Source organism: Pinus tabuliformis, chromosome X (genome assembly GCF_031772625.1).
Source record: "Pinus tabuliformis cultivar Carrire ecotype Pingquan chromosome X, CPIR1, whole genome shotgun sequence".
Taxonomy (NCBI): Eukaryota; Viridiplantae; Streptophyta; class Pinopsida; order Pinales; family Pinaceae; genus Pinus; species Pinus tabuliformis.
In genome coordinates this window covers 554,390,344-554,462,432 of record NC_142308.1, presented here as the reverse complement: position 1 = coordinate 554,462,432, position 72,089 = coordinate 554,390,344, and the positions used below count along the sequence as shown (strand labels likewise).

Below are 72,089 nucleotides of genomic sequence, written 5' to 3'. Positions count from 1 at the left end.
TTTATTTTAAATATTATAGGTAAATCCCATGTTTCTAGCTCTTTAAAATGAAAAAAAAATGCATGTTGCTCAAATTGGCATAGATGCAAGGTCGACCACTAATTAAGAGAATAAAATAAAATGTGTGTATCAGGGATCGATGCAAATTTTCATATTGACATAGAGGCAAAGTCAGTCACTAATTACGAATAAAAGTTAAAATATGTCTAGCAAGGATAGAGACATATCCTTGGTAGGTTTTTGATCCAAGAAAAGTCGCCTTTGGTGTATTAAGAGGCAACACATTAGAGTATGATTACCATTTGAGAATCCCATGGCTATGCCCATCACCCTTGTTTGGAAAAATCGCCATTTTTACACTTAAACACAATACATTATAGGATGATCAATGATATAATTTCAACATTGTGATATATAAAATCCAAGGATACAACAACTTTCAACAAACAATCATTGAAAGAAATTTCAACTCTATATAGTATTCCTTCATGATCAATGAAAATTGTAAGATGAAGTGCTGAATTATTTAGAATGAGCTCGACTTAGTGCCTTACTTCAAAACGATAATTATGCTAATAGGTGTGGTCAATATTGGAATTGGGGTGCATGAATTTTGATTCTTTAAAATATCACAAATTATGAATGTTATTGATTTACCAATGTAACAATATTCTTCATCTTTTACATGATCTAATGGATGAGATTAAGGGTTTGCAAAAAAAAAATCAATTTCAAACCTTTGCTCATGTCTTATATTTACAAATTCTTATGGTTACAATTGGAAAATAGTTATTTATATTTATTGAATTTATAATTTTTATGATTATAGCTGATTGGATCCACTCCACTAATTCCATTTTCTTTTGCTAGACTCCCTCTTGGGAAATCTCTTCTAGCTTGTTCTTCCAAGGGACTCACTATTGCTACTTTTCTGCTACTGCAACATACCTTCTGGCTCAAAATTATTTCCCTTGCTTGATCTCTGCAACTAGGTAGCTCGACCTGCCAAGGAACTCGCACTACTAGTATGTTCTTCCATCTACCCATCGACCTCTTCTTATAATCTCCAGTTGGGACTCTAACAACCAAGATTAAAACTTAATCAATGGCTGAGATTATTTCCTAGTCGATCCATGTGAGTTTCTAGAGAAATATCACCTTCTTCAGTTAATTCTTCTTAATTAATCATTTTCCCTAAGTTAGACTTAGGAAAAAATTAATTACTGATTAATTAATTTAATTAAGGCATTTCTAGGCGAATTTTCGTAAAACATTTTATGGGTTATGGAGTCCTAGTGTTTCTTAGCCTCTTTAACAACTATCAAGACTAGAACACCATCTGATGCTACAAAAACTAACACTCCCTCTTAGCGAGTAATGTGTTCTAGTGCCGTACTGCTACAACACCTTGTCTCCACATCACCTCCTATATGATGCTGATGTCTGGCCATTGTGACTTCTTGCCACTACCCACCAACCACTGCACAACTCTAATGTTGCATTTGTGTTGTTGTTGACACTGATATACTACTTCTAACTCTGCATCTGCGCTGCAACTCCCTCTCAACTGTTGTTGTTGTTGCAAATAAGAAGCATATGAAACATCGAATCAACTATATCTATGTGCTACATCTGTCTCCTGAGAATTTGGCTGCTACTAACCTCTACACTGTTTACTAGGAATTTTTGTTTCTTTTGACTCTGCCACTGAGCCTCCTACTCTACTGTCAACACTGCATCTGCACTTCTCATCACCTAATTGAAACTAGTCTACAACATTCACTCTAGAATATGGCTGCATCAACTGATACTAATCCATCCTTCTACTGAATACTTTGGCCCCCTGTAACAAGGTAATGATCCATGAGGAAACACCAATCGATGCTCACCTCAATGGACCCTACTTATTTCTCTGCAACTCTAAACTCTTATCTACTCATACTACTGTTGTTACTGCTATGCTATTATCTCTACACTACTGCTACAACTACTGCAATAATGAGTCCAATCTCCCCATATCTTGAAGCACTAGCTTCCATAGGGCTACTCCCTCTAAAGCTAGATTCCCTCTTGGGAAATATCTATGCTCCCTTCTAGCAACTCGCACTGTCCTCCTGTACTAGAAACTAGACTGTGTAGCTTTGCGTTGGGAATCTTCTGGCTGGAATTGCACCTGCATGCTACAACTGGGAAATTCACATTGTTCATGTCACTGAAACTAGCTCTGTAAGTGTCTCACATGTATTGCTTGTAACTAGTTCTACAACTGTCATTTGAATGAATGATTGCACCTGCTAACACTGAACCTGCTATAATGATATTATGGGCCCCTGTAAGGAGGGTGATGATCCTACTGCAATGATTGGAACTAATCTAACTGATCCCTTTGCTACTTCTGCACTGGATCCTCCCCATCTGGCACACTGGAGTCTCATACTCCTATTCCACCTGGATCTGAAGCACCACTATCTCTTTTTGAGCCTTGTCCCTGACTAGTACCTTTCTTCAATTTGAAACTCGCACTGGATAACTCATACTTCTTTTGGAACTTGTCTTTGGCAACTGGAAGTTGATTTGCTGCCCAAATATGCATTCTTGATAACTCACATGACCTTCCCTAGCAATCTTGTACGACCATCTTTACAAAGCTACAAAATTTGCGAAAATAAAAACTAGAATTTAAACAAGAATCTCCTCCTCTCCTGTTCGAATGCCTGCTTTGTAATTCACACTTCTATTCTGGAATGTGTAGTCCTACCTCTGCAACTGGAAATTTCAGATTTCCTAAATACTGGAAACCCTATGAGAAAACTCCCTTTATGTGTGCACTTTCTCTTCCACCTGGTGTCGATCTCGCTCTGCTACAAAACCCTTCTGTGCTAAGACAAGAAATTTTCTCTGCGAAAATACTTAGATGTTGCTCCCTCTGCTTGCCGAAATCGTTATTCGCACTGCCTAGCTGGGCACTGCGCAACCTTTGAAAATTTGGCCTGCTGCTCCCTGTGAACAATGGAATTTTCTCTCTTCTGCCTCTGAGATTTCTATCTATCAAATATGCTTTGATACCATGTGAAAATTCCTTGAAATGCAACAATTGGAATTAATCATGCTAACTGATTATTCAATTTATTAATTTTCTTATTAATATCAAATTAATAACACTACAATTTATTCACAAATAAAAATAAACATTGCAGAAATAAAAATGCTAGCACACACACAAAAAATTTGACACCATTAATTTTGGACAAATGTCCCTGGAAAAACCTTATGTGGGAAAATCGGTGCAACAACTGAGGGTTTTATTATTATGCAGTAGTGAGATAATTGAGTTCAATCTGGATGCCAAAATACTGACAATCCTCAGTAAGAAATTTGAAAAAAAATATTAGAGAGAATTTCTCTCTCTCTCTCCACTGAAAATATTGATTAGTGGCTCCCTTTGAAGGTTAGCCATCCAACCTAACGCATGATGATTCTACGCAGATGCCTCACACGTGTGGCTGAAATAATCTCCACAATAAGGCATCCTGCCTATCTCTACTATTGGAAGTGACTTTCTGCCTCTCTAGAAAATATTTCCGGATTCTGGACGCTAAATTCTTCCCCACAGTTAAATCGAACTGCCTTTGAAGCTTCCTATGCAGACCTTTGCACAACCTCTCTATGGAATACTTTGTCACTTGTTGTTACTCACCAAAACTAGAAACCTTCCTTTGGATTCATTGTCTCTGCCCCTTTGACACCTTCTACTCGACTTATGACTCAATTTCTCTTGTTGAATCACCCGCACTGGAAAATCAAACTCTCTAGATCACTATGTATCTGCAACTGGTGTTACTATCGTGAATACTCCTACAACTACACCCACGTCCTTTCTGGCTCGAACTTCTCTCCCTGCTTGATGTCTACATTTGGGCAGGTCGTTTACCAAGGGATTCGATGTTGTTGCTCTATTTTCTACTGCAATGTACCCTCTAGCTCAAACTTCTTTCCCTTGCTTGATATCTACAACTGAGTATCTCAACTTGCCAAGGAACTCACACTACTGGTGGTGTTACTGCTGCAACGAATCCTACAACTGTACATGCGTCCTTTCTAGCTCGAATTTATCTACCTACTTGATCTCTACAACTGGGTAGCTCGTTCTACCAAGGGACTCTCTATTGCTTCTTTGTTGCTACTGCAACATCCCTTCTAGTCTGAGCTTCTTTCCCTTGCTTGATCTCTGAAATTGGGTAGCTCGACATGCCAAGGAACTCACACTACTAGTGTGTTCCTCCATCTTCCCATCGACCTATTCTTATAATATCTAGTTGGGACTCCAACGACCAAGATTAAAACTTAATCAATGGCTGAGATTATTTCCTAGTCGATCTGTGTGAGTTTCTAGATAAATCTTTCCTTCCTGAATTAATTCCTCTTAATTAATCATTTTCCCTAAGTTATACTTAGGAAAAATTTAATTACTAGTTAATTAACTTAATTAAGGCATTTTAGGTGGATTTTCCTTCTTGAAACCTTTTATGGGTTATGGATTCCTAGTGTTTTCTTAGCCTCTCTAACAACTTTCGAGACTAGAACACCATTCGATGCTACAAAAACTAACAAACGATGCGACCAGGTTACAACCAAGCTTTGGTTATGGGGTTGAATATTGTTCTCAATCAGATATTGCCGTCAGAATCAACACCCACCAATTCCATTGAGTAGCCGAAGGAAATAGACAAAAGGAAATATGTTTTAAGTTTTCATAATCATTTTCAGTACCAAAAGAACTTGATTTCATTCTAACCGTTATTATCATGGGCATAAATTGTGAGCCTAATCATCATATTTCATAGTTTTTGAGTCCTATCTAATTTGATTCGAATTTATTTGAATACCTATTCATAAACCCCCATGGTTATTCTTTTAGAATTTTAAATATGTGATTTTTAGATGTTTAAAGAAATGAAGGTAGTTAGGGTTTATTACATGCATGATTGATGTGTATGGTCTAATTAAGGTTAGGGGTTTTGCTAGTGTAACTTTTATTCGATTAAAACATCATTTTTTGTTATCACTCATTCATTTAATACACATAATAAAATGTTTTTATAATAAAGACAAGCTTTAAAACAAAGGGTAAGATACAACTTAAACCTAAGATTCTCGTGCCTTCCGTGAATTATTTTAATTTTTTCAATAATTTTATATTAAGGGATGGAGTTAGAAAGTATTAAATGTTGAAATGTTTAATTATTGCAAGATTCGTAATAAAGAATATTCATAATCGAAATAACAAGTCCAAGAGAATAAACTGCTATAAAATGCTTACTTCCTCAGCCTAAAGAATTTCATATTTCACGGTAATCTCAATGTACTTCATGCATTTCCAATCATAGCCATTGTAAATCATAGTAATACACATATATCAAACACATTATCGGTTGTTCACGTGTTAATATACGCCTATCGACACCTATCAACCACCTCTATTAATGTGGTTGTGCTAATTAAGTGTCATTAAAGTAAGACATAATTCATTATTCATACAAATTAAGTGAGTAGCTATACAAGATGAAGTTTATAAAAAAAGCCATTTTGATGTTTCGTTCCATTTTAGGATTGTGATTTGGTTGAAGCTTTCTATTGCTTTAAGGTTTTGGGCATTTCTTAATTGATAGATGGCTTTAAATTGATTCATCTTTGGCAAGTTCGATGAGAGTCTATAAATTTTATTTTGCTAAATTTCTATGAAACTAATAAACTATATGGTTTTTCCAGTAAGTCATATTAAATATTTAATAAAATTTACAAATAAGTTTTAAAAATTACATCGTTAATAAAAAAAAGAAAACAAAATAAGACATTAAAACCAATAGTGAATAAAAGAGCCAAAAGAGCCCAGTGAAACCCTTCAATGCAAAACTATCATGTCATAAAAATTGGATATGGAAAAAGGTTATATTATCAATATAGATATCGATTTATTTATATACATATTAATGCAGAGGAAAAAATAAATAAATATAAATATATATATATCATAAAACAATTATAATTAATTAATTATATTTATAGGATTAATTTAAAATTTTATTTATCATTTTTTTTCAAAATTTAATGTAACACTACTAATACTCTAATAATAATATTAACAATCATAATATTAATTAAGTATATTATCACTGAAAAATAATAATAAAATTAACAATAATATTATATACTATTATATTATGAGTAAGTTTAATAATAATAATAATATTTTTTAGTTAATCAATTATCTTTCATTATGTCATAATTTAAACATACAAAAGATATCAGATAATAGTATTACTATTGTGGCCCATTACAAGGGAAAATAGACTAACAAGAACAAAGATAATGTAACATTTTTTTGTCTATCAAAACTAACAAAAAAATAAACCTATTGACTATTTATTGCTATGCCAAAATATATGTCTGGCAGCTTTATCAGAAAGTTTACAAACAATAAGCTAGGTTTAGCTAATAGACCACAACTATGACACATATGAGCAAGTAAAATAAAGTTCGTTAAACATAAACATGAAATCAAAAGGGGCCTCGACATGCATCGATTCCCATAAGAAGTAGTATGGGCAAGATTGTGTGTTCTTCAACCTATTGGGGAATGTCTCCCACACCGAAAATACTTCTCAATGTGATCCAACCAAGCATCCAAGCTAACAAGACAAGTGTGTGAGTGTTTTTGGATCGATTGGATGTCATTGACGCAGGCTATGATTTCATTGCGGTCCTACTATTTTCCTTTGATGACACGATCAAACATTGTTTTCATTTTCCAGTTTAGGGTGATGGAGTGGAAGTGTTGGTTCCTGTGACATCTCGTATGGCCAAGATATGGGACCCAGTAAGAAACTTCTACTTGAATTTCTGATTCAAAATGGGCATTGCGATCATTTGCAACCAGGCTTCAAGTTAACAAATTTCATAATGGATTCTAGGAGGGGTGGTTGAAAGGTAAATTTCTATTGTAGACTGGGGCTTTGTCTAAGCTCTAAGTATACCTATGGAACCTCAACCACTAGAACTGTGCCTCAGGCACATTCATTGTTGCAACTTGGCATTAAGGAAAGGATAGAACCTAACAATAAATGGTTTGAAATAATGGTGCAAGTTAAGGGAATGAGAACCAAAGGGAGGCCAACACAGAGATAGTAAAAGAGAAAGCTTCAGGGGTGGAGAGGACATGGATAGTGAGAGCCAAATGAATTGTGATAATGAACAAGGGACAAATTGAGAGCCAAATGAATTGGAATAATGAACAAGGGGTGATGTTAGGAAATAAAGGGTCCTCTTAGGCTTGAAGGGGAGGTGAACTTATTTAATTCAGATTAGATAATTATTTTGTATCATCTATATCAATGCTTTCAGAGTGGAAAAATTAGAGGAATAAGTTCACAAGACTAATTTTATTGGCAGTACCCAACTTGGAAAAACAGGGTCTAAAACTTTCCGGGAGCATTTTGAGGCATAACAATAACTTTTGGGGGTAATTTTTTATTCTTTAATGCCACACCTTTTTTATTCTTTAACAAAATAAGAATAATGTCGATTGAAGTGCGTATGAAAAATTTATGCCACTTAGAAGTTGACCTTCCTATTTTCACCACCATGATTAGAGAGGATACCACATCAACCCTATTATTAATGAAAAATGGGTTATCCACATGATTATGATGAAAAAAACTCTAGAAGAGTCTATATTGTAACTTGGTTAAGAGTTGAGGTAGTCAGAGCTAACCACTAGTAGGCTATCAGGCTATGTTATAACCATGCCACTAGGAGGAAAATGGGTCCCATTGTTTTAAGTACATTTGTTCCATAGCTGAGCAAAATTAGCTAATAGGGACATGGGATAGAGCACACAAAGAGGATTTGTGCACTGGAGTAGACGACAAGCCACATGCCATACTTCTTTGTACTCAAATCCATTTTCTATCTAGATAAAGTGAGTAGAGTAGCTTCACCTTACAAATGGGTTTTTCGCCTGAAAGGGTTTCCAAGGACATATCTTGTGTCAAACGTGTTTGTGAGATTTTTATTTACTGTTCACTATTTTCTGCATAATTTTAATTCACATGCATACACTATTAATAGTAATATAGAAATCTCGAAATCTAAAAATAAATAAATTTGTAATAATGTAGAATTTCAGATTTTAAATATAATTTTATCAGATATGTTGTGACAAATTTTCTAGTGGAATATCCACAATAGTTTACAGATCATATTGGTATCCAAGCAATTTTCTTTGGGTATCTTGTACAATTTTTCAAGGAGTCTAGATCGTATGGGTCAAAAATTTTAGAACATTAGTCATGGTCGATGAATTTGTGAATAACCCTCGTGATCTTGCAGAGGAGAGGTTTTCCTGACTGGAACAACAAGTCATGGATATAAATCGTAATATAAATCTCATCATGAGGGATTTGAGCAATAATATTGGGATATTTAGATAATACATGGGTTCTAATATAGAGGAAAAATTAAAGCAGATATCAAGAGGTCGGGAAGAAATGGGGAACCAGTTGAAGAAAGGACTTGAAAAAGATCAACCTAGTTCAAATGCCATGAATCATTCATAGTCCCTATTCAAAATGGAAGCAAAGGTTGATATTAAGTTTTACCAAGGCAAGATAGACACTCTAAAGCTAAATTATTGGTTGCAGCAACTCGAAGTGTATTTCAGTGTTCATCATATAGAGGAGGAACATAAGATTTCATTGAATTAGAGGGATATCCCCTAACTTGGTGGGAAATCCACACATAGACCTTAAGGTTGGAGGAGAGCCTCTAGTGACTAAGTGTGAGGACTTCAAAACCATCATAAAGTCACAATTTTACCATATTGGGTATGTACAGGACCAATGGATTTGATGGCACTATTTTGGGAAAACGTAAGGGTAAAGTTCGTAGGAGCACACCACAAAGTTCAGAAAGATGGCCATAATGCTAGGTATCTCCCCAAAGAACCTGGATGTACTCCTCAAGTATTTGGGGGGTCGACATAACCATCTATGGAAGCAAGTGATTCTATTCAAGCCCATATCGGTGGACAAGGCTTGTGTACAAGCACAGTACTTAGAGAACATAGGATTGAAGAAAGAGAAATCAAGTGGATTAAAGAAGGAGCAAGAAGACACTTATAAGGAGGGGAAGAAGAATCGAGAAGGGGGAAAAATAAAAAGATGAAAACCATTGATCCGGATTTGAACGCAACAAATTACTGATATAACCATACATATAGAGATGCAACATAAATAATACTTCATTTCATTACTGTAAAATACTGAAATATGCTTACAGACAGAAATGGAAATAAACTAGCTAGGGCGATGGTAGCTTATCTCTGAGAAGAGATGTGGCGGCTACATGCCTCTCAACTGTGTTACGATGAGGCTCGAAGGCCTATTTATTGTTGAGAAACATTGGAGAACCCTAAACATCCAAAAACCTAACACTAAAATCCGAAACGTCAAACTGTGGGCCCCGTTTGGGTAAATTGGTACATCAACTTCTCGGGGTCGTAACTTTGGCATACAATCTCCATTTGACGTGCACAATATCTCGCTAGAAAGATATATCTGAGAACTACAACTTTGGGAAGAGAAACATCGGTCCATGGACCCATGTTGCTCCCAGTTTTCTCAAAAAACGTCGTTTAGGGCCTCAAAATGGCTTCGGAAGTTCAGGACCCGAAAAACCGCTAAAATAGTAAACTGTGCTATAATTAAGGAAACTGAAAAGCTGAAAGAAACAATGGTGGGTGTCTAAGTGGACTTGGCAGGTGGCCACCAATATCCACCTGGATCATTCTTCCCCCTTAGGAAGCAATGGTCCCCATTGCGTTGAGTTCCTCCATGAGATGAGGAAACTTCTGCTAAACTTGGTCCCTGGTGAGCCACTTGCCTTGGTGAAGGAGTTGGCCTGCTTTGACAATTTGATACAGTTGGATATTCTACTGGCAAGTGTTCTTGATCCGTGTGTCCATGATTCGATTAGTTGCAGCTTGTTCCATGCAATCTGGATTTAACTCTGTGGGTGTGAGCCATTCTTCAATGTCGGATGTGTATAGTAATGGTGGAAAGTATGGCTGAAGGCGGTCCAAATTGAACACTGGGTGCAGGCCAAGGAATGGGGGAATGATGAGCTCAAATGCATTGTCTCCCACAACCTTGGTAATGGTGTAAGGACCATATCAGAGTGGTTTGAGTTTCCGATAGGCTCCGGTAAGGCGTTCCTTTTGCAAATGCAACCAAACTTTGTCGCCCACCTGAAACTTGTGTGGCACTCGATGTTGATCATGTCGCTGCTTGTACTTGGCATTTGATTTCTCCAGAATGTCGTGGACCTGCTGGCGAATATGTTGGATGTGCTCAATGAAGTTGTTTGCCTTATTTGTTTTGGACTGGACATGGGATGAATCTACGTGAGTAGCTGCAATTGGCATGGTCACATCAATGGGACATAGTGGCTGGAATCCCAAGCCCACCTGAAAAGGGCTATGGCCAGTCGTGTTGAGAATAGCAACAAGAAATGCTAAAAATAGCATTCAGAATATTCCAATTTTAATTTGTCCTTGAATTAAGATTTGAATTTAGTCTCACCAATTGCATGAAAAATAATTAATTAATTCATCTTGGATTAATTAGTTGGAGAAATTCAAGTTAGAAGTCTTTGTGAAGTCATGCAATAGTTATCCCTTAAATTAAGGAGATTATCCCTTAATTAAGGAGATAAGATTGAGTTACTTTGAGTTGTAATTAGTTAGCTCAGTTTACTGAGTTAAGTCCAGTTAAATTAGTTCCAAACAGTTTGAGGAATTAATTGTGAGTTATCAGTCAGTTGATGCATGCATGCACTCAACCAATGTACTCTAGATTACTGAAGACTCCCTCATCAGAAACTCATGCATGTATATTCGGAGAAAGACCCAGTTGAGCTAAATGTCAAGGACAAGTTACTATCAGTTGCAATTGTTTTCCGATAAAGGAAACTCATCCATGCGGTCAAGATAAGGTTCCTTTAGGATTGCACAGTTTTATAGGGTGTGAGATCAGTGTGAGTGATCAGTGTTACACTTGGTAACAGTAGGATCACCCAGGAGAAACAACGCAAGGAAGTAGGAGGCTTGGAGGGCAGAGGAGAGGGTTTGTGAGAATCCTTGTTTGCCTGTGAGCATCCAGGAGGATTGTAATGAGAGTTGGCTAGTTGTGAGAGCTAAAGCTGTGTGTAATCCTAAGATATTTCCACCTTGTATGATAATACAGATAGCGAGGTTTTTTAGCTGAGGCTTTCCCCTAAGTATTTTCAGTGTTTCATGTGTATTGATTCTTCTTTTGGTTATATGTGTTCAGCTTGATCTTGCTCAAAGTTTTAAGCTTCCGCAAATTTGATAGTAGAAGTAGGTTATAGTATTTTGCTTTGGTATATTGCATTATCGGGTTAACTTGCGGCAGTTTCTCTACAAGATGTGTAGAGAGCATAATTTCTACATGGTATCGGAGAAAAAGTGATCAAAGCTGTGAACAGTGTACTGAGAGGGGAAATTCGAAGTTTGAAGTTTGGGATTGAAGGTACAAATCAAATTCATCTCATACTTCAGGTTGGTCAATGGTGTTCTATGGCTTGAGACTCGAGTATGCCTTGGATGGCATCTCGAATTACATAGCATGGAAAGATCGCATGGAAGTTGTATTAGAAGACAATGGTTTGAAGGATTTCATTGATCAAGAAATCCCAAAGCCAGGTTCAACCAATGCATAAGAGTTTGATGAATGGAAGAAGTGTGTGGCGAGGGTGAGACGGATCATCCTTGAGGGAGTTCGAGACCATATTGTCTCGAGTCTCCATGGGAAGGAGACTCCATTTTCAATGTGGAAGACATTGAAGGACCTATATCAGAACAGTAGCGACCAGAGGAAATTGGCACTCAAGGATAAGCTTCAAAGAATCAAGATGGAGAATGGTGATACTATTTCCACATATCTGAACAAGCTCACCACTTGTAGAGATGAGCTTGGAAGTGTGGGAATAACTACTTCCGATGATGATATGGTGAGCCTCGCTCTCCTTGGCCTTCCAAAGAGCTGGAATAGCTACCAAGACTCTGTGAATGGAAGGGAGAAACTGCCGGATTGGGATGACTGTGGTCGGATGTCATGCAGGAGGAGATCAGTAGGAGCACACGAGATGGTTCTTCATCCAAGGATGATGAATAAAATCTAGCCTTAGCAAGTAAGGCAAGGAAATGGAAGGAGAAGGATTCTCATCCCAAATCGAATTATTCTCATGGAGGGAAGAAGGGTGACAAATCTAAAGTGAGATGCTTTAATTGTCACGATATGGGTCATTATGCAACTAATTGCCCATCGAAGAAGTCCAAGAAGGGATCCTCAGAAGGATCTGAAGGTGAGGCATCAGCGTCTCAGTTTGAAATGGACTTTACCCTCATCACATGCATGGTTTCATTGATGATGGGTTATGGTTGGTTTCTTGACAGTGGAGCCTAATTCCACATGACCGGCGATAAAAGTTTATTCAGTACCTTGGAGGAGAAAGACCTCAAGATACTCATAGAGATGGGTGACGATGAAAGGTATAATGTTTCAGGAGTGGGCACGGTTGCTTTTTAGAGGGAGCATGGAGCTCTTATCACCTTGACAGATGTGAAGTATGTGCCTGGACTAAAGAAGAACTTGGTATCGATCGTGATGTTGGAGGACAAAGGCTATGATGTTGTCTTTAGTAAGGGAAAGGTTTTCCTTAGACACATCACCACGGGACAGGTGAAACAGATCGGTTCATGGGTACAGAACCTATATGCTCTTGAGGTTCAAGATGCATGCAAAGCCTTGAGGAGCAAGGCCAATGTTAGAGACTTGGTGGTTGAGAGGGAGAGTAAATTACCTCTCAACATGCAGCCCCAAAAGAAGTCTCGGACAATTATGGAGGAGCCACAATTGGAGATGCTGAGAGGAGACCGAGTGGAGGCATCCACTCATGCAGAGACCTCTAGTAGGGGAAATTTCGAGCCAAGTGGGCAGAGGGATCACATGTAGCCATACCTCCAGGTGTGAGGTGGGGCGATGTGAAGTGATAGTCCCAAGAAGGCTGAAATTGGGCAGGGTTCATTGAGAGGTTTTATCTCATGGATCATACCTTGCTACGGGAGCCCAAAGTACATAGTAGCAGGAGGAATCAGTGGGATTGATGCAGTCAGAGATCAAAGTGATAGAGGCTAGAGAAGTCAGATACTGAAGAGCACAGAGAAGGATTGACAACAGTGCAGAAAGGTAGAGGCAGCCGAAGTGTAGAGTTTTCAGTCGACAGAGGCAATAGTAGTCAAAGACTTTGATGACAGAGGCATCATACTGATTTAGGTTGGATGTTTTTTGTTTTTGGAGTTGCTGGAGCAACAACACTAGAGGGAAGTTTTGCATGCAGAACATTCCAAAGGTTCAGGATCGGGATCGAGTTGAATTCCTTTCTTGTCGAGAGGGAGTGTTGAGAATAGCAACAAGAAATGCTAAAAATAGCATTCAGAATATTTTAATTTTAATTTATCCTTGAATTAAAATTCGAATTTAGTCTCACCAGCTACTTGAAAAATAATTAATTAATTCATCTTGGATTAATTAGTTGGAGAAATTCAAGTTAGAAGTCTTTGTGAAGTCATGCAATAGTTATCCCTTAAATTAAGGAGATTATCCCTTAATTAAGGAGATAAGATTGAGTTATATTTGAGTTGTAATTAGTTAGCTCACTTTATTGAGTTAAATCCAGTTAAATTAGTTCCAAATAGTTTGAAGAACTAATTTTGAGTTATCAGTCAGTTGATGCATGCATGCACTCAACCAGTGTACTCCAGATAACTGAAGATTCCCTCATTAGAAACTCATGCATGTCTATTTAGATAAATACCCAATTGAGCTAAATGTCAAGGACATGTTACTATCAGTTGCATGTGTTTTCCTATAAAGGAAACTCATCCATGCAGTCAAGGTAAGGTTCATTGAGGATTGTGCAGTTTTACAGGGTGTGAGATCAGTGTGAGCGATTAGTGTTACACTTGGTAACAATAGGATCACCCAGGAGAAACAATGCAAGGAAATAGGAGGCCTGAAGGGCAAAGGACAAGGTTTGTGAGAAGCCTTGTTTGCTTGTGAGCATCTAGGAGGATTGTACTGAGAGTTGGCTAGCTGTGAGAGCTAAAGCTGTGTGTAATCCTGAGATATTTCCACCTTGTATGATAATACAGATAGCGGGATTTTTTAACTGAGGATTTCCCCTGAGTATTTTCAGTGTTTCATGTGTATTGATTCTTCTTCTGGTTATATGTGTTCAACTTGATCTTGCTCAAAGTTTTAAGCTTCTACAAAGTTGATAGTAGAAGTAGGTTATAGTATTTTTCTTTGGTATATTGCATTATCGGGTTAACCTGTAGCAGTTTCTCTACAATATGTGTAGAGAGCAGAATTTCTACAATTCAAGCTATGGAGAACTCGGTTGTAGTTGTGCTGAACATAGAGAAGGCTCTCATCCCATGTGCTTGGATGCTTTGCGTTGTACATACGCAGAATGTGTACAATCATCCTGTTCACAACCTCTGTTTGGCCATCAGTTTGAGGATGGAAGGTTGTGGACTTAGTGAGTTTGGTGTCCAACATCAACTAGAGACTAGACCAAAATGTACTGAGGAACCTGCTATCCCGATCTGAGATGATAGGCTGTGGGATTCCAAAGTGTACCCACACTCGTTCAAAGAAGAGTTTAGTAGTGGCTTCTGTTGTGATATTCTTCTTACAGGCTCCCATAATGGCCATCTTCGAGAACCTATCGACGACCACAAAAACATAGTCATTTCCATGCTTAGTAGAAGGAAGGTCAGACATGTAATCCATGGAGATGGATTACCAAGGTCGACTAGGGGTAGGAAACGGGGTATAAAGGCCTTGCTTCTTGATGGTCGTTTGGCAATGGCATAGGCAGTGCATGATTTGATGTACTTCTTGGCATCCTGTCAAAGATTCGGCCAATAGAAATACTTTTGCATTACTGCCACCATTTTCTCGACCCCGAAATGCCTAGCAGCCTGATTGTAGTGTGCTTCCCAAATCATCTTGGCACGCTCGCTTGAAGGAACATAAAGGTGACCCAGGTGGCATAACAGGGCATCCTGGAGGTAAAAATCTGGAACATGCTGACCCTTCAAGAGTGTCTGGTATGTGTGGCCAAATTCTGGGTCGCTTTTGTAAAGAAGTGGCCAATTAGAAGTCTCGTGCCCACAAGAGTTGAGCACGGTGGTTAACGACATGATCGGGGGTCGACTGAGGCAATCTGAAACATTATTAGTGCTGCCCTTCTTATACTTGATATTCAAATGGAACTGTTGTAGGTATGTGGACCATTTCTGATGGCGATCATTCTGTAATTTCCCTTGGGTCTGTATGAACTGTAGGGGTCGATGGTCTGTGTGGATGACCGTTTCCTTCCCCACAATGTAATGCTTCCATTGTCGACAGGCCTGCACAGTGGTATACATCTCTTTGTCATAAGTGGGATGCCTTCAGACTGTGTCTGAAAGTGTCCTACTATGATATGCCACTGGATGCCCATGTTGAGTAAGGACTACCCCAATAGCATAGTCAGAGGCATCTGTATCAACCTCAAATAGTTGTTGCAAGTCTGGTAATGTAAGCATTGGTGCCGAGCAGAGGTGATCTTTCAACACTGTGAATGCCTTCTGTTGAGATTCAGACCAAAATAATTTTGCTTTTCTCCTCCCTTGGTGATTTGACTCAAGGGCCAAGTGATATGAGAAAATCCCAACATGAACCTGCAATAGAAGTTGGCAAGACCTAGAAAGCCGTGGAGCTCTGTCAGAGTGGTTGGAGATGGCCAATCCCAAATGACTTGGATTTTGGCTGGATCCACATGCACCCCCCATTCATCAATAATGTATCCTAGATACTGAACCTGGGTTATGCCAAAAGTGCATTTCTCCAAATTGGCACATAAATTGTGTTAACAGAGTGTTTTGAGAACCTGTTGGATGTGGTGGAGGTGCTCTTTCCAACTCTAGCTGAAGATCAGGATGTCGTCCAAGTATACCACTACAAATGAGTTGGTGAATGGCCACAAGATGTCATCCATTAGCCTCATGAAGGTTGCAGGAGCATTTATCAATATGAAAGGCATAACCAACCATTCAAAAAGGCCCTCCTTGGCTTTGAAGGCAGTCTTACACACATTGGAGGGTTCGATTGGTACCTGGTGAAATCTTGACTTAAAATCGATCTTGCTGAAATATTTTGCCCCCTTCAGTTGGTCCAGGAGGTCACAATCCATGGGATCGGGTACCTATTACAAACAATGATCTTGTTCAATGCCTGATAGTCAATACAGAGTCTCCAAGTCCCAACCTTCTTCTGTACCAATAGGATCGGGCTCCCACAAGGCGATGAAATCGGACGGATATGACTTTTTGCCACAGCTCCTGAATCTGCCTCTTGATTTCATCGTTCTCCAGCATGGAGCGCTGATAGATTGGTCCATTGGGCAACAATGCACCTAGGGTCAAATCGATGGAGTGCTTGACCTAACAGTGCAAAGGAACCCCTGCAGGGGAGGTGAAGATGTCCTCGTACTCCTCCACGACCTTGTCCATCTGTAGTTGTCGTGCAGAGGGGCCTTGTCTAGAGGTCATGGCCACCGTCTTCTTCTTTCCTTGAGGGTGCATCATCAAGAAAACAATTTTCCCGGTTTTGGAAATGAGCTTACTACATTGTTTTGCAGTAACCAAAGAGATGGCAATAGGCGGTGCTACCTCCGGTATCCTGTACAACTTATTTCCCAAAGTAACAATAATAGCATGGGACCTTGATTCATACACAACATGTCGCTTCCACAAGTATGGTTGTCCTAATAATACAACACAAACATCAAGGGGAGCAATGTCACAGAATACCTCATCCATGAAGGGCTTGATGTTGTATGGAAGATGACACTGCTGGGTTACACGAAGATCCTGTCCTTGGTGAAGCCACCCGATGGTGTACGGTTGTGGATGCACTATGGTTGGTAAGCCTAGCCGCTTCACAACCTCTGCCAAAATGAGGTGCTTTTGGCTTCCGCTATCGACAATGAACTATAGCGGGGAGTCCTTTACCCACATCTGGGAGTGGAAGAGATGCTCCTCCTCCTCTGGATCTTCGGGTTCCTCCTTCTAGATCTTCGTGGTGGAAACGGTGGCGTTGGGCTCCACATCGGTAATCTGCTTCCATTTTTCATTCCCCTTGTTGGGTTCTGACTCAGAGTCGGAACATGCATCTGATTCTGAAACCCTTAGCTCGGTCACTAGTGACTGCTTGGCCGGACACTCACTTGTGTTGTGAGTGGAGCTCTTATAGAACTCACACCACTTTCCCGTGTCCTTTTTTGGCTTCGAGACACTGTTATTTCCTTGTAGCTTTGGCGGGTTGTCTTGGGCCACCCCGCCTTGGCTTTGTCCTTTGTTATGCGGTTTGGGGGCACATTTCCCTTGATTCGGATTCACAAATCCAAAGTCTCGCTTCTTCTGTTTAAAATTTTGCTCGATCTTGACAGCATATCGGTATGCCGTGTCGAGCGAGGAGATGTTCAGGAATTCTATTTCTTCTTGGATGTACTTGTGCAGGAAGCCATGTATTTGAGTACCAAATGCTACTTTGAATCCTTGATACCCAACTTTGTGCGAAGGGTATGCAAAATATTGGTAAACTTTGGCACGTCTTGGTCCCTTCCCTGTCGCAGCGTGGTCCACTTTATGTATTGATCCTCATAGCTTCTGACAGGGTAGTACTACTCCTTGATGGCAGTCCGGAATGAATCCCAAGTGGGTGCGACTGAAAAAAGTGAGGTCGTACTTTTGTCCTTCTACTTGCAGTAGGTTTCCCACCAGTCCTTGACGTGGGGGGTGGCTTTGAGAAGAGCGAAAGTAATATTTTCTCGGCCAAAAAAATTATGAACAGAAAAATACCCTTCTAGCATATTTAACCATTTATCTATGGCGTCTGCATCTATCCGACCCTCAAATATGTGAATGTCAAAGTTATCTTGTACGTTAAAGGGTGTAGAACTTCTAGAGTAACTGCTAGAAGTTGATGTATCGCCCTTGGGTAGCCGCTGAAGGATCTGGGCAAAGTTGTCCATCATCGCATTCCTTTGTCGGTCGAGGGCCTCTTCAAGCAAGATTTTGATAGGATCTCCTGCCCCCTCGTCTTTCTTTTCATTCTCCATGGGAGGCCGTAGGGATTTGCGAGGCTGGTCTTGCAAAGGTTCGACCAGTTCAAGCCCTAACTCCTTATATCTCGACCTCGTTGGGGACATGCAAGGAAAGACAGAGAAAGAATAGGCCGCTCTAATACTATTGATCTAGATTTAAACAGGAACGCAACAAATTACAGATATAACCATACATATAGAGATGCAACAGAAATAATACTTCATTTCATTACTGTAAAATACTGAAATATGCTTACAAACAGAAATGGAAATAAACTAGCTAGGGCGATGGTAGCTTATCTCTGAGAAGAGATGTGGCGGCTACATGCCTATCAACTATGTTACAATGAGGCTCGAAGACCTATTTATTGTTGAGAAACAATGGAGAACCCTAAACATCCAAAAACCTAAACCTAGAAGATGAAACACCAAACTGTGGGTCCCATTTGGGTAAATTGGTACATCAACTTCCTAGGGTCGTAACTTTGGCATACGATCTCCATTTGACGCGCACAATATCTCGTTAGAAAGATCTATCTGAGAACTACAACTTTGGGAAGAGAAACATCAATCCATGGACCCATGTTGCTCCCAGTTTTCCCAAAAAACGTCGTTTAGGGCCTCAAAATGGCTTCGGAAGTTTAGGACCCGAAAAACTGCCAAAAATAGTAAACTGTGCTATAATTAAGGAAAATGAAAAGATGAAAGAAACAATGGTGGGGGTCCAAGCGGACTTGGTGGGTGGCCACCAATATCCACCTAGATCAACCATGAAATATTAGTGCAAAGATCCCAACAACCACTACAACCATTGCAACATTGATGACCATACAAAGGAGAAGTGATGGAAGTTGCATACAGAGCTTAACTCAAAAAACAAAAAGAAAGACAATAAGAAGAAGAATTTCATGGCCACTGATTCAAGAATCCAAGTTGCAAGCAACTAAAACATGGATGAGAAGTGTTGAATTTCCACGACCTTATTTCTAGGTTAGAGTCTTAAATCATTGACGCTACCAAACCAAGAATCTCAACCATAAACTACTTTGCACAATAGAAATATAAAGTAGTAAATCACATATGCAAAAATATACACACTTTTTAACAAAATTGTACAATCACCAATCTTCGTTATATAAACCAACTCTGAATAATACAACAATCTATGGTATACAAGTTACAATGACAAACTTTGCTGCAACTTCTATGTCATATCTTGTCCTTCCGGTCCTTTGCTTTTGCACTGCTCACTAGTAGTGCCTTAGTCCATCAAGGCCACTACACATTAAGACTCCAGAAGGGCTGCCACCTAACAATGCTACGTGTCACTTCTACTGCATGTACACGGGCACATAAATATGCTCTCTAGGTTGGTCAATTCCCAAGCTCCAATCTGCCTTCTATAACCTCTTTCATCCATCAAAGCACCACTCATAAGGCTGCAAACTTCAGCCAATATTTAGCTCCTCTTCATCACTTCAACATAGCTTTTCTAAGGCTACTTTGGGAAGCCAACACATTGCCCTCCACCAAATCAATGGCACCCAATAATATACTGTGGAATATTCTCCTAATTGGGGTTTCTTCTCGCTCAAGACAATCCCAATACATGACTCCCACTGGTTGCAATGCTGATCCAAATCTAGTCACCAAATTGTGACCCAACACATACCAAAAGCTGCTATTACGACTTGCTGCAACACTGCAATTCTAGGATTGGTTAGGGCATTAACCAAAATCCCTTAACAACCCAATGAACTAGCCCATAATTTTCTCCTTTTGTTGCAATTGTCTTCCAAGTAATTGCTACCCTTTATGCTGCTCTCCTAGGGTAGTTTACATCCCAAGACATGGGACTATCTCCGTAAGAGTACTGTGGCACCCTTCAACACCCAAACTAGGGCCGCGACAACCTCTTGGGAGGACTATCCACCCTCCAAAGTATCCCCAAACAACCTCGTTGCTCATGCTTGGGCTATGACCTCCACAAACAGGGTTGCGACTCTCTAAAACAACCTTTTGATGACCCTGTTTCACCCTTAAAAAAATCCGCACCCCACACAACAAACTCAACCTCTTTTAATGATTTTAGACCCCTGTTAAGTTCATGAACAATCCTCCTCCTCCACGCTATCTAGGCCTCCTTGTTGCTTCCCCAATTCATATCTATGCGAGTTTCTTTTTTAGGTATGTATTGCACAAGATGGATGAGGAATATTCCTCCACTTCACCTCATATTTATACACAACATCAGGGCTCCACGAATTCATGAAGGGACATGTCTCTTAGACAATTTTACTTCAAGCTTACATGACTTGAATACCAAATAATTATTTGTCAACTTCAAAAATTCATTTCTCCACTTCTACAACTTGAATTTTGATGATTCCCAAGCCATTGGATTCTCCTTTCTGCCCTTTATCGTCTCATGGCATCACATGTAGAAATGTGCTCCTAGAATTGCTCAAAACACGATTTGGTGCAAAACCCCATACTTGGGTTCCAAGCCCACAAGTGACCCTTGTGGCACTTTTCCCTCCAAACCTTGAACCCTAGGGCTTGGAGTACCTCCCAAGTTATACAAATAAACACTCCCTCTTAGCGAGGGAGCTACTTCCAAGGCTAAGAAGTAACTCATCATCATAATTGCTACTCGCAACACTTTCCCAACTCTTGGCACTCACAATCGCAACAATCCTGTACGATGAACTACACCCTTCTCGGAAGTGTCGTTGTCACTATTGGAAGCACCCTGATTCTTCTTCTTATCCTGTAACGTCTTCCACTCTATCCATGATTCCTTCTTGACAGTTGTAGGAGAACCCTTTCTCCCCATTGACCACGCACTCTTCTTGGACTGCAGAGTCTCCCTCTGAATCTGCAATCTCCCTCTCGAACTGGACTCCCTCTTAGTCTTTGGAACCTGGACCTTCTGAGGAAGGTATACCTGTTCCTTTGAATCGTGCACCTAAATCTACACTTGCTCCTGCTTCTCTGGAACCTGCACCTTCTCCACCTGCTTCTTTCCATGATCCACAAGCTTACCCGTCAACCTGTAGAGACCATGCTATTTAAATCCGAGTACAATCCCATGGGAATTAGAGCCTCTAAGCCTGAATTTTGCCTTCCCATCCTAGAACAAGACCTGAAACCCTTTCCTCTTGATCATTGAGACAAAAATCACGCTATATCTTAGTCTTGGTACAAACCGTACATCCTGGACCTACATCACACGTCCTATCTCCATCTTGAATGGCACAACTCAAGATCCTCGGATCTCCAATTGACTCTTGCCACCCAACACCATGTGAAACTTCAAGTCCCATTCAGCTAGAGTCTCAAAAACCTCCCGCGACCCTGTCATATGCTTCATCGCACCACTGTCCATGTACCATCCATCCTCATCGATAATACCCTACGAGAAATGAGAGATCATGGAAAAGTCCTCCTCTACCAATCTCCTAGTGAGATCAGCGGTTTCATCAGAAGTGGCAACACCGATGACCTTCTTTCCTTTCTTCTTCTCATCATCTCCCTTCTTCTTCATCGAACATCTCGATGAATAATGGCCCATCTCGCTACAGTTGAAACACTTGACTTTACTCAAGTCCTTATTTTTCTTACTCTTCATTCATGCTGCAAGTGCCACACCATCATCGAAAGACTCTTCTTTGGATTAAGATCCTCGTCTCGCAACTCTTCCTGAATTAAGTCATCCCACAACTTATCCCAATCTGGTAGCTTCTATCTAGTAATGATTCATTTGATGAAGAGATTCCATTCCTCGGTGACCCCTTTCGAGGAAATCCTTACCATATCTCCTTCTAAGATAGCCACATCGATGGCAGCAAGCTCATCTTTGACCTGAGACAATCTTGTCAGGTACGAGGTCACATTTTCACCCTTTATCATCTTGGTGGACTTCAACTTATCCTCCAATATTGGTACCCAGTTCTAGTTCTTATTCTGGCACAAATTATGAAGATCTATCCACACCTCATGTGCGTTGTTCTTCCCAATGAAGTATTAGGGCATCCTTCACACGATCTAGGATGATCAATCTCGCTCTCGCATCCAAATATTCAAATATTTACAGCTCCTTAGGGTCGGTTTGCTTCTTGATCTCTTTTTCGGTGAACTTGCAGATCTTGTTGACCTGCAATACCAACTTGATCCTTTCCTTCCAAGGACTGTAGTTGGACAGCCCCTCCAACCTGTCCTCATACTAAAGACCTACATGCAACTTTGATATTGTAGTGAGCCCTTCACTTATAATGTGACCAACACCCTCTCACACTATACTTCGCTGTGCACAACTTTGATTTACTTACTTCCAAAGGAGCTCAAACATCTTCTTATACCATGTTGAATTTCAATGACCTTAGGTCTAGGTTAGAGTCTTAAAATCACTGATACTACTAAACCAAGAATCTCAACCATAAACTACTTTGCACAGTGGAAATATAAAGAAGTAAATCACATATGCACAAATATACACACTTTTTAACAAAAATGTATAATCACCAATCTTCATTATATTAAACCAAATCTAAATAATACAACAGTCTGTGGTATACAAGATATAATGAAAAACTTCGCTGCAGCTTCTATGTCATATCTTGTCTTACCGATCCTTTGCTTTAGTCCATCAAGGCCACTACACATCAAGACTCAAGGAGGGATTCCACCTAACAATGCAACATGACACTTTTGCTGCATGTACATGGGCTCATAAATCTTGTCTCTAGGTTGGCCAATTCTCGATCTCCAATCTGCCTTCTAGTAGCCTCTTTCGTCCATCAAAGAGCTACTCATAGGGCTGGAAACTTCACCCAATATTCAGCTCCTCTTCATCACTTCAAGATAGCTTGTCTAGGGCTACTTTGGGTAGCCAACACACTTCCCTCCACCAGATAAATGGCACCCAGTAATACACTATGGAATATTTCTCCTAATTGGGGTTTCTTCTCGCTCAAGACAATCCCAATACACGGCTCCCACAGGTTGCAACAATGATCCAAATCTAGTCACCAAAATGTGACCTAACACATACCAAATGATGTTGTTTCGACTTGTTACAATGCTGCAATTCTGGGACTGGTTAGGGCACTAACAAAAATCCCTTAACCACCCAATGAACTAGCCCAAAATTTTCTCCTTTTACTGCAGTTTTCCTCCAAGTACTTGTTTCCCTTTATGCTGCTCTCCTAGGGTAGTTTACAACCCAATACATGGGACTGTCTCCCTAAGAGGGTTGCAACACCCTTCAACACCCAAACTAGGGTTGCAACATTCTCTTGGGAGGACTATGCACCTTCCAAAGTAGCCCCAAACAACCTCAATGCTCCTCCCTGGGATGCGACCTCCACAAACAAGGTTGTGACCCTCCAAAACAACCTTTTGATGGCCCCGTTTCACCCTTAAAACAATCCGCACCCCACATAGAAGACTCAACCTCTTTTATAGATTTCAGACCCTTGTTTAGTTCATAAACAATCCTCCTCCTCCATGATGTCTAGGCCTTCTTTTTACGTCCCCAATTCAGAGCTATGTGAGTTTCTTTCTTAGGTATGTATTGCACAAGATGGATGAGGAATAATCCTCCACTTCACCTCATATTTATACCCAACATGAGGGCTCCATGATTTCATGAAGGGACATGTCTCTTGGATAGTTTTACTTCAAGTCTACATGACTTGAATACCAAATAATTATTTTTCAACTTCAAAAATTCATTTCTCCACTTCTACAACTTAGAATTCGATAATTCTCGAAGCGTTGGATTCTCCTTTCCACCATTTTTCGTCTCATTCCATCACATGTAGAAATGTGCTCTCCGAAATGCCCAAAACATGATTTGGTGCAAAATCCCATACTTGGGTTCCAAGCTTGCAAGTGACCCTTGTGGTGCTTTGCCCTCCAAACCCTAAACCCTAGGGCTTGGAGTACCTCCCAAGCTATACAAATCAACAATCACATGTACATCAGTGTAGAAGGAGGTGAATCTGAGTAGACTTCAATAACAAAAAGATAAAGAAATGACCAAACTATTCTATATAAAGATACAAGTCAACAAGACAAATATTGATGCTATGTTTGTCTCAAGTAGGTGAATTTCATTGCAGTAGATCTAGTCACGAAATTGAGGTTGGAATTCCATGATTATCCAAGCCCATATCCATTGGGATTGGTAAGTAAGGATGTAGAGTTGAAGGAAACAAAGAAATGCAAAATTAAATTTTCTATTAGTGCTAATTTTTTTGATGAAGTAGAACTAGATGTGGTTCCCCTTAATCTATGTGGAGTCGTTTTTGGGATTCCCTACATGTACATGCGACATGGAATATTTATGTGGAGAGTAAATTAGTATTGACTAGTCAAGGATGTAAAATCATTCACCATAAACACACACAAAGGAAAGTAAAAAATTTCGTTGGTAAGTGCCAACCAAGCCAAGAAATTGATTAGTTCCAACAAGAAGTATGTTTTGTTGTTCTTAAGAGAAAATCAATTTGTAGAAGAGTCAATAAGAGGCAAGGCATGCCTGGAGGGATGTGATAAGAAGCAAAAATAGTAACTAGAAGAGATGCTACAAGCCTACATGGATGCATTCTAGGAGCTTAAAGGGTTACCACCTAAGAGGGAAGTGGAGCATGAGATCTAGCTATTTCTAGATTCTCCATTGCTAAACATTAGGCTTTACAAGTAGTCTATTATAGAAGCAAGGTGAAGAAACAATGGCAAAAACTACTGGAACATGGTGTCATTCAACCGAATATATAACCATGTGGGTCACCCATCATGATTGTGCCAAATAAGGATTGGACTTGGTGGATTTGTATACATTATAGGGTGTTGAATAGTATCACAGTCAAGAACAGGTACCCTTTGCCTAGGATAATTGATCTACTAGATCAATTAAAGTAAGAAAAATACTTGACCAAGCTAGACATAAAGTCTAGATATCACCAGGTTCAGGTCAGAGAAGAAGATACTTGGAAGACCACCTTCAAAGTAGGCAAGGTTTGCATGAGTGGTTAGTCATTCCATTTGGCCTATGCAATGCACGAACTATGTTTATGAGATTAATGAATGATGTATTGAGTCATTTTATAGATTCATTTGTTATTGTCTATTTGGATGATATACTAGTATATAATGCTACCTATAAGGAGCACATCTCACATTTGACGTAGGTGCTGGAGACATTAAAGAAGCACCAACTACTAACAAATCTCAAGAAGTGTGAGTTTGTACAACAAGATTTGGTGTATTTGGGGTATGTGATAGGTGGAGGAGAGTTAAAGATAGACCCTGCCAAGATGGAGGCCATCATGAAATTATCGATGCCTACTAATGTTTATCGGATTAGGAGTTTCCTTGGGGAAACGAAATTGATATCCTCATTTCTTAGTAGTAGCAACACCACTCCATGCCATAACAAAAAATGGTAAGAGTTTCTAGCGGGGAAAGGGTTAGTAGAGGGCCTTTGAGGAGCTAAATAAAAAGACCAATTAAACACCAGACATGGCATTACTAAACTTGCAATAACCCTTTGAAGTGGAGACATATGTGAGTGGGTATGCTATGGGAGCAATCTTGAAGTAGGGAGGAAGGCCTGTATGTTACCGTTATGAAGTATTTCATGGGGCAGTTCATAACTACCCTAGCTATGACAAGGAGCTCTATGCCTTGGTGCAAGCCATGAAGAAGTGGAAGTAATATCTGATGGGAAAGGAGACAATAACTCACATAGATCACCGATCACTATAGTACTTGCAGACCCACAGTAATCTAAATCTGACCAGACATTACAAGTGGATGGGGTTTCTATAATAGTTCATTTAGTGATTAAGTACACAAAGGGAAACATAAACAAGTTGAACAACAAGCTTTCCAGGTCACCCACATCAAATATCATAGCTTTGGGAACTTTGATGCACATGGAGCCATTCATCCATGATACATACATATAGGCATATTCAAAGGATGAGGACTTTAGGGAGGTGTTTTAGCAGTTGCAGAGTCATTGTTGATCTATTTTTGTATGATAAGTCTTGTTGTGGTAATAACAATTATAGATTTATAAACATGTGCTTGCTTCTTTCTTTTTGTGCTAAGGTTTACTTAGTTGTTGGTGCTTACAAACAGGTAAATTTCCTTAAGTTAAACAAGGCATTCATGAGAAAAATAACTTCAAAAACTAGTAATGAATATAAAACATGTACAATACAACAAACCATCAAAGAGACACATTAACACAATGTTTTGATGAAGGATTTCACCCCTCTTGGGCTACATCTCTTTGGTCCGACTTCCATGGCTTGAGCCTCTGTATTAGCTCAATGTGACAAAAATGATGTTTAAAAATCTCTTTGGCTCTTGATACCTGCACCAATGTGTTTAGAATGTCCAAATTAACCAAGAACACATCTTTTTGAGCTCAATTTCGTCAAAAATTGCTCAAGATATGCTGCATTCAATGTTTCCATAGGAAACCCCGCTAAATCTGAAGGAGACTCCAGTTAGCACCACCAAAACTGGCAGTTTCGTCGAACTTGACGCACCTCCAAAACCTCCGCTAACTTAATCCATCATTAACACAGGTTTAATTAGTTCTAAATGGAATTAGGGGCGTTCTTAGCAATGGCCCTAACCCTTGGTTTCGATGCTTGGTCGCATAGTGAGGGGGCTGGCCTGTAGGGCTGGCTCCCTCTGTCTCGCCGTCGGCAATTCCGGGCACTTTAATTATCACGCTGCCGCCTCCCGTTTCAAGGTCTACGATTATGGCCCAATTGTTGGCAATGATAGTTGGGCGGGGGAGGTCACGGGTTTGACCTCACCTCCACCTGTCCCGTATAAGATTTTGCGACCCATTTAAATTGGAGTTTTCCCGCCAGTTTCAGATTGCCCCCAAGACATTTGAAATAATTCGAATTTAAATTATATATATATATATATAGATAGTTAAAAAAAACTATATAATATATAATAATATTTAAATAAAAACAATTTCAAATTCCACCTTAGGATAATTAGGAAATTTCACCTTCACACAACCAAACTGGCGAACCTGGAAGTGGCACTTGTCACAACCTCATTGGGCGAAAATTAAATAAGATTCCCCTTGCTGACTGGACTGCCATGTCATCATTCTGTCCTATTATGCAATTTTTTTCACTGTTTAGGAAAACGAACGACAAGCCTTTTCTCCTTCCTACGGATTCCGTTTTTAGTGAAACGAATTGCTTTGCAATTGTCTTTGAGAAATACGCGGTCGTTCAAGTTTCGAGCCAATCTGAGAACTTTGATTTTTGAGCTAAATACTCAACACCTGTTCATTCCTCCCCACTTGAAGCCTTTTGGACCCCAAAAGGTACTATCAATTGTTTAGCAGGTGACGGTACAACTCCCTCACCTTCTCAGTCTGCAACCATTTGGCTTGAGAAGGATTTTGTCTGTTGAGTCCCATTCTAAGGTATTCCACATCCCCTCTCTTTGAGGTTCTGGTTCTTTTGTCAAGTATGAGATCTTGCTAAAGCTCATCTAGATATTATGGTGAGAAATCATCTATTGGTGGCAGCTGAACATGCTCTCCTTTATCATCAATCAAAGGAGGCTCAAACAATCTCAAATTCTCAACATTAGCAACATAGTATATTTGCATATAAGGAGGCAAATCAAGCTTGAATGCATTATTACCAATATTTTCCAGAATTTTAGAAGGACCATAACGGATTGGTTTCCACTTTTTACCTTCCCCTTGAAGTCTCTCTTTGTTAATATATAACCAAACTTCGTCGCCAACTTGAAATTTGTGATCAACCCAGTGTTTGTCATGCCTTGTCTTGTAGCTGCTTTGACTTTTCTCAAGTTGTTCTTGCACTGTATGATGTATCAACTGGATTTTCTCTATGAACTTCCTTGCCTTATCGATGTCACTATGACCTTCTATGGAAACATCTTTCTCAAAGATGAAGTCCAATGGCGATCTTGGAAAGTATCCATAACATGCCTCAAATGGTGATGTGTTTGTGGAAGAATGCTTTGCTATGTTGTATGCATATTGTATGTAATGCAACTATTCATCCCACAACTTGGGATGTTTGCTGCAATATCCTCTAAGAAGATGAATAACTGTTCTATTGACCACCTCGGTTTTTCCATCTGCTTGTAGATGAAAGTTTGTACTCTTCTTCAACTTTGTGTCCATCATCTTCCATAAATTTGACCAAAAATTCCCAACAAATCAAGAATCTCGATCACTTACAATAGAAGTAGGAAGACCAAAATGAACCCAAATGTTTTGAAAGACAAGATGAGCTGTTTGTTCAGTTGTAATTTGCTTTTTACATGGTGTTAGTATACACATCTTTCTGAACCTGTCTACAACTACATACAAGTAATCATGACCTTTCCTTGACAATGGAAGACCTCCTACAAAATCCATTGAGATACTCTCCCATGGACATGAAGGTACTAGAAGTGGAGTGTATAAACCAAGTTTCCTATTTCTAGGCTTACTTGTAGCACATAAAGAACATCCTCTTGTAAAACGAGAAACATTATCCAACATGCGTGGCCAATAACAATACCTTTGAAGATGCACTACTGTCTTGCCTACACCAAAGTGTCCAACAATCAATGAAGTGTGCGCATTTCTTATGATATTCTTTATTTCTCCCCGTGGAATACACAACTTGCCCAAGTGATACAACAAGTTGTTATGTACATGATAATCCAACTCTTCAATTTGGTTTCCTTGACTCAAGCTTGTATATACTTCTTGAAAGTCACTATCATTTGAATATTGTTCTATGTAACTTTCATGCAAAACATAATTATGCTCGAGTATAATAGATGAATTTACAATACGCCTTGAAAGCATATCAAATACCTTATTGTAGATTCCCTTTTTATACCTGATAACCAAATGAAATTGTTGTAGAAAACCCATCCATCTGAAATGTTGTGATTGCTGCAACTTTGACTGTGACTGTAAATACTGCAATGGTTGATAGTCGGTATGGATGATGGTCTCCTTCCCCATCAAATAGTGCTTCCATTTCTTAACACTTTGTACCAATGCATAAAGTTATTTGTCATACGTGGGATAATTAGTTACAGCTCCATTAAAAATTTCAGAATGAGATGAAATGGGCTTACCATGCTGCAATAGAACTGTGCCCATGGCATAATCGTTTGCATCTGTTTGAATCTCGAATGGCCATCTAAGATCCAGAAGTGCTAATACTGATGCTGAACTTATCTTTTGCTTCAAAGCATCAAATGGTTTCTGTTGTACATCTCCCCAATGGAAGACTTTCTTGACACTTGTCAATGCATGTAATGGAGCTGCAATGGAAGAAAAAATAGCAATAAACTTTCTCCAATATTGTGTTACCCCTAAAAAGCTTCTTACCTTTGTAACTGTATTGGGCTTGGACCAATTCATAATGACCTCAACCTTATAGGGGTCTATCTTTAGTTCACCTCCTCCAACAATATGTCCCAAATACACCAAAGAAGTCTTGCCAAATTCAAACTTCGACATCTTTAAAAACAACTGTTCTTTTCTCAAGACATCAAGTACTTTGTTTACATGCATGATATGTTCATCTCTTGACTTGTTGAATATGAGGATATCATCTAAGTAGACAATGAAAAAATCATCTAGAAATGGTCTCAATACATCATTCATTACTCTCATGAAAGTAGCTGGAGCATTTGTAAGACCGAAAGGCATAACAAGCCACTCAAACAATCCTTGTTTAGTTTTAAATGCAATTTTCCAAATGTCTTCTTCAACTATCCTAACTTGATGATAACCACTTCATAAATCTAACTTAGTGAAATACTTTGCATACCTCAACTGATCAAGCAAATCATCAATTCTTGGGAGTGGATAACGATTCTTTACCGTGATTTTATTCAGTGCATGGAAATCCACACACATGCGCCAAGTTCCATCCTTCTTTGGCACCAAGACAATGGGCGAACCACATGGCGGAGTAGATGGGTGTATGATACCTTTACTCAACAATTCTTGGAATTTCTTTTTGATTTCCAAACTCTCCATAATAGACATGTGATACATGCCAATGTTCGGAAGTGGAACATCTTGTTGCAACTAAATCTCATGCTAAATTCCCCTCTTGGGAGGTAACCCCTTTGGTTTCCGAAACATCTCACCATGCTTTCTTACCACATCAAAAAATTAGATTTCAATTTATCATCACAACCTTCAAAAGATTCATAATCAATATCATTCCTTTTCTTGATCATGAGAAGCACAAAATTTTTACTTGCATTTACTAGTCTCTTCATCTGCCCTGCATTAACCAAAGAAATGTTCAACTTTTTGCAATGGGCTCTCACTATGTACTCCACCCCATTCTTGAGAAATATGTATTTGTTGTCATGTCGATAAAATTCTACTTTTCTATCAGACAAATAAGGACTACCCAAAATGATTCCTGAGATGTCAATTGGAACTACATCTAACTCAACTTCATCAATGAACTTTTCAATAATGGAGAACTTGAATAAACACTTCCTTGTAACCTGTAAGTTTGCATTGTTTACTATCCAACCCAATGAATATGGCTTATGATGAAGTACAGTTTCAAGGTTTAGTTTTTTAACCAAGTCTTCTGAAATCAAGTTCGATTGTGACCCACTATCAAATAATGCATCAATCTTTGTATGATTTGAAATCACTCTAACATGAAACAACTCTATTTTTGACTCTTCATTTGGAGTGTTGTTTTGACTATGTGATGAACTAGTGCTTGCAATAGTTTCTTTTCCCTTGTTAACCATGGCTGAAATCTTGGTCTCATCACCGGAATCTGAACCAAGGTCATGTTGTGTGGTAATTGTCATCTTTTGTTTTCCCTTATTGTTTTGTTTCTTAGGCCTTAATTTGGGATGCAGTTTCCAACAATGGGCTTCATCATGCCCCTCTTTGGAACAATGTTTGCATGTGATTTTCTCCCCTTCTTTATTCACACTTGCATTCTTCTTTCCCTTCCATTTTCCACCCTTTTCTTTCTCCTTACCCTTGAATGGCTTCCTCTTACTACCCTCTTCTTGAATGTTCTTTCCTCTAGGTTCAAGGTGTGTGGCTTGCACAAATACCTCATCTAAATTGTTTAGATTAAACATAAGGATAATATGTTTCAAATAGGAATGTAAACCCCCAATATATTTCAGCAGTGTATCTTGAGAATTCAAATTCACTCCTAATAACAAAGCCCTTTTCCTAAACTCCTATGTATAATCTTGGACTATTTGGCCTTTAAGCTACCTAAAATTCTGCCAACTCATAATGGCTTTTTGCATATAGGCTAAAGGATAAAACTGTCTTTTAATTGCAAAAACAAATTCAACCCAAGTAATGGATATCTTACCATGGATTCTAATTTCCTCTTGAGTTTTTGTTTCCCACCAAACTAGTGCAACTCCTTCTAGCCTCAGTGAAGCCAACTGGATCTTTATGTCATCCTATTAATAAGTCTGAATTCTGCAGTATACCTCCAAATTTCGAATCCAATTGTACATGGGAAGTTCGAATTTTATGTCCAATTTTAGTAATGGAGTTTTTCCTTTTAGGGTTTTGGAATGAGTATCGGCAGTTTCAGTGGTGGTAGTGGAAGATGATGTTGTGTGAGATGATGGAGATGATTAGGAAGATGATTAGGATGGTGGAGATGGAGGTGGATTTCCACCATTCCCCTTGGAATCCTTCTTCTCATATTTTTTGTCCTCTGAGCTTCCTTCTCCATGTGGAGGTTTAGAACTCTCTCCAACTATTCTAGTGTTCCTCTCTTCATAGAGTAATTTAACCATTTCAGTCAAAGTATAGAAATATTCCTTGAATTTTTCCTCTTCTGAAGAGGGAACTTTAGGCTTTCTTTCTTCAGACATAATGGCTATGGATTAAAGCTCAGAAATTTGTACTGATTTTACCTCTTCAATCTCAATTGAAGGAAAAACTTGAGGAGTTTTAAGTGTAGCTGGAATTGGAACTTTGGATGTTGGAGATTGTGGCCTTGTGGCTCTCCTTCTTTTGGGAATTACCTCAGGAGTTGCAACCAATAGCTTCCCTTCTCCTTTCTGCAACTTTAACATTGTAAGCATCACAATTTTGCAACCATTAAAACCCTAATTGCACAAACTCAAGAAAACAAGAAATTCTATCTTTGCTCTGATACCAACTTGATCAATTTTTGTATGATAAGTTTTTCTGTGCTAATAACAATTACAGATTTATAAACATGTGCTTGCTTCTTTCTTTTTGTGTTGAGGTTTCCTTAGTTGTTGGTGCTTACAAACATGTAAATTTCCTTAAGTTAAACAAGACATTCATGAGAAAAATAGCTTCAAAAACTAATAATGAACAACAAACATGTACAATACAACAAACCATCAAAGGGACACAATAACACATTGTTTTGATGAAGGTTTTCACCCCTCCTGGGCTACATCTCCTTGGTCCAGCTTCCATGGCTTGGGCCTCTATATTAGCTCAATGTGGAAAAAATGTTGTTTACAAAGCTCTATGGCTCCTGATACCTGCACCAATGTGTCCAGAATGTCCAAATTAGCTAAGAACACCACTTTCTGAGCTCAATTTTGTCGAAAGTTTGTTAAGATATGCTGCATTCAATGTTTCCATAGGAAACCCCGCTAAATCTGGAGGAGACTCCAATTAGCACCACCAAAACTGGCAGTTCCGCCGAACTTGGCGCACCTCCAAAACCTCCACCAACTTAATCCGTCATTAATGCAGGTTTAATTAGTGCTAAATGGAATTAGGGGTGAGCTTAGCGTTGGCCCTAGCCCTTGGTTTCAGCTCTTGGTCGCATGGGGAGGGGGATGGCCTATAGGGCTAGCTCCCTCCACCTTGCGTCGGTAATTCCAGGCAATTTAATTATCACGCTTCCGCCTCTCATTTCAAGGTCTACAGTTGTGGCCCAACGGTGGGCAATGGTAGTTGGGTGTGGGAGGTTACAGTTCGACCCCGCCTCCACCCGTCCCATATAAGATTTTGCCGCACGTTTAAATTGGAGTTTTCCCGTCGATTTCGGATTGCTGCCAAGAAATATATAAATAATATATAAATAAAAACAATTTCAAATTCCACCTTAGGATAATTAGGCAATTTCACCTTCACACAACCAAACAGGCGAATTTGGAAGTGACACTTGTCATAACCTCATTGGGAAAAAAATTGAAGAAGATTCCCCTTGATGACTAGACTGCCATGTCATCATTCTGTCATATTCTGCAATTTTTTTAGTTGCTTAGGAAAACGAACAACATGCCTTTTCTCCTTATTCCGGACTCCATTTTTAGTGAAAAGAATTGCATTGCAATCATCTTGATGATACGGACGTGGTCATTTAGGTTTCGAGCTAATATGAGATCTTTGATTTTTGAGCTAAATACTGAGCACTTGATCAATAGTCATGTGCATAATGGCGATAACACTAATGACTACCATCTCTAGAATGGGTTTCTCTACGAGTTGGATAAGATATGTTTTCTTAAAGGTGATTGATTGTAGTTGATTAGAGAGGCTCACACCTCTAAGGTTGCAGAGAACTTTAGTGTAGGGAAGATAGAGGCGAACTTATAGAGGTATGTGTATTGTCCCAAGATGCAAGAGCAGGGAGCTAGGTTTATAAGAGGATGCATGTTTTGTTGTACCAGTAATTCTAGCAATATGAAATAAGGTTTATATCATCCTTTACCTATACCCACTCATTCTTGAGAAAAAACACATGGGGGCTTCACTGGGGAGAAATACCATATCATGTGCATTCATATTGGGGGATATATATTGAAGAAAAAATGAATTAATATATTGAGCATATAATAGGGGGAAAATGGTTTTTATATGTTGTGTATAAAAAATGGAGCTCAAAGTTAATGAAAAAATATAAAGGGATATAAAATATGTTAATGAAAAAATGGATACCTACAATATCTAGTGCAAGTAAGTGTTTTTTGAATTGGGAAGGTCTAATGGGTTCACATTGGTAGGGGGTTAAATAAAATGATTTTTAGAAGTCTTTTCTAATATGTAGTCAAATTAAGGGTATTGCTTAGTATGCCACGAATACACTTGCTATGTTAGAGGTTCATTGAGTGAAGCCCTTGTAGGAAAGCATTTCCATGGGATTTGTGGGAGGTTTACCAACAACTAGGAATGGACATGACTACTTGTTCATTGTAGTTGACATGTTCAACAAGATGTGTGTTCTGATGCCTTGTAAAAAGATCATCAGAGGGATCAAAGAAACAAACTTGTTCTTTGGATAGGTTTGGGTGCACTTTGGGATACATAGGAGCATCATTTCATACAGGGAAAATATATTTCTCAATGATAGGTACAAGAGACACTGCAAAAGTCACAGGAGAAATATAAGGCCATGCATGATCAACATAGAATCGAGCAATCATTCAAGGTAGGAGGTAGATTATGACTATAGTTGAATAAGGAGAGGCTATAGGGTCCTAGAAAGAAAATCAAGGCTCTGTAGTATGGTGCCTTCTAGATACTAGAAAGGTGAGTGATAACTCCTATCAACTTAGTTTACCACCATACATGTGCATTTACTCAATTGTAAATGTAGAGAATATGAAACTCTATGAGTCTTCCATGCTAGATTAGGAAGAGGAACAGATCCTACCTTCTATGAAGGATTTGGCACCAGATGCTTAGGGAGAGTTGACATAATATATAATTTTCCAGAAGAGGTCTAGAACTACAAGACAGGGGCAACATGAACTTTGGCAGATTAGGTTGAAAGGTTGAATTCTAGGAAAAGCTAAATGGTACACCTAAGAGAGGGTGGAGTAAAATTTCCTCACCTCATTCAGTAGAATATTTTGGGGACCCAAAGCCTCCCAAAATGGGGATGTGAAATCTAGATTATATCATTATATTGTTTTTCATCCATCTCGATGCTTTCACAGTGGAAAAATTGGAGGAATCAACTCACAGTACCATTTTTACTGAAGGGACCCAGTTTGGCAAAATAGAGTTTGAAACCTTCCAAGAGAATTTTGAGGCATTAAATGATGTTTTTTGGGGGTAAAAATTTGTCTCTTTTGCAATTTTTTTTTTTTTCCTATTCTACACATAAATATATTTCCAATGACGCAAGAATCACGTCAATTAGAGTTTGTATGCGAAAGTTATGCCATTCAATAGTTGACCTTGCTGTTTTCACCACCATAATTCGAGAGGATGCCACTTCAACCTCATTATTTACGAAAAAAGAGCTAACCACGTCATTATGATGAAGAAGAATCTATAAGAGTCTATATTATAACTCTGATTAAGAGTTGAGGGAGTCAAACTTAACCACTTGTAGGCTATTAGGCTGTATTATAACTGAGCCACTAGGAGGAAAAATTGTCCTATTCTTTCGAGTGCATTTGTTCCATAACTGAGAAAAAATTAGCTAAGAGGGATAGGAGATATAACACACAAAGATGATTTATGCATTGTAGTAGCCCATGGAGCATATGCCATACTTCTTTGTACTCACATTCATTTTCTATTCAGAGAAAGAGAGCAGAGCATCCTCACCTTCTACCTGTGTTTTTATCCCAAAAGGGTTTCCCAAGTAATATCTTGTGTCAAACATGTTTGTGATATTTTTATTTTGTTGTTCTCTATTTTTTGCATAATTTTAATTCGCATACATACACTATTAACGATAATCTACAATTCCGTAAATAAAAAATAATTAAAAGAATAGTATAATATCTTAGATTTTAAATATAATTTTATTAGATACGTTGTGATGAATTGTCTAGTGGAATATCCATGATAATTTATGGATCATCATTTCAAGGAAACACTAGTAGGTGTCTCTACCTAGTTGGACAAAAAAAATTTCTTGGGCCAAAATATTAGAGCCTCATGACTATAGAAGCAATACCAACAAGAGATGATACAATTCAATGAATTTAATAGCATGCCTGGTGTATTCTCATCCTGGAAGTCCTTGAAAGAGTCCTAATGTTGTCCTTCTCGTGCAATGACGCTCAGGCCCACAACATCTACCCTCGTGATCGTGAGAAAGTTGCAGAGTAGTTAGCTGACAATAAAGAGGGGAAGTTGGAAGGCTAGACTAGGAGGGCCTAGACCTTCCTTCATAGGAGTGCCAAAATCCAAATGTTGGGAAGGAAAAATCCCACTAACAACCTAGTGATCAAACAAAGGCTCCAAAAAGAAACTGCAACAATCCCAAGAAGATGCGGAGGTTGTGGGAATTTCCATATTAACTCGTCGGTTCGTCATAACTAATAACATGTGTAATTGCATGGGAGAAGTTGGCCACACCATCCCCCTCTTTAATGCCCAGGGAGGCAGCGGGGCGGTGGGCCTTTTTGCCTCCCTTCATATGCACATTTTCCAACACCCCTATTGAGGTATTATAATATTAATTATTAATTAACCATGGAGAAATATTTATATTATATATAATATTATTAAAAATAATATTAAAAAAATATTATAGTGTTTAAAAATAAAATAAAATATAATATTTAACATAATACTATATAATATTATGTTTAATATTACATAACATTATATAACATTGAACATTATTAACAATATAGGAAGTGAAAGTAAGGATTTTACACAAGGTAAAAGAAATTGGATTTAGAATGCCATGAAAGTCTCAAAATTAGATAAAAAACAAGATACCAAAAATTATTCAATTTTTTACCAAATTAAATGGGTAAAGGCATAGGTAAGGTCCTAACTCAAGTTTAGATTACTTTGACATTAATATTTTGTTTTTTTATTGAAATATATGCATTGATTCAAAGTAGATGTTTATTTCTAATGCTATTTTATTGATTACACTAAATGCATTATTTTTAGTATAGATGTTGATTTCTAATCATATTTGATTGTTTACACTAGATGCATTGATTTTCAACATAGATGTTAATTTCTAATTTGTGTAAATAGATGGATGATGTGCATTTCTTTCAAAATAATTAGATTTATAGTGTGCATTGATTTTAATATACACAGAGCAATTATTATGACTTGCATTGATTTTTGTTTACAATAACATATAAAAAAATGAACCACAAAGATGATATCAAAGATAATATCAGAGAGCCTATTGAAAAAGAAGGGAACAAAAAATGAAAACTGAAAAGTGTCAAGAGAAAAGAATACAATAAAATGCACAACAAATAGGAAATCAACAAAAAAAGGCAGAGAGAACGACAACTGAAAAGTATTAAAAATAAAGGAAACGAAACATTGAACAACAAAGAACATATCGACAAAGAAAACAATACTCAATCAACTCATACATAAAACAAGATGCATAGGGAAATCTTGTGAGAAAATGATATTTAAAGCATATCTATGCCCAAGCTATATTAATTTTAGTGTAGACTTTAATTTCTAATTCTATTTCATTAATTGTAATAGATGCATTGGTTTCAATGTAGATGTTGATTTCTAATCCTATTTGATTGTTTAAAGTAGATGCATTGATTTCAATGTAGATGTTAATTCATGATTTGATGAAAATAGATGGATGATATGCATTGGTTTCAAAGTAATTAGATTAATAGTGTGCATTGAATTTGATGTATGCATAAAGTAATTATTGATGACATGCATTGATTTATAGTGGTTCAAGAGAAAATCAATAACAAAGAGCATATCAAATATATTATTGACAAAGAAGGGCACAACAAATGACATTGAAGAGTGTCAAGAGCAAAGAATACAAGAAAATGCACAATGAAGGGGAAATCAACAAAAAGCACAAAGGAAATGACAAATGAAGAGCATGAAGAATAGAGGAAATGGAAAGTTGAAAAACAAAGAGCATATCGAGAAATAAAACAATATTCAACCAATTTAAACATATTACAAGGTGCAAAATAAAATATTGTGAAGAAAATATGTTTAAAGTTATTGACACTCTATGTTCTCAACGTTGGACCTTCGATAAGGAAATTCATCTTTCTCTTCAACATCTCAAGCACATTGAGCCCATATTTGTATTAAATACCTATATTAAAATGATCATATTAATATTAAACATATTTAAAATGATCAGATTAATCATATGTTCGATAAAGAGAGAATTTAGAAATAATGAGTGATGGACAAGGGAAGGTTGAAGGAAGAATAAAAGTAGAGAAAAAAGAGTGTATTGAAGATCATATCAAATATAATATTGACAAAAAAAGGCATAATACATAACAATTGAAGAGCGTAAAGAACAAAATATAATTATAAATGAATAACAAAGATCAAGTTGACTGAGAAAGACACAAGAGATGATAACTAATGAGTGTCAACAACAAAGGGAGAAACAAAGAGTAGATTAACAAAAACAACAAAAAAAAATGACAACTAAAATATAACTATACCAAATGAAAGAAAAAATTTGAACAACAAATAACATATCAAAAAGAACATGAAAGAGAATATCAACGAAACACGGCACAACAAATGGCAACAAAAAAGTGTCAAGAGTAAAGAATACAAGAAAATGTACAATGAAGAGGAAATTGAAAAAAAAGTGTAGAGGCGATGACAATTGAAGAGCATGAAGAACAAAATAAAAGGCACAACAAATGGCAACAAAAGAGTGTCAAGAGTAAAGAATACAAGAAAATGTACAATGAAGAGGAAATTGAAAAAAAAATGTAGAGGCGATGACAATTGAAGAGCATGAAGAACAAAATAAATGAATAGTTGAACAACAAAGAGCATATTGACAGAAAAACAATATTCAATCAACTTAGATATAATACAAGATGCAAATGGAAATCCTAAAAAAAGAAGATTTTTAAAAGATATCCATGCCGAAGCTCAACCTGTAATTCCCGCTGATATGAATATTGCACACCGAAAATTTCATGATATTGGATTCATATATTAGCTCAAGTTCAAATGTGCCATGTGTGTGAGAAGTCATATGTTGGAATTCAAGTATTTAATACAAATACAAGTCCAATCCACATGAGATATATAAGTGAAAAAACTCATCACAATTTTTTTGCTGATAACCATATGAATATGGGAAAACAACCTTGGGTTGTTGGAATGCTCACATAAGTTGAAGAGATGTTGACTTAAAAAGAGGTGCACATCCTTAACATATTTAAAATGATCAGATTAATTATATGTTCAACAAATTTTGTGTAGCCACACATGATCGAAACCAACCTAGATCCATCTTAACTCGAGATCCATCAAGTGCCTAATGAGATCAAATCTCTTGAGGTGCAAGACTTGAGAGGTGTAAACATTTTCTCAAGTTTTTCCACCAAAAAAGAGGTTTGTGTCTCGAGAGATTGATCCCTCATTGTGCTTGATAGATTTGAAGTTAAGATGGATCTAGGCTAGTATATCTATCTATTTATATACATCGTCAATACTATATATGTCACATTAAAAAAATTATAAAACATATTAAAGAAAAATACCACATATATATAGCTATATGTATATTAAAGTTATATATATATATATATATATATATATATATATATATATATATATATATAAGAATGAGCATAAATCCATCTTAACTTCAAAGTTACAAATCATCGAGAGGAATCGAATCTTTCCATCTTAATTATAGGTCTACCAAATGTCGAGAGGAATCAAATTACCCTAGGCAAACTGTTCCTCAAGTTTTACACTAAAAAAAGTTTACATTTTGAGAAATTTGATCCCTATCAACAATAAATAAATCTAGACTTAAAATAGAACTATGTTGATGTAACAAACTTTAAAATAATCCAACTTAGATTTTTTTTTAATTCCAAACTCCAGTCTTTCATCACTGGAAAAATTGCATCTTGATTTCTTTTTATTCATTGAAATGCTTAAGAAAACTAAAATGCTTTATAGAGCATCTGATATATTTTGTTGCACCGAGAGGCACTCGACAACTTAGTATGGGGAGATGTGCAGGCATTAGATGTTAGATGTGTAGGCATTAGATGTTAAATGTGTAGAGGTTTAATATGCCAATATTTTTTTAAATATCGATTCATAAGTATATATGTTATGCTATGTAATGTAAACATTTCGACTTATCAAATTACATTAAAAAATAAAATAAAAAAATTAATAACTATTAATTAAAATAAAATTTAGATAAAATAATAATTTTAGGGATGAAGGTTTTTGGGCTCTAGGTTTTCACAATCGATGCACATGAGTTTTGTCCATGATATTCTTCTATAACGGTCAAATTACATAAAAAATTAAAATTCAAATAAAATTCTAAACAAATAAAATAAAATAAAATAAAACAATAATTAATTATTAATGACTAAAATAAAATTGAAATAAAATAATTTTTTTGTGGATGAGGTTTTTGGGCTCCTGATTTTAAAACCCATGGTTTTGTTCATGGTATTCTTCTCTTATGGTCAAATTATATTTTAAAAAATGAAATTTAAATAAAATGTTAAAAATAAAAAAATTAATTAATAATTATAACAACATTGAGATAAAATAGTAAATTTATGGAGGGAGGTTTTTGACCTCCATGTTTTCATAACCCATGGTTTTGTCTATGATATTCTTCTCTAGTGTAGCTAATTTAAAAATTTTCTTCGCTAATATGAGAAATTCATTGAAACAAAAACTTTTAGAGAGATCAAAGTAAATCTTAATTTCCACCACAAATATACCCTGAGCAATTTTCATATCTGATTTGGCAAAAAATACTCTTAATAAAAGCAGACTTAATTTTCATGTTCTGTAAATAAAACTTGTACGTTATTCATTTTATTTTATATGCTTAAAATTTTACTCTAAGTGTGAAGATAAATGTGAGCATGAAAAAGAAAAATCTGGTACATTTAGTCAAATATTTAATTTATATTTTTTTTGTCTAGATTAAAATGTATTGGAGTTGCTCAATTTAGACTATGTCAACCATTGATTTTAACTTTGCATGAAAATTCAATGAAATATGTATAACTACTTAGTTTAGATACAATTGTTAATGAATTTTATTTAGGTGATCGAATGATAATATTAAAAATAAAATTAAACTAGGGATAGGTAATATTTTTGTCTCTTGCAAAGACAGAAGTATATATTCTTATTGGGTTTCCAGTGTAACAAAGGAGTTTATTGGGTTACACAGTGTAACAACCTTACGAGCTTCAAGTAGATTGTCTTAACTACAGATCTTATATGTTAAACCAGAGTAAACCCATGTTAACTCCAAATTTATCAAATGCTGAAAGATCAAATCTCTTGAAATTTAAACCTTTCTTCAAATTTCACACTCAATTTTTTTTTACAGAACCACATATTTGATCCCTAAACTTATTTGATCCCTAAACTTAATAAATATGGACCTAAAACGACTTTATTTGATCCCTAAACTTAATAAATATGGACCTAAAACGACTTTAGGCTTGTTAGTGACAAATTCCCACAGCATTACATAAGAAAGCATGAATGAGACAATGCAAATGGGGGTAGTCCCTCCCAGGGCAAAGATGTGCATTGTTTCCATGCTTGAATGCCACTGGGGTTGTGATTTTGCTCACTTCCATTTATCTATACCGCAGTACTGCAGTCCTGGAATCTTACATGGGAGGTTGGAATCCTGACTTTGCTCACTTCCATTAACCTATACCGCACCGCAGTGCTGCAGTGCAGGACTCTGATATGGAGGGTTGGAATCTTGTTCGTCTTTCAACGAAGACGCTTCTAACAAAATTACCAACAAAGAACAGTTATATACACATTACTTCTGCATTGCACTTTCATCATGTAACTCAACCAAACATTACTACTGGTGAACCCAATAGCCATTATCCTATCTCCTATACTTCTCTGTTTCAGGCCTGCAACGACGTTAAACAACTCCGCCAAATCCATGCCCATCTGCTTACATTGGGACTGGACCAAGATATCTACTTACTACCCAAACTCGTCTCTAAGTATACTATCTATGGCAATATGGACGATGCAAGCCTACTGTTTGATAAATCGATGAAACCCAACATTTTCCTATGGACCGCTATAATTAGCGGATGTATTAGGAATGGACTCTGCGAGCAAGCTCTTGCTCTCTATCGCCAAATGCAGGAGCAAGGCATCGAGCCTGACAGTTTCATTTTCAGCTCTGTAGTCAAGGCATGTGCCGACTTATCAGTTCTCAAGGAGGGTATAGATGTTCACGTCGATATAGTTAGACTGGGGTTTGAGTCAGATATTGTTGTGAGTACTGCCCTTGTAGCCATGTATGCCAAGTGTGGAGTTTTAGGGATTGCACGTGAAGTGTTTGACAAAATGTCTGAACGAAACCTGGTTTCCTGGAGTGCGATGATCGCTGGTTATTCTCAGAAGGGTTATGCTGGTGAAGCTTTGAAGCTTTTTAATGGAATGAGAATGCAAGGGTTCGAGCCTGACTTGGTTATCATGGTGAGTGTTCTCCCTGCTTTCTCATCTTTATCAGATCTTCAACAAGGAAAATGTATTCATGCTTATGTTATAAGAAGTGGGTTTGAGTCCGATTTTGCTGTGAGTACTACCCTCATAGATATGTATTCAAAATGCGGGAGTGTAGGTTTTGCACGCCAGCTGTTTGACAAAATGTGTAAAGGGAACGTTGGATTGTGGAATGCCATGATCACTGGTTATACGCAGAATGGATACGCTAATGAAGCCCTGGGACTCTTCAATGAAATGCAAGTGGAATGCGTGGAGCCTGATTTGGTTACGATGGTGAGCATTGTTCCGGTGTGTGCCAATTTATCATCTATGCAGCTAGGTAAGTGGATTCACAGTTACATAATTGTAAATGGATTTGAGTTGGATGTTATGTTGGGTACTGCTCTCATAGATATGTATGCAAAATGCGGAAGTGTAGACAGTGCATGGCAATTGTTTGCTAGAATGTCTCAGAGAAATGTGGTATCATGGAACGCTATGATTGCTGGATATGCCCAGAATGGGCACGCCAATGAAGCCTTGGCACTCTTCATTGAAATGCAACTACAAAATTTAAAGCCTGATTTGATCACCATGGTGAATTCTCTACCTGCGTGTGCCTTTTTATCAGCTCTGCAACAAGGTAAGCGAATGCATGGCTACATAATCAGAAGTAATTTTGATTCAGACATTGTTGTATGCAATTCTTTAATTGACATGTATGCCAAGTGTGGGACCTTAGAGTTTGCACGCCAGTTATTTGACAACATGTATGAGAGAACTGTGGTTTCCTGGAACACGATGATTGGTGGGTATGGAATGCATGGACACGGGGACGATGCTCTTGCACTTTTTGTGAAAATGGACCAGGAAGGCATGAAGCCTGACCGTGTAACCTTTATTTCTGTTTTGTCTGCGTGCAGTCATGCGGGTTTGGTGAATGATGGCTGGCAGTGCTTTACTCATATGGTTGAAGATTGTTCCATTACACCGAGCATGGAACACTATGCATGCATGGTTGACCTTCTTGGGCGCTCTGGGCTGCTCCAGGAAGCTTATGACTTTATTCAGAAGATGCCTTTTAAGCCTAATGCTGTTGTGTGGGGTAGCTTGCTTGGTGCCTGTAAGATTCATGGCAATATTTTGCTTGGAGAATATGCAATGAATTGTATTTTGGAATTGGTACCAGAAAATGCTTCACATTATGTACTGCTGTCAAACATTTACGCTGTGGCTGGCAGGTGGGATGTTGTTGCAAAATTGAGAAATATTATGAAAGTCAAGGGATTGAAGAAGACTCCAGGATGCAGTTGGATTGAGGTAAATAATAAGGTTCATTCCTTCTTTGCAACAGAAGGTGAAAGTGAAAGTATTTTGTAGTTCACTAATTGCAGAAGAATACGTTGATTATGAATTGTTTTAGCTGGGCGTGGATTCAAATTGACGGGAGGAACAATAACAATGAGTATTGCCACCCGAGACAATTAAAGGAAAGGAAAATTTCTCAGATTCCTCTCTCAATCAGCAAATATAAGCAAGGCGAGCAACCATTGCTGGGCAACTGGAGGAAGCGGATTATTTGCCTAGCACAAGGGTTGGTCGGCTTTAATAGGAGGAGATTGTCAAGGAAACTGTGCTCTGAGCAAGTAGCCACTTCTCTGGGTTTTCAACACAATACTGGAACATCATCTCTATTTTGAAGAACACTGTTGTATTTTTAGGTGGAGAAATATAGGCTAATTGGAGTAAGTGAAGCATGGTTTGAATACCAATCAATTTTTTCATATTACCTGTCACTTCAGACAATTAAAAGAAAAGGGAAATTTCTCAGATTCTTATCTCAATCAGAAAATATAAGCAAGGCCAGCAACCATTGCTGGGCAACTGGATGAAGCAGATTTTTGCCTAGCACAAAGGTTGTTCCACATAATGTGAGGAGCTTGTCAAGGACTCTGTGCTCTGAGCATGTAGCCATTCCTTTGGGCTTTCGGCACAAGACTGGAACATCTATCTCTGTCTTGAGGAACGTTGTATTTTTAGGTGGAAAAAAGGAGGCTAATTGGAATAAGTGAAACATAGTTTGAATGCCGGTCAAATTATTCATATTACCTGTCTTCGGTTAATCGAAAGGTAGATATTTTTGTTACTCAAGAGCTCATGCATTCTGGTCTAGGATAGATGAATCACTTCATTCTATGATTGGAGTGCTCAAGTTATTTTGGCAGATTCATATTAATGTCTCAACATTCTTCTAAAACATCCAGTAGGGTGGTTTGGAAATAAGGAAAAAAAATTCTTTGTTGATAATCTGGCAGAGTGCTTATAGCTTGCTGCTGTTCCAAGCTGATTGCAGCTGATCACTTGAATTAAGAGTCTTAAGAGATTTATGGATATTTGTTGAGCTAAATATGTGACCTGTGATATGCTTTTAATCAGCCTATTTTTAGTTCATAGTTCACATAAATCAGATGTCAAAATTTATAGGTTCTTTAAAAATTTACACAGATAAAACCAAAGTAACAAATACTAACATTTCCCTCTTTCTAGAGATTTCTTGAAGCTGCATAGAGAAGCTTTGAAGGGGTTGCAATTACCACATCTGATCTAGAAGCTGCCATAGATATTCCACTGAACAGTTTGTCATGATAGATCTAGACTATTACTGCAATATAGTAAGTCTATAGTTACACTCAACTGGAGGGGGCGGTTTTCTTATATTTTGTGCAAATTAAACACATATTCATGAAATAAAAGCATTCAACACATCACAATACTATTAAGCACTGGCTTTTACCCCAGAGAAACCTGTATTTGGAAAAACTCCAGCAAAATGGACTATGCCTTTCTTTTTAATAAAATGGAGAAATTACAATGCAGATTATTGAGGATGCACAAACTTACAGTGGAGCTGTGAGACACTATGGTTTTCAATGATATGTAATGTCTTAGGGTAGTTTTTCGTCCCAGGGTTTTTTTATTCAAGCTAGGGTTTCCAACAGAAGAACAACAGAAATTCATTCATTTATACAGCAACAGATATTCCTTCATATAATATGAAAGTCATTCAACATCAATAGGAGATGTGCATGAATAATTCAATCAACAGCAATATGGTATTCCCCAAATCCACAATAGATAGGACTGACTCTCCAATAAACCAGGAATGTACACAGCCAATACCTCACCAATACAATAACTGTCTGTAAATGTAAATAAACCAGATTCACTTTTGAACTAATTTAACTGAGTTCTACCACATATATTATTTCCTACCCTTCAGCACAGAACCTGGACTGTCCTATCTTACTTTGCTTGTCTGAGAGAGTGATCTCAGTAGGCTCGGCTACCTTTCTTGTGTACCCGCAGGTTAGATATGTGGATTCTGTCCTGGAAACAACTCACAATTAGGCTTGTTCACTTCTGTTGGAGCTCGGAAATGCCTCTGTAATAGTTCGTAGCCCTAGGAGGGGATGAATACCAAATCCTACTCCTGTAACAGTCCTATCCTCAACTCATTGCCCTTGCTGCCTCAGAATGCTGTCCTCCTGTGATAGTCTGCAGCGCTAGGGGGGTCTAAATCCTAGACGTCTGCTACTAGACAATGCGATCTTCCAATCTTGTCTCCACTTTTGCAGAAAAATTCCAACCTGTGCCACAACCATTACACCCTTGGCTGGAAATGCCATCGAATTTGCTTAACCAGATGGAGGCCAAATTCCGTGACTTGCCAGACAAGTTATAACAAAAGATGAATGGAAAAGATAACTTACTAGGGTGGAATCTTTCACCACCGAAATTAGTAGAGGAAAAGGGGTCTTGAAACCCTCAAAGCCACAATTCAAGAAAAAAATATATTTGATCCAAATAGAGGATGCAAAAATGATTCCAACTCTCCTCTATTTATAGATTCCCCCATGGGGTTTCTCAAATGTGAGGGGTTGCAATGTAACACCCAATTTTGGGTTTTTTTGCACTAGCTGACCCAAAATTTGCCCAATGTTGCCCCAAACATTGAAGAATTGGGTTTTCCACTTTTATCAAGACTATAGCCTACGGGGTTGGATACATTACTCTGTCCTTCTTTGGCCATTTAATTGGAAGAAGACATTATGGTCCCCCCCTTCCTGAAATCGCTTGCCCTCAAGCAATTGCAAATTCAGATGTTGTAAAATTCACTCTCCTTCCCATGTTGCATCTTCTTCTAGAAGGTTTTTCCATCTAATGTGAAATCAATCTGCCCCTCAGTCTCTTTTCTCTTATTGCCATGTTTGTTTTCAGAATTCGCTCCAGTTATCCTTCTATATCCAAAAGGGGCAACTCGATAGAAGTAGTGACTTGCTGCCCGATGACCTTTTTGAGACATGTTACATGGAAGACATTGTGAATTCCACTTTCACTTGGTAGGTCTAACTCATAAGCTACCTTGCCAACCCGTCGGAGAACTTTGTAAGGTCCATAAAATCTCAACTTCAACTTTTCTACACCACTTTTCTTGAGTGTTGATTCTCTATATGGCTGTAATATCAAGAAAATGATGATTCCTGCCTCAAGGCTGCGTTTTGTTTGATCCCATAGTGCTTTGAATGGCGTCATCATAATAGACAAATGATAAGTGGTGTTGTAACAATGCTCTCCAAGGTACAACTACTTGATCCATGCCTTTTGTTGACTAGTCACGTAGTTATGTAAGTACCCCTCAATCCATTTATTCACAATCTATGTCTGGCCATTTGTTTGAGGGTGGTAGCTAGTGTTAGGGGCCAATTCTGTTCCCACTATCTTGAAGAGTTCTTGCCAAAATGCACTAATGAATTTTCCATCCTGATCATTGACTATTTTTGGGTAGTCAATGGAGTCAAAATATTTCCTTGAAACACAGTTCTGCTCCCTGTTTGTCTGAATAATCGGTTGGAAATGCAAATAAGTGCCCAAATTTTGTCAACTTATCAACCACAGTGTAGATGCAATCCTTGCCTTGTGCTTTGGGTAGTCTGGTGATGAAGTCCATTGAGATGATTTCCCATTTTTGTTCCAGAATTGGTAAGGGTTCGAGTAAATTTGCGAGATGTATATGCGTTTGACCTTATTTTATTGACATGTCATGCATACCTTGACGGATTTTAGTACGCCATCTTTGAGATCTTTCCATGAAAATCTTTCCTTGATCTATTTATATGTTTTGAAGAACCCCTGATGTCTTGCTAATGGTATGCATGTGTAGCCTTCAATATCTACTCCTTGAGTGTGGATTCGGGGACCAAACATATACTGTCTTTATAGAAAATAATGTCATTGATCTTGTGTTTGTCATCTTGGATGTGTCCGACCATAAGTGCACAAACAAACTTGTTTTTGGAGTACTCCACCAAAAGGTGAGCCTTCTAATCTTCTGTGATCTCCATGAGAGAACATGTTGTTAGTTTCTTGGAAAGTGCATTGCCCACACCATTCTTTTTATCCTTTACATATTCAATGTCAAAATTATAAGCTTGGACCGACCTTACCCACTTATGCTGTCTTTCATTCAGGTTGTTTTGCTCCAAGAAATGATGTAAGCTGTTGTGGTCTACCTTGACTACAGACCTACTTCCTACCAAGTATTGCCCGAGTTTCGCCAAAGTGTGCATAATAGGCAGTGTTGACCATTACGTGTCAACGACCCATAGCAGTACACCCCATTTTTTCGCAAAAGAGATAGGGCCTGATCGATGTGTTCGTGCCGTACAACTATCATCATTAGTTTCACTTCCAAGATGTTATGCAAACCCTTTATGCATGTGTATAATGTAAATAATCTCAACAGATTCGTGTCGTGTATGTAATTGCCTAGGTAAACCTATTTTTTTGGTGATGATCTACATTTGGGGTGGTTTTTTGGTCTCACCGATCCATTCTCAGATGGTCGGCAGATTTTTTCTTCAGTCTTACCTCAAAGCCAGAATGTATTTTGTCACTGTTATTTTAGGCGGGTCCTAGTGTTATAGATCGAATCTATGCAAAATTGATTTGGGAATAATTTTAACTATTTGGTTATGTTATTTTATTATAAATTGCTTAGTCTGCTGGATTATATTTGTGTCATAGAAATGGGTAGTTTGTGAGGGTCTTTTACAAATGGGTTTCCCCATTGAGATCTAAAGAATATGAAAATCATGATGTAAAGTGTCTTGAGGCTTGGAAACATAATTTATCTCATCAGGTTAATTAATTAATTAATTTTTTTTACTCAAAAAATAATTAAAATCCTAAGCCATAAATTTAATTAATTCTAGGTCCTAAGTAAATTTAAATTCTCTAAAGGCAAAATTCGTTAGTCCTTAAAAATTAAATTTTAAGAGGTCCAAGGACTAAGGTAAATTAATTATTTTGATAAATTTTAAGCCTTTGATTCTTGAGATTAAGTCAAAGTCAAAATTTTGGGGAAATTAATTCAAAAATTTAATTTTTTAATTAATTAAAATGCATTTAATTGAAAAATTCGATTTTTCCCAAATATTTAAATATTTCGACAGATGAGATTAAAATGAATTTTAATCTTCATCAACAACCGAGATTGCTTTGATGAAGAACACACGAACTAGCCGTTGGAGGATTTATCTTTAAATAGGAAGTCATTCGTCAGTCAATTCATCTGGCCTTTGAGTTGTGTGTTAAGCGAAAAGCTCGTGTAATCTTTTTCTGAATAATAAAGAAAAATTTTGGGGTTAATTTTTGTCGGTGTTACTCTTCATGGAAATATTGTAAGATGTGTTGTTTTCATGTGTAATTTTTTTAGCCATTGATGATAGCTTCTATAGAGTGATTTGAGTAATAGGTATCTTACTCAGTCGCTGAGGTTTAAGTGATAATTTAAATTTTGAATGTAATAGCAAGAATATTTATTTATCTGAATTTTGTTATCATTGTCTCGCTCTATTTTGATGGCTGGATTGAGTTTTGCAGGAAAATCTTGATTTTTAGATCATCGGGCGTTTGACGAAGTTTTGAGTTGGACCAGCCAACTTCCGATTTATGTTTTATGAAGAACCCAACTTAATTCGATTCTAGGTTTACCATAATATTTTTATTGGTGATGCATGAAGGTGTAGGAATTTACAGGGCAAGTTCCTCAGATAGAACACCAAAAGACATTGCTCACAAACGGATCACAGATCAATACATCAGTGTTGTTGACGTAGTCAAAGCCCTCAAAGAGGGAAACAGTCCATGGCCTAAGCCAACATGGCCATTTCAGACAATTTATTAATAAAAGAATGAAAATTTACATAAGCTTCTCTCATGAACGGTTACCCTACAAATGACCTTCCATGCTCTTTAAATAGAGATCATGAACTAATCGGGTGTTAAGCCACGGATCAAGTGTCGGTAATACTGAGGAGAGAATGAACCGTCGGATCACTACATATCGTGACCGTCAGATTGTAAGTTACAAAAGTACATAGTAAAGACACACTTTACCTAACTCTACACTAGACCAAGTTATACTTAACTATTTCCTATGTGTCGGAATATCTTAACATCCCCCCTTAAGAACAACTTGGGATAGGATTGAAAGATGTACAAATATGACACAATAGGAGAAGGAAGGGGGTGCTAGAGCCTATCCCCCCTTAATGACAACTTCCTAAACTCCAACCATAAATCGAAGTTTAGTAAACTTCGCCTCTGTGAGAGCCTTTGTAAAGATGTCTGCAACTTGATCATCTGTTGAACAATATTGCACTTCAAGAACATGGTCGTGAATGAGCTTTCTGATGAATTGCATGTGCAATTCAATGTGTTTGCTGCGCTAATGTTGGACTAGATCTTTGCATAGTTGAATGACACTTTGATTATCACACCAAAGTGTAATCAGATGCTGCTGCTGAAAGCCAAACTCTGACAGGATTTGACGAAGCCACAGGGCTTCCTTACTAGCTTCTACGGCACTATGATACTTTGCGTCTACTGAAGAAAGAGAAATGGCAGTTTGTTTCTTGCAAGCCCATGTAATAGGTCCTGAATCAAGAGTGAACACATAACCTGTAGTAGACTTCCGATCATCAGGGTCACCAGCCCAATCAGAACCAATGAAACCAACCAATAAAGGAGATGCTTCTGCACTGTAATGAATCCTAAACTGAACTGTACCTCGAACATAACAAAGTATTCTTTTAGATGCTTTCGAATGACTTTCATGTGGGTTTTGCATAAACCGAGCAATAAGGCCAACAACAAAGGAAAGGTCATGACAAGTATGGGTTAGATACAAAAGTTTTCCTACAAGTTGATGGTATAAGGTAGTATCAACTTCAGGGGAAGTACAAGTGACTGAAAGTTTGGCTCCAAACTGAAAGGGAGAAGGGGCTGGCTTACAATCTTCCATGTGAAAATGGCGTAGAAGATCACATGCATACTTGGACTGGGAAAGGGAAATACCTTCTTTGAATTGCAAGACTTGAAGACCAAGAAAATAATGCAAGTGTCCTAAGTCTGTCATTTCAAACTTCTTTTTAAGACTAGACTTCACATGGTTTATAAGGTTGGGATCACTACTAGTAAGGATAAGATCATCAACATAAAGAACAAGAATGATAAGAGACTTGCCCACTTTCTTGGTGTAGACAGTATTGTCAGAATGACACCTAGAAAATCCAGTTTCTAAAAGAAAGCTATCCATTTTGGCATACCAAGACCGAGGGGCTTGCTTGAGACCATAAAGGGATTTCTTAAGCCGACATACAAGGTTGGAGTCTATTTGTATAAAGCCAATAGGTTGTTCCATATAGATTTCTTCATGCAAGTCCCCATGCAAGAAGACAAATTTAACATCCATATGATGGACTTTCCATTTGAAAGAGGCAGCAAGGGAAAAAACAAGGCGGATAGAGTTCATTTTGGCAACAGGGGAGAAGGTTTCAATAACTTGTGAAAAACCCTTAGCAACAAGACGAGCTTTATGTTTATCAACTTTTCTATCTGGTCCGTACTTGGTTCTGTAAACCCATTTGCATCTAACAAGTTTTCGTCCTTTTGGAAGGGGAACAAGATCCCATGTATCATTTGCCAATAATGAACGATATTCTTCATTCATAGCTGCGTCCCAATTTGGATGGCCTGAAGCTTCTGCAAAGGTGTCAGGATCATAATTAGCTGAAGCTTGAGCTAGTAAATAAGAGGCTCTATCGAACTGAGAACGTGTACGTCGCTGATCTGTAGGATCACCGACAAGAGCACCTGCTGCATCCCGAGTAGCACGAACCCATTTTGGAAGCTGAGGAGCTGAAGGAGGATCTTGAGAAGGTGGGGAGGATTGTCATCCTCGCTGTCATCATCTGAAGAAGAAATATTTTCAAAAGTAGAAGGGATAGAGAGAGGTGGCACATCCGCCGAACTAGGCTTGTAGGCCGATATATTTTCAGCAAACTTTACATCTCTTCTAATGATAACATTTTTGGACTTAAGTGGAATAAGTCTGTATCCTTTGAATTCTTTAGAATATCTAACAAAAATACATTTTTCACTCTTAGGTTCTAAAGCTTTATGTTTCTCATTTGGAATATGGGCCTATGCTTCACTTCCAAAAAGACGAAAGTGACTTACATCTGGTTTAATTGAGCTTCATGCTTCTTCTGGAGTGATATTCTTTAAAGCCTTAGTAGGAGTGCAGTTTATTATGTAATTTGCACAATTAATTGCTTTTTCCCAAAAATTAAGAATAAGTCCTTTATATTGAAGCATACAATTAGCCATTTCCTTTAAGGTGCGATCTTCCTTTCAGCTACACCATTTTGTTGTGGAGTATATGGAACAGTGTGTTGCATTTGAATTCCATTCTCAGTGCAAAAGTTGATGAATTTGTTGTTAACATATTCTCCGCCATTATCAGATTTTAGCTTAAGAATTTGATGTCCAGATTGTTTTTCAACAAAGGCCATAAAGGTTGAGAACATGTTAAATACTTCACTCTTGAGTTTTAAGAAGTATACCCAAGTGCGTCTGGAGAAATCATCAATGAAAGTTAAGAAATACTTGTAGCCAGAGAATGAAACAACTGGAAGTGGACCACATAAATCACTATGCACAAGCTATAAAGAGGCTAAGGCATGCCAAGAGGCACGTTTTTCAAAACTATCCCGTTGATGTTTTCCGAGTAGACATCCGGAACAAACACCATCTCTGCAAAATACCATCGGAAGACATGTCACCATATTTTCTTTACATAGATTCTGAAGAGAGCGATAGTTTGAGTGACCAAATCGCTCATGCCAAAGTTTGCTCACTTCATCATTATGAGCAACAAATACCGAGGGAATATTTGATGACCCAAAGTTGTTAAACTTATACAACTTTGGAGAATCATCAGCAATGCCAATAGCTAAAATCTGTCTAGGATCTCTTAGGTCCTTAATTACAACATCGTGAGGTGAAAATTCAACGATTTTACCTTCACCTGAATGAGTTATTTGATATACAGATAGAAGGTTGCAGGATAAGGTTGGAACACATAATACATCATTGAATTGACCATTGTCTATATGAACAGTTCTAGTCCCTACAACACTAAGAGATCTATCATCACCAACATATATTTTTGGCGTTACAATCATTTAAAGAAGAAAACATGGCTTTGTTTTTTGCCATGTGATAAGAAGCTCCAGAATCAATGAGCCACTCATGAGAATGAGAAGAAGAAGATACATTTAGTGCATATCCAGACCGAGATGCTTGACAACCACATGTAGAAAGTGCTATTCCTGAAGATGAAGTTGAAGTTGTTGAGTGCTCCAAATGGATGTTATGCTTCTTCATTGTTGCTTCCAAGGCTTCCATCTTCTTAAAGCATTTGGATTATAAGTGGCCATCTCGATTACAAAAGTGGCAATGTCTATCAGTCTTATTCCCTTTGTTTTTATTTGCCTTCTCATTTTGAGACTGAAATGGCTTAGGACCCTTGTTTGGTTTAGGACCATTCTTTTTAGGACATGGCTTCTCAGGATTCTTTGAATTTGGTTGTTGCTGGGCGACTAAGGCTTTCTTAGAAGAGTTTCCAAAATTAAGAAGACCAAGATGTAAGAGTTTTTTTTGTTCTCTTATTAAAGAATCACAAAAGGCATCAAAGGAAGGGGACTTGTAGTCTTGTCCTTGAGAAATGAAGGCTTCTCTTGTAGAATGGAAGGTGGAAACAAACACAGAGTAGGCTGGTCCCAACTTAGTAAGAATGTAATAGATAAGGTTACCATATTCTTTCTTAACCTTAACACCTTCCAAGAGAAGTCTAAGGGTCTTGAACTTGGAAAAAAAATCTTCAATGGAAGAAAAATTATTGGGGTCCAATGTAAGCAACTCGAAAGCTATAAGTCCATTTTTAAGTCCAAAAACTTTAGTGATCTGTTTCATTGCTTCATTAGGAGTATCAAGTTCTGCGATATGGAATCTAAGGTTGGGAGAAATAGACATCCCTATCAACCCATGTGCTTGATCTTGCCTATTTTCCCATTTGGCTGCCTTATCTTCATCTTTCGGTTTGGTTTTTTGGTCTAAGGCTATTCTGTAAAGACCTTTACTTCTAAGCAAATCCACAATGTAGGACCACCATGGGAAGTAGTTGGTGCTGTCAAGAATAACTTGGCATGGACTTTCCATTTAACAAAAACTGAAGCTATAGATGCTGAAACTAAGTGTTCTAATGGAAAGATCTTGAAAAATTAGGTTGATTAAACAAAAATGGCTCTGAAAACAGCTTCCGGATGAAGAAGTTATGGCTTTTTGAAGAAAAGTTGTTGAAGATGCCGACGAAGTGCTGAAATGAATGATAATGTTATATTTAAAAAAATCTGCCCCCTTTCCAAACTTAATCTAATTAGCTCAACAAAAAGAAACACTTGAACTCAAGACCTCTATTCTCATAAAGTAGCTTTGGACCAAGTGAGCTAGATTATAAGGTTAGTAATTTTTGGAAAAGAAGAAATTTTATTTTATTTATTTATTTATTTTTTTTTATTTTTTTTCAGTCACTGAAGCTTTGGGGTGTGTGCTTACTTGAGAAAGCTCTTTTTTGTCTACAAAACAAAAAACACAAACCCAACACAAACATACCAAAAAAACAAACCTTAACGCTTGAAGTTAGTTTTAATCGGAAACTAAATATTTTCCTCAATGTTTCTGGTTTTCTGAAATCACACTAAGGCACAACGGAAAAGAGCATACACATGAGAAAAATCCTTTCTTTCTGTTTCTGATTTGCCCAGATCGCATAGAGTCGTGGGAAAAAGAGCATAGATCTGGTAATAAAAAAACAAAGAGCTAAATACACCGAAACAAACAGAGGGAAAATAACTAAAAACTACAAATAAACACTGTATACCTCCAGATCTTAAAAATGACGTAGCTAGGGCTACTAGAAACATTTTCGCGTCAAACGAAAGAGGTTCCTCATTGGAATAGATGCTCCTAATACAATAGAGTAGTCCTCTCGGCCCGAAAGCAGTCAATAACAATAGATCTAGGAAACCACAGTCGAATGCAGTTCTACCAGCGTCAGATTTGGATCACCAACAGATGTAGCCCTCAAATAACTCTGATACCATATAGGAATTTACAGGGTAAGTTCCTCAGACAGAACACCAAAGGACACCGCTCACAAACAGATCACAGATCAATACACCAGTATTGTTGACGTGGTTAAAACCCTCAAAGAGGGAAATAGTCCACGACCTGAGCCAACGCGACCACTTCAGGCAATTTATTAATAAAAGAATGAAAATTTACATAAGCTTCTCATGAACGGTTACCCTACAAATGACCCTCCATGCTCTTTAAATAGAGATCATGGACCAATCGGGTGTTAAGTCACGGATCAAGTGTGGGTAATACCGAGGAGAGAATGAACCGTCGGATCACTACATATCATGACTGTCGAATTGTAAGTTACAAAAGTACATAGTAAAGAAACACACTTTACCTAACTCTACACTAGACCAAATTATACTTAATTATTTCCTATGTGTCGGAGTATTCTAACAAAAGGGTTTTGAGCTAAGTACTTCCTTTAAAATTTAAAAATTTAGTTTTTTATGTACAAAATTGATGAATCTGGTTGTTAAGAGCCTTAGATTATCAGATCTGAGAGCGGAGTTGGACTCACACTCCCAGATCTGATAGATCTGCCATTCCTGTGCTTAGATATTGAAATTTTTTGGGTTTTTCGATTTGGGTTTCTGGGGTTTTATTTATTTTTTGTATATCTGGGTTCTGGGTGTTTTTGTTTTCAGGTACAGGTTGTAGATCTGAATGTGAAGTTTGATTTGAAGCTAGATCTAGGCCTTGGAGGGTAAGATCTGGCATCAAAATCATTTTTGCAGGGATTCTATCCAGATTTTTGCCATCCAAGGGTTTTTAAATTTTTAAGGGTTTCACTGGCAAATCTTAAGCAGAAGTATAACATCTTAATCTAGAAATTTCTCTTCGGTTCTTTAGCTACCTGTCTGCTACTTGGGTTTTCAATTTCTCTGTTGCAAAAAAATTCTGATTTTTTAAAGGCCCACAACCTTTTTCTGCTGCCTGCATTCTCCACAAATCTGTTAGCCCCCTCGTGCTGTCCCTACCCTTGCTGTCCTCTTGCCACCATCAAACCCTTGACTGCTCTATTCCTTTGCTCATCGCTGCATTCCAACCCTGCTAAACCTCACCCTTAGTTCTGCCCTCAGATCCGCACATCCAAGCTCCAAACCCTGCGATTCCGTCCCTATCCGTCACTTCTTTCTTACTGTCCGTCTGCCCATCTCTTTCTCTTGTCGCCCTGCAATCCTTTACCTGCGTTTATCACCCTATCCATCCCTCTCGGCCCTCCATCCCACACTATTGTCTCATCGCTGCAACTCCTCCGTCGAGTGGCTCTGCTGTCCCTTTGTCAACCCTTCATCCTTCAGATTTCTCTCGTAGAGTTTCCTTCTGCTGCCACCAGTGCTCTTTCCGTTCACCTGCACACAACAAACACAAAACACTTGATTTTTAATATATTAGCTTTTAGGTTTTAGTTAGTTGTTTAGCATATTCGACTTTTCTTTTTAATTTTTATTTGCATTATTATGAGTTAGATTTAGGTTTGATTTTATTTTATTTGTTTAAATTTGTTTTAGTTTAAAATTTCGATATTTTTTTTTTGTGGGTTGTTTTTTTTAATTTTCGAATTTTTATTTCTGGCTTGATTTTATTTGTGTTTTTTTTTTCATTTATCATTTTTCGAATTTAACTTTGATTTCTTTTTTATTATTTTCATTTAAAAAACATAAAAAGATTCTAAAAAATTAAAAAATCCAAAAATTTAAAAAACCTAAAACATTAAAAAAGTCTAAAAAAATTTAAAAATCTAAAAATTTTAAAAATAAAAAACCTAAAAAATTTCTATTTTTTTTTTTAAATCTAAAACATTTAAAAAAATCTATTTTTTTTAAAAATCTAAAACATTTAAAAAAATCTATTTTTTTTTAAATCTAAAACATTTAAAAAAATCTATTTTTTTTAAAATTCTGGTGACTAAGGAATTAAATTAAAGGAGGATTTGCGCTTTGACATTAAAATTTTTAATGTGGCCTATGATCCATTAAAATTTCAACTTATTGATATTTTTGATGATCTCTTTCATATTAAAAATTTAATTTTTTCATTTACCACATCAAATTAATTTCCTAAGGAACAATTGAATTGATTACATAAATTTCCTTGGTGTCTTTTCGTGGTAAGTAGTATTTTTCTATTGTCAAGTGCAATTAATGTTTCAAAAAACTATATTGGCGATAGGAGGAAGTTAATTAAATTCTAGATCTGGGTCATTAATGAAAATCATTTTAAATTTGGAATCTCTTGCATGATAGAGTTTTTGGCGTTTACATTTGATTGTTCATGATTGTCATTATTCGTCACATTTATAAACTGCTCTGGGTGACTTGTTATTATTTAGTCTTTGGTTAAACACATTAAAGGCACTGGTCTGTAGCCGTTTTTATCTCATGATTGTGTCGTATTTAGTCGAGACTTTCTTTAAATTCATCAAGTTGTTCATCCTTAAAATCTCCTAGACCCTGTGTTCTACAAGCTATCCTCATCCATTAACCTTAAGGGCTATCCCCCTTGACTTGTCTAGGAGAGAGTCTAAACAGAGTGAGTAAGGATTAGAGTGATAACCACTACTCTGAGCGTTGTCGTGGTCCCTAGACACTATGCGACAACAGGGAGCATCTCTTTGTTGTATATTGAGTAAAGTCTCTTCGAATCTTTTACTCTCTGAATTTTGAATGCAATTGAATGTCCCTTTTGCATTAATACAACTCCTATTCCTTCTCTTGACACATCACATTCTAATACAAAGGGTTGATTGAAGTCGAGGAGTGCCAATACTGGACATGAGCTCATTATTTCCTTGAGCTTTTTAAATGTTTTGTTTGATTCTTCCATCCATTTGAATGCCCATTTTTTTGTCAAGTTTTTGAGAGGTGTGCCTAATTGCAAGAATCCTTTGACGAATCGTCGATAGTAGCTACAAATTTCGAAGAATGCTTGTAACTCTAATGGGTTCTTGGGCGTAGGCCAATCGAATATTGCCTGAATCTTCTCTTGATGCACCTGCATCCCTTATGCACTGTTTATATGTCCCAAAGTACAAAATTTCTGTCATCTCGAATTTTCACTTTGATGCCTTGGCATAAAGTGATTGTTCCTTGATTATGCCCAAAATCTCATCCAAATGTCCCAAGTGTCCTTCCCATGTATCGCTGTATATGAGGAGGTCATCGAAAATTACTAGTAAGAATTTCCTTAATTGCTTGTTGAAGATGTTATTCATATAAGACTGGAATGTGGTGGGAGCATTGGTTAGCCCAAACGACATGACCAAAAATTCAAAATGTCCATAGTGACATCAAAAAATTGTTTTTGGCACATCTTGCTCTCGAACCTGAATTTGATGAATATCCTAATTATAAAATCTTTGAAAAGTATACAACTCCAGGTAATTCATCTAATAGTTCATCGATCCTGGGAATGGAGTACCCGTTCTCGATGGTCCTTTTGTTGAGTGCTCAGTAGTCAATACACATCCTCCACATGCAATCCTTCTTTTTTACCAAAACTATCGATGAAAAAAATGGGCTTGAGCTGGGTTTGATGTGGTCCATAGCTAGCAATTCTTGGATCACCTTCTTTATCTCGTTCTTGAATTTCTTTGGGTGTCGGTATGGTGTGGTGATTACAGGCTTGGCCCCTTCTTTCAACTCAATGGTATGCTCAAACCCTCTTTTAGGAGGTAGTCCCATGGGAATTTTGTCAAAAACCTAGCCATGCTTATTCATCTCTTCTTGAAGGTTTTCCTTGTACTATGGGTTGCTACTATCCAGTTTTTTTTGGCTCGTAATCACACATAATGTGACATATGCTACGTCTCCATGCTTGAATATGGCCTCCATTCTTTTGGCGGAAATGATTTGAGGACCACCATTAGTATTGCCTCTCAATGCTACTTTGTTGCCATTCGATGCTCTGAATTCCATCTCCATTGCTTGGTAGTCCATAATGACTTTTCCCAAAGAGTACAACCATTGAACCCCCAAGACTGCATTAGTATTTGCAAAATCTATTACATAGAAATCATTAGTAAAAGTCTAATTACCGAGTGTTATGCTCAAACCTAGGATTACTTGCGCAAGCCAGGTTGTACCCATCTGCTACCATCACTTCGAGGCCTTCAAATTCTTCTGTGGGAAGACCCATTCTTGCTACTAGTGTGAGCCATCAACCAAGGCTATGATGCATTGCCCCTTGATAACTCTCCTGATCTTGAAAGTGTAATACTTGGGGGTCCCTAATAGAGAAGCCGTTAATTCTTCTTAGGGCTATATTATTCTTTGTTATTGATAATTACATTCATATCACATTCATCCCATAATATCTTAACATCATTAACAATTATGTAGAAATAAAAATAAAATCAACATTGCAACAAAATATAAAGGACACCGAGACTTCGGTTAGAGACCAAAGAAAAACCCCACAAGGGGGAAAACCCATCCAAATTCTTCTTCTGTTAGATATTCATCAATTGTTTCGCTGAGATACAAAGTATATCCCTAATGAGGTACATTAATCACGTCAGGCCTCTTAAGGCCAACTTAAGTTAGTTCACAAGTTCGATTGTGAACTAACATCCAATAATTAGAGAAAGTTATTGCAATATCACAATCATATATGATATTATATATGTCATAGAGACATTATCACATCTGTCACCCATGTCAAAACTCATCATTGTCAATTATCATTATTTATGTCCAACCATATAAATGATTTATATCTCTGCTGTCATTTATCACAACGACAAGATCATAGTCATATATATCATAAGAGCAAGGTCCCTAAATCAATGGTCGCTGATAGGAAATCTCTATCATAAGTATTATAGAAAATGCTATACTAACTAAACCAACTATGCGAACATTGTCATATTTAGGCCGATATGCCTTCCTTTTGAAGCAATGCACCTCCAAATTTCATGTACCTTTTCACTATAATTTGACAACTTTCTCTTGGGTGGTGGTGCGATGAGACAAATCTACGACTGGCAGAACTATTCCACCTCATTGACATGTGTTTAACTGTATTCGTCATGGTCTTTAGTTACAACGGGCAGAATGGTGGGCATTTTAGTTATGGGTGGAGAGCTAGAAAACAAAATCTACTAGGCTTTTCTTTGCGATGTGATTCTTTTTCTTCTCCTTGGGGTCTCTTTGGTGAGATCGTTCGCGCAGGAGCAGGGTTGAGCGCAGGGCTCAGCTCGGTTTGGCAAGTGTTATCTCAGGGTTTTTTTTTTTCCCTGCGTTTTTAGTCTCGGGCTTACAGTGGCAGCATCTGGAAAATGGCGTCACAGGACAGCTCAAAAATGCAAGAGGAAGGGAGTGGGAGACAAGTGTTGGAAGGGCCCATTCACTACTAGAACAACTGCCTTAGTTCTCGCAACCCCCTGGTTGAGAAGAAGTTTAGTGAAACTTCTTCGACCACTGACCGTATTCAACGCTTTCTGGTATTCACATCATGCATTTGTCGTGATTTACCTGCTTCTCATTGTCATTCCATTCACCTTTTCTTCGTGCGAGATTGGAGGGAGAAAAATATCAGGACATTTCAACTTGTTTTCTGTTAATTCTAAACTACATGTCTAACTTCGAAGTAAAATGCCTCAAAATTTATTCCCTAAAAGATTGAAAGTAAGAAATGAATATCTAATTTCATTCTAAAATGCTTGAGAATTTAGCTTAAATGAAAAGAAACATAGACAATTTGCTTTAGAATTTGATGATGTTTATCCTTTGAGAAAGTTCAGGGCTTAATTTATGACGTGATTTGAACGTGCAGACTTGGATGTATATTGCTGTTCCGGTGCTTTTATATTGCGGCCAACGCACACTAAGAGCATTCAGAGCAGGGAATTATACTGTCAATATTGTCAAGGTCATGTAGTTTCTACTTCAGATATGCAATTTTCTTGTATTATCTGTATGTTGAAATCCTTTGCAAGCGCAATCAACATATCTGCTTTATTTATTTTGCAGGTGGCAGTTTATCGCAGAAACGTCTTAGCTTTGCATATACCTACAGGCTTCAAGTACAAGAGTGGAATGTATTTATTTCTCCAGAGCCCCAAGATCTCACATTTCGAATGGTAATTTTAGAACATACATTAGAATTTATCAATTGATAAGATCTTTTAGTGTTTCTTCCATGATTCTTACATTTTTTTTTTGAGCTTTCTACATGCAAGGCTCAAGCATCCATTCTTGATCAGTTCTGTTCCTGATGATGAACACATTAGCGTGCATATCATAACAGTTGGAGACTGGACACAGGAGATGAAAAGAGTTTTCTTGCAGGTGATAACTAATTTATTTCTTTTAGCTTTAAGATGAAGTTTTTTTGTTGGCTGTAAGTTCTATTGGAACTACTATACGCCTACATGCGGACTCTTAGTTAGAGCATGGGACTACATGCAAGATTCCTTCTGCATGATTTACTCATTCTTTAACTCCACAACTGGTTAGTTCTTCTGCATGATTTACTCCTTGAATTGCTCCTTCTTTAACTCCGCAACTGGTTAGTTTTTCTGCATGATTTACTCCCTGATTTGCTCCTTCTTTCACTCCGCAACTGGCTAGTTCTCTCCGAAACTTGTTGTAGGTGTTGAGTCTTCTCATTGATCACCACTATGGTGCATTACCTTGGGATATTCACCCAGTAATGCTATATCATGAGCATTGTAACCTATTTTTTAATGAATCATTCTTTTGTTCTTTCAATTTTCTTTTAGTGTTTTTTTCTCTGCAAAGTTGTGTTCAACCTTTATTAGCTAGATTCATCTATGCAGGTTTTCTAACACATTTACATGGTATCAGATCTCACAGGTTGTTAGATAAAAGGCGCACCAGTACTTTATTTTGCAGGTATTACAGCTTGGAGATTGAAGATCGACAGAAAAATGGAGTTTCCCAAAGCATCGATCTTAACACTATACAACTATCATGAATGGAAGGACCAAATGGCTCGATACCTTCGTCATAAAGGGTTGTACAGGATTACCATGGCTACAAAAGTGGAACCCACTTCAGCTATAGAGAAATCCAAGTACCTCAACTGTATGGATGAGGCCCACGGATCCATATGCATTTGGATCTCTCCAGAGTTGCAATTGCATCTATATGCCTGCAATACTCCCAATGAGATTTGGAAAAAGGTTGAAGAACTCTACGAGAAACAGGATGAGATGAAAGGACATCTGCTCGAAGTGGCGCTGCTGTCATTGGATCCACGGAACTATGACAGAATCCAAGACTTCTCCACCAAATATAATGATATATTGATGCAACTCAAGGGTTGTGGAATTGAAAAATCCAAGGAGGAGAGTCGCCAAGTTATCTCTATTATGTCAAAGCTTGGACTGGAATACTCTGTCTCCGTGTCTACATTTCATTCACTAAATCTCGCAACAGTGAAATCCTACACTATGCCTTCTCTCAAAGAATTTATGGAGTCCCTTATTTTTGAGCAAGATAAACTCATTGGCATGGGGAAGATCAAACCTCCAAAATCGCATGCACTTGCTGTGCATGATGGCAGCCACACAATAAAAATCACAGATCTGATTCAAATCAGAAAAATCAGCAGCAAAAAGACAAGGGAAAAGTGCATTCCCATCCAAAGAAGGAAGGGTACACCAAGCCCTTCAATGACTCCTCTAGCTCGAGAAATGAGAAAGGGAAGAAAGGAAATAGATGCACCTACTTTCAAAGAGGATTCCATCCAGAATCCCCTTGCATGAAGAAACAAATTGACCAAATGGCAGAAATCCTTCAAAAGCACAACCTTGGGGACCACATGCCTCAGGGCGCCAAAAAGAAAATTGAGGATTTGACACACGGGAAAGGTAATAATTTTCATGCTTTAGTTGCAATTAATTCTTCTCCTGATGCATGGATTATAGATTCTGGTGCATCACATCATATGGCTACTGCAAAGGAAGTCTATTCCTCTTTGGATGCATGCAAAGGACCTCCCATCCTCATGGGAGATGACTCACCTATTGAGGTCACTAGAAAAGGTAGAGTGGAACTTTTACATGGAAGCTTTGAAGATGTGCTTCATGTTCCAAAACTTTTAGTAAACCTGCTTTCAGTTTATCAGTTCACTCATTTCGGCACCAAAAAGAGAGTGGAATTCACTCCATATGCAGTGAACATATATGACCTACATAGCAGCTCCAAAATTGCAACCGGTGAGGTAAACAATGGAGCCAGACTGTATACATTTTCTGAATTTATTGAATCTGAATCATTCTTATTGTTTACACATGCTGATGATAGTAGTAGGCTTTGGCACGAGAGGTTTGGTCACTTAAATTACAGGTATATGCAACAACTAAGCAATAATGAGATGGTGGAAGGCTTGCCAAATATCAGTTTCTCCAAAGGAGTTTGTGAAGGGTGTGTCCTTGGCAAACATCCTAGAGAAAAGTTTGACACCGGCAAGACTCACAGACCATCCTCTCCTCTAGATCTGATCCATAGTGATCTCATGGGGCCTTTTCCTCATCCTTCCATCAACAAAGCAAGGTATGTGCTTACATTTATTGATGATTTCTCACGGTATACTTGAGTGTATCTTCTCAGGGCGAAATCTGAAGTTTTTGGCCACTTTGAAGATTTCAAAGCACTAGTTGAGACATAGTCAGAGAGAAAGATCAAAGCCCTCCATACAGACAATGGGGGGGAATATGTTAACATAGCACTTCGAAACCTTTTCCTTCAATTCGACATACACTTGAGTACACAGTTCCATATGCTCCGCAGCAGAACGGAGTTGTTGAGAGAAAGAACCGATCTCTCAAAGAGATGGCTTCCTGCATGTTGCATGCTAAGTCACTGCCTCATAAGCTATGTGCCGAAGCACTTAATTGTGCTAACTACATCTAGAACAGATCTCCTCATAGGTTTGTCAAGGATCAGACCTCCTTTGAGGCTTGGAGCGGCACTAAACTAGAGGTCACCCACTTCCGTGTTTTCAGCTCCTGAGCATGGGCCAGGATCCTCTATGAAAAGAGGAAAGCTCTTGATCCATAGAGCATTGAGTGCATCTTTGTTGGATACCTTGATGGTGTGAAGAGATACTAGCTCCTGATTTCCTCTATGGACAAGCTCATCATTGAGAGAAGTGTCAAATTTGAGGAAAGTCTCTTTCATGCACTTCAATTGCCGCACGCAGACACCTTTTATCTACCTCATGTATGAAATGATGACTCAGTACACTCAGATGCAGATACAGAGCATGTAGATGCTGAGGTAGAGCATGCAGATGCAGAGACAGAGTCTTCAGATACAAATCTAGTGCATGCTTATGATGATCCACATCCAAGCCCAGATCGGGCTTCCAACAGTGAATCATATTCCCCTGTCATAAATCAGAGAGGGGCTTACGTGAGATATATGCACAAGACCGCCCAACTGCTAGAAATGGTATTGTGGGGGATAATTCTGATCTACAGAGGACTAGCTCAGAGTTTATTGAGCCTCCTCTTGCCCTCACTGCCACTGAACCATTGCCATCCTGGCATTGTCATTTGGTTCAGTCTTCTGATCCACAGTCTTATGCTGAGGCTGCTGGGCATCCATCTTAGGAGTTCGCCATGGAGGAGGAGTATAACTCAGTGTTGTCAAATCGCGATAAATATACGAAAAAATCGCCGGTATTTTTTTTTTCCGATTTTTATTGAAAAATCGCGATAAAAACGAAAAAATCGCGATAAAAACGAAAAAATCGCGATTTTTTAAGAAAAAATCTCGCGGTAAAAATGAAAAAATCGCGATTTTTTAAGAAAAAATCGCCGGGGTCACAGTAGCATGGTTTTATAACGTTTTTTGGGTTTTTCATGCGCTCATTTGGACAGTGGCGCGCAGAGGGAGGGGGAGCTATTGGAGACCAAGCTGAAGAGGGTTTTTAGCCAAATCTAAGTGCTTAGAGGAGAAAATCAAGAGGAGACCATCGATTTCTCCATAGAAACTGTATGAGGATTAATTTTTTTTTTGTTTTCATTATTTAAAAACATTGTTTTTGTATGTTTTTTTTATTGTTTTTGGTTGGGAAACTTGGTATGGGCACCATTTTTCTTTTGTTTTCATTGTTTTTAAAGATTTTTTTGTATTTCTTCATTGTTTTGGGTTGGGTAACTTGGTATGACTATGGGAACCAATTTTTTTTTTGTTTTCATTTTTTTAAACATTGTTTATGATTTTTTCGTTGTTTTTGCCATTTGGTTGGGTAACTTGGGTTTGGAATGGTTGTTTTAGGTTGGGTTATGGGTAACTTGGATTTTCATTGTACAATAATCAATGTAAAAATTAAAAATTAAAATACTAAATTGTAATTTGTAAATTTGTAACTTGTAATTTTGTAAATGCTAAATTGTAATCCTAATCCTTATTTTCCCATAGGTTCACAACTGCACCAAAACACTATTCAAGGCTTCAAGTTTGCAACTTCAAAGTTCAAAAGCAAACATGCCAAGAAAATTGGATCCTTTTTGGGAATATGCTATACCTGATGCTCTGAATAATAGAGTAAACTTGAGTTGCAAGTTGTGTGGAAAGGGGATGTCCAGGGGGGTGTACAGGTTGAAGTTTCACATTGCAAAAATCCCTGGACATGATGTGGAGCCTTGTACAAATACAACTTCTGAACTTATCCAAAAAGCCATGAGAGAATTGGAAACTTTAGAGCAGAATAGAGAGGCCAAAGAAGAACTCAAAAGGCAACTAAAAAGGTCAGCTGAAGGAAGTGGGCCAAGTGGCACTGGTTCTACTGCAGCATCAGCCAATCCGGTAGCTGCATCATCATTTTTTGTTCCTCGAATCACACCTGGTTCACAGCCATCTATCGGTTCAATGCTAAAAAGAACTGAGAAAGAACAAGCTGACAAGTTGTTGGCAAAATTTCTCCTTTGGAGTGATATTCCTTTCAGTATTGTAAGGACTAACCCATTTTTCCATCATACTGTTGATGCTATTGCCAGTGTTGGCCCAGGGTACAAAATCCCTTCTTATCATGATTTTAGAGGCTGGATTCTTCAAAATGAAAAGCGTGACTGCACCCAAAGATTGGAGGATTTTAGGGCATCATGGGCACAAACAAGATGCATTGTTATGTCAGATGGTTGGACTGACCAAAAGGGGAGAACCCTTATAAACTTCTTGGTTAGTTGTCCCAAGGGGACTATGTTTATCAAATCTGTTGATGCATCTGCACAAATCAAAGATGCAAGAACTTGATGTGATTTGCTGGATGTGTTTATTTTGGAGGTGGGTGAACAACATGTTGTCCAATTCATAACGGACAATGCTGCAAATTATGTTGCTGCTGGTAGGATGCTTATGGACAGGCATCCTACTTTATTTTGGACACCTTGTGCTGCCCATTGTATTGATTTGATGTTAGAGGACATAGGGAAAATTCCCTTTGTCAAAGATATTGTTGACTCATAAAAAAGCATTACAAAATTTATATATAATACTTGATGAGAAGATTCACCAACAACAAAGAGTTGGTGTGCCCCGCCATTACACGGTTTGCCACCAGTTTCATATCTCTTCAATCCCTCTTGATTTCTATGTGGGATGTAAAGAGAATGTTTCTTTCAGAGGAGTGACGTGCTTTACCAATGAGCCGCAAACTAGAAGGAGAAGCCGTATGTAGACTAGTTTCATACCAGGAAGACTTCTGGGCGGGAGTGCAGGAGGTGTGCACCGTTATTGAACCTTTGGTAAAGGTTCTTCGGTTGGTTGATGGTGAGAAGCCCACAATTGGCTATTTGTATAAAGCCATAGATAGGGCCAAAGAAGCCATTCGGGCCTACTATGATGATAAGGGAGATGATGGGTTTCAGAAACAACTCCTTCTATGGGGAGTGATTGATAAGGGATGGAACAACACACTCCATCGTCCCATTCATGTTGCTGGGTTTTTCCTGAACCCTGCATTTTCTTATGCATGTGGATTTGATTTTGATGCTGAGATCATGGATGGATTCTTATCCTATGTCCAGAAGATGGTGCAATCTCCAGAACAACGTATAGAGATCTCTAAACAAATTGAGACATATAGGATGGCAGGTGGCACATTTGGCTTTGAGATGGCTATCACTGATAGGACGATTAAAATGACAGGTATTTTTTAGTTTGTAACTTTGTTTCAAATTTAATTGTCTCTTCAAATTTCATTTTTTTTCTTATGTTTATTTAAAATTTTATTTGTAATTTTGTTGTAGATGCATGGTGGAAAATGTATGGTGGTAGGGTACCCCTTCTGCAAAAGCTTTCCATTCGCATCCTCAGCCAAACATGCAGCTCCTCAGGATGTGAGCGCAACTGGAGTGTATTTGAAAAAATACACAACAAGAAGCGCAACAGGTTAACACTTAAACATCTAAAATATTGTAAGTCTCCAAATAAATTTTTGAATTCATTAAACAATATTTTTTTTTTTATAATTATTAATTATTATTTCATGATCTTTGTACAGGTTGGAGTCCCAACGACTTAATGACATGGTATACGTCTACTACAATCTTCGATTGTGGGTGAGGCAACTTGAGAGGACACCTGATGTAGATGCTATCTAATTGGATGGGATTGACACCATTGCTACATGGAGGGTTGACGCCGAGAGGCCTCTCATGGATTCTGCTGATGATTGGTTAGTGCAGGATGTAGTAGAGGGGGAGGAGGAGCAGAAGGAGGAGGAGGAGCATGAGGAGGAGGAGGAGGAGGAACAAGAGGAGGAGGTGACACCGCCTGCCCGGGCTACCACTGCCACCAGTGGAGGACGTGGTCTACCTCCTATAGCTCCTACTTCTAGTTCTTCAGCCTCTAGAGCACATTAGACTCCATTGCCAGCTCCACCAGCACGGGCACCAGTATCTACATCCAGAGGGAAAGGGAAAGCTGTGGCATTTTCTCGCAAGAGGGGCAGAGGAAATCAATAGGATTAGACTTTCATTTTATTGTATATGACATTATGACATGATGAGATACATTATCATATTTTTTGTTGATATTTTGAGGTTGAGTTGGGACTCAGGGGTTAGGACTTACTATTCAGGACATGATTCAATGTTATGTGTGATTTTAGCGCTAGAAATGATATTAAACATCTTATATATTAGCTTTTTTATCATATTTATGTGTCAATGTATTTATTTTATGTTGTAGATGGTTTAAATATTAAAAAAATTGAAAAAATGAAAAAATGAATATTTTTGTACCAAACGATTTTTTCCCGATTTTTTTTTTTTTTTTCCGATTTTTTCCCTATAAATCCGATTTTTTCCGATTTGTTCCCCGTGCCGGTTTAATCCCAATAATGATTAATGCAACATTGGTATAACTCCCTCCTCAAGAACCAGACCTGGGATCTGGTCCCCCTTCCTTCAGGAAGGAAACTCGTCTGATGTAAATGGGTCTACAGGACCAAGAGTGCTGCAGATGGGAAAATCATCAGACAGAAAGCAAGGCTAGTAGCCAAAGGCTTCCAACAAGTGCATGGCATTGATTATGATGAGACCTTTGCTCCAGTAGAAAAGATGGATTCCATACGCCTTACACTTGCCATTGCGGCTGCCCAAGGGTGGGAAGTACATCAGATGGATGTGAAGAATGCCTTTCTTCACAGAGACCTATCTGAGGAGATCTACATGGAGCAGCCACATGGTTTCATTCAGGATTCATCTTTGGTCTGCAGACTGAAGAAATCTCTCTACGGCCTTAAGCAGGCCCCGAGAGCTTGGTATGCGAAGATGGATTCTTTTCTCTTATCACAAAACTTTGAAAGATGTAAGTCTGATCCGAATGTTTACATGCTCAGGACACATGATTCTCTTCTTATCTTAGTTTTGTATGTGGATGATCTCCTAATCACCGGCAACTCGACTTCAGCCATTGCTACAGTCAAGAGGGCATTGCATGATAGGTTCTTGATGATGGACATGGGTCCATTACACTTATTTCTTGTTCTTGAGATCAGCCAGGATGCCACAGGCATTAAACTCTCTCAGGCTAAGTATGCACGGGATCTCCTCAAGAGATTTTGCATGACTGACTGCAAGCCAGCACCGACTCATTTTCTGTTTGGGGTCCGCCTTGAGGATGGAGGTGACACTCCATTAGTTGACAGCACTCTCTACCAACAACTAGTGGGGAGCTTATTGTACCTCACCCAATCCAGACCAGATCTCTCATATGCAGTAGGGGAAATTTCCAGATATGTGCAGGAGCCACATGAGCTACACTGGAACACTGCCAAGCGCATCCTCCGATATGTGCAGGGCACCATCACCTTTGGGATTCACTATGCAGTAGGCACTGCATTGAATCTCCTTGGCTTCACATATTTTGATTGGGCGGGAGACAACATTGATCGCAAGTCCACCTCCGGATATTCACTCAGTTTAGGATCTGGCCCTATCTGCTGGTTGAGTAAGAAGCAGGCTGCTATTGCTCTCTCTTCAGTTGAGGCCGAGTACAGAGGAGTAGTCAACATCACCATTCAGGCTCTGTGGCTACAACACTTTCTCACTGAGTTGGGCGTCCAGTTCCACCAGCGCATTGTCATTAGTTGTGAAAACCAGAGCACTCTCAAATTTTGTAGGGATCCAGTACAACGCAGCGGACAAAGCACATAGAGATCCATATGCACTACATCAGAGACTTAGTACATGATCGGGTCATTGATTTGCAGTTCTGTCCTTCAGCAGAACAGACTGCAGACATCTTCACCAAGACATTCACTGAGCAGAAGTTTCGCTCTCTGCGTGATCGTCTTGGAGTGAAGGACACAGTTGCTTAGCAATTGTCTTTTCTTCCTCTTTTCTTTTGATTACATTGTATTTTGAGGGGGGGTTTTTTCCACGAGGTTTTCTCTCTTTCCTCAATTTTAGTACAAGTTGCACTGTATTTTGGGTGACCTTTGGCCTTAGTTTCCAGGGCCCATTTTCTTTTTTTCCCCATAGTGGTGTTGAGGGGGGGTGTTGAAACTACTACACCTACATGCAGACTCTTAGTTAGAGCATGAGATTACATGCAAGATTCCTTCTGCATGATTTACTCCCTGATTTGCTCCTTCTTTAATTCCGCAACTAGTTAGTTCTTTTGCATGATTCACTCCCTGATTTGCTCCTTCTTTCACTCTGCAACTGGATAGTTCTCTCCGGAACTTGTTGTAGGTGTTGAGTCTTCTCATTGATCACCACTATGGTGCATTACCTTGGGATCTTCACCCAGTAATGCTATATCATGAGCATTGTAACTTATTTTCTAATGAATCATTCTTTTGTTGTTTCAATTTTCTTTTAGTGTTTTTGCTCTGCAAAACTGTGTGTTCAACCTTTACTAGCTAGATTCATCTATGCAGGTTTTCTAACACATTTACAAGTTCTAATCACAAATCCTTGTAGACAATGGAGGTCCCTACAGCTGGAAAAAACGGACTTCTGAGAGCGTAGCGTGGACTCTACGGAGACGACGAAAGCAAATCCAAGTATGTTGAACACTAATGAAAGAAATAAAAAACTCAAAAATCCAAGATTTTAAGTATTTAACAAAAGGACAACCATGTGCAGGTTTCCCAACCTTCGAATGGACGTGCCATATGGAGCTCCAACACAAAATTACAAGAAATATGATGTGTTGTTGTTGACAGGGCTCGGAATTGGCGCTACTCCCTTGATAAGCATTCTCAAAGACATGTTAAATCACATGAAAATCGTAGATTCCGTTTCCAAAAGGAAAAAGAAGGATCGAGGTCTGACAATACTTTGTTGAAATTGTAATTTCAACTGCCGTGCAGCGCATTTATTTCAGAAAACCACTAGACTCCATCACACCGCTTTTCATGAGTTAGTGGTATTCCTTCGGAGGGCAGTGATGACAATCATCGTTTGACATGTGGCTTGAGCTGTTTTCCAAAACAACTTTTCATCGGAGCGTAATGTTCGTTTGGCTTGACCGAGCGATATCCATTCGATCGAAATGAAGGCTGTCCACCGTCGATTGAAGCCAAAGCTGCGTACAGGCCTGCACATGGAGTTGACGTGAAGTTTTGGGTTTGACCGCCGTTTGTTTCAGTGAAGTAATTAATGGTATTTACTCATGTTCGTAGAATATAGGTAAAACCTTTTAATTTTATTGTTCTTTTTTCATGAGAAGTATGGGCATAGGTAATCGTATTGTTATATTTTTTTGTTGTTCATTTTTGAATACACAATGTAATGAAACACATAGAAGTGTAAGTTTTTGTTTTGTTATCTTCGTTGAGCGGAAACGAAAGGGAATGAACGCAGCAGTGAATCCCCTGTTTTGTTGTTAGTTGAATATGCAATATATGCAACAGCATGAGATGAAGTTCTGTGCAGTTGTTCGTTGAAAAAGGGAATGCGCAGCAGGGGGAGTAAAAATGTTTTGTTTTGTTTGTTGAGGTAACGAATGTGAAGAATGCAACAGCATATGTAAGATATTTCTTTTACAGCAGTAAATGCATGTAATTTTTACACAATAGTGTGTTAAAATTTTCAGTTGAAACAGAGTAAATTTTCAGGAGAAGACAGAGTAATTTTTTGTTTTGTTTTGGAATTGCATTTAAAGCAGTGTATGGTTGTAATCCCTCTAAGAGAGGAAGATCCTTTTGTATCAACAATTTTATTAATGAATCGGAATATTTTATGTGTGTGGTAAAACTCTGTTCTTCAGCAAAC

General features: G+C 38.0%; 2 protein-coding genes and 1 pseudogene across 6 annotated transcripts; all 3 read left to right on the top strand.

Moving 5' to 3' along the window:
• Window positions 1-42,301: 42,301 nt before the first annotated feature.
• LOC149141203 (pentatricopeptide repeat-containing protein At3g12770 pseudogene) lies at window positions 42,302-42,852 on the top strand (annotated as a pseudogene).
• On the top strand, window positions 42,629-45,082 carry LOC149141202 (pentatricopeptide repeat-containing protein DOT4, chloroplastic-like). 5 transcript variants are annotated; one of them, XR_016264062.1, is made up of 3 exons: window positions 42,773-43,898; window positions 44,017-44,095; window positions 44,199-45,082. XR_016264062.1 is itself a non-coding variant. In XM_089446586.1 (2 exons), the coding sequence occupies exon 2, from the start codon at window positions 42,938-42,940 to the stop codon at window positions 44,153-44,155; it is 1,218 nt and encodes a 405-aa protein (XP_089302712.1). In that variant the 5' UTR covers window positions 42,629-42,766; window positions 42,912-42,937; the 3' UTR covers window positions 44,156-44,880. The 5 variants fall into 5 exon arrangements, 4 of the variants coding, with proteins under 4 accessions (XP_089302712.1, XP_089302714.1, XP_089302715.1 ...); XM_089446586.1 differs by adding an exon at window positions 42,629-42,766 and having other exon boundaries at window positions 42,912-44,880; XM_089446588.1 differs by having other exon boundaries at window positions 42,773-43,115; window positions 43,215-45,082.
• Window positions 45,083-60,413: 15,331 nt separating this feature from the next.
• LOC149141201 (respiratory burst oxidase homolog protein F-like) lies at window positions 60,414-61,710 on the top strand. Its single transcript, XM_089451177.1, has 4 exons — window positions 60,414-60,584; window positions 61,160-61,255; window positions 61,357-61,466; window positions 61,566-61,710. Exons 1-4 carry the CDS (start codon window positions 60,414-60,416, stop codon window positions 61,708-61,710), a joined length of 522 nt encoding a protein of 173 aa, XP_089307303.1.
• Window positions 61,711-72,089: the final 10,379 nt, after the last annotated feature.

Bases quoted from the DNA above. Each gene is read 5' to 3' on its own strand.
- LOC149141201 (XM_089451177.1), top strand. From the start codon at position 60,414: ATGGTCTTTAGTTACAACGGGCAGAATGGTGGGCATTTTAGTTATGGG. The intron at 60,585-61,159 runs GTTTGGCAAGTG...TTGAACGTGCAG, and splicing joins TGAGCGCAGGGCTCAGCTCG to ACTTGGATGTATATTGCTGT. The intron at 61,467-61,565 runs GTAATTTTAGAA...TCTACATGCAAG, and splicing joins AAGATCTCACATTTCGAATG to GCTCAAGCATCCATTCTTGA.
- LOC149141202 (XM_089446585.1), top strand. From the start codon at position 42,887: ATGTATTCAAAATGCGGGAGTGTAGGTTTTGCACGCCAGCTGTTTGAC. The intron at 44,096-44,198 runs GTAAATAATAAG...GAATTGTTTTAG, and splicing joins CAGGATGCAGTTGGATTGAG to CTGGGCGTGGATTCAAATTG.